The 64,244-nt window shown below is 32.9% G+C and overlaps 7 protein-coding genes across 10 annotated transcripts; 1 reads left to right on the forward strand and 6 right to left on the reverse strand.

The window, feature by feature from the left end:
* Nucleotides 1-3,397: 3,397 nt before the first annotated feature.
* LOC120578293 (elongation factor G, mitochondrial) lies at nt 3,398-5,361 on the reverse strand. Its single transcript, XM_039830951.1, has 7 exons — nt 5,131-5,361; nt 4,848-4,877; nt 4,539-4,577; nt 4,246-4,278; nt 4,045-4,105; nt 3,532-3,614; nt 3,398-3,436 (listed from the first exon to the last, which is right to left on the reverse strand). Exons 1-7 carry the CDS (start codon nt 5,137-5,139, stop codon nt 3,398-3,400), a joined length of 294 nt encoding a protein of 97 aa, XP_039686885.1. The 5' UTR covers nt 5,140-5,361.
* A 347-nt stretch (nt 5,362-5,708) lies between these two features.
* On the reverse strand, nt 5,709-12,801 carry LOC11406468 (elongation factor G-2, mitochondrial). Its single transcript, XM_039830952.1, has 9 exons — nt 12,362-12,801; nt 11,809-12,030; nt 10,865-10,977; nt 10,640-10,790; nt 10,185-10,256; nt 8,550-8,645; nt 7,441-7,502; nt 6,418-6,484; nt 5,709-5,759 (listed from the first exon to the last, which is right to left on the reverse strand). Exons 1-9 carry the CDS (start codon nt 12,773-12,775, stop codon nt 5,709-5,711), a joined length of 1,248 nt encoding a protein of 415 aa, XP_039686886.1. The 5' UTR covers nt 12,776-12,801.
* Nucleotides 12,802-19,940: 7,139 nt separating this feature from the next.
* Nucleotides 19,941-23,534, forward strand: LOC11406469 (uncharacterized protein HI_0703). 2 transcript variants are annotated; one of them, XM_024775687.2, is made up of 5 exons: nt 19,941-20,231; nt 21,043-21,312; nt 22,005-22,241; nt 22,364-22,581; nt 23,104-23,534. In XM_024775687.2, the coding sequence occupies exons 2-5, from the start codon at nt 21,058-21,060 to the stop codon at nt 23,330-23,332; spliced, it is 939 nt and encodes a 312-aa protein (XP_024631455.1). In that variant the 5' UTR covers nt 19,941-20,231; nt 21,043-21,057; the 3' UTR covers nt 23,333-23,534. The 2 variants fall into 2 exon arrangements, with proteins under 2 accessions (XP_024631455.1, XP_039686320.1); XM_039830386.1 differs by lacking the exon at nt 19,941-20,231 and adding an exon at nt 20,496-20,634.
* A 2,459-nt stretch (nt 23,535-25,993) lies between these two features.
* On the reverse strand, nt 25,994-30,589 carry LOC11407196 (MLO-like protein 13). Of its 3 annotated transcripts, XR_005644080.1 has the most exons (15): nt 30,380-30,589; nt 29,961-30,018; nt 29,498-29,712; nt 29,200-29,316; nt 29,029-29,086; nt 28,843-28,928; nt 28,112-28,186; nt 27,916-28,004; nt 27,770-27,819; nt 27,644-27,684; nt 27,124-27,324; nt 27,025-27,047; nt 26,727-26,794; nt 26,535-26,595; nt 26,345-26,426 (listed from the first exon to the last, which is right to left on the reverse strand). XR_005644080.1 is itself a non-coding variant. In XM_003594376.4 (14 exons), exons 1-14 carry the CDS (start codon nt 30,500-30,502, stop codon nt 26,229-26,231), a joined length of 1,440 nt encoding a protein of 479 aa, XP_003594424.2. In that variant the 5' UTR covers nt 30,503-30,585; the 3' UTR covers nt 25,994-26,228. The 3 variants fall into 3 exon arrangements, 2 of the variants coding, with proteins under 2 accessions (XP_003594424.2, XP_039686321.1); XM_003594376.4 differs by lacking the exon at nt 27,025-27,047 and having other exon boundaries at nt 25,994-26,426; nt 30,380-30,585; XM_039830387.1 differs by lacking the exons at nt 26,345-26,426; nt 26,535-26,595; nt 27,025-27,047 and having other exon boundaries at nt 26,723-26,794; nt 30,380-30,585.
* Nucleotides 30,590-31,096: 507 nt separating this feature from the next.
* Nucleotides 31,097-35,619, reverse strand: LOC11412111 (endoglucanase 25). Its single transcript, XM_003594377.4, has 6 exons — nt 35,024-35,619; nt 34,149-34,462; nt 33,352-33,813; nt 32,614-32,749; nt 32,313-32,485; nt 31,097-31,960 (listed from the first exon to the last, which is right to left on the reverse strand). Exons 1-6 carry the CDS (start codon nt 35,403-35,405, stop codon nt 31,559-31,561), a joined length of 1,869 nt encoding a protein of 622 aa, XP_003594425.1. The 5' UTR covers nt 35,406-35,619; the 3' UTR covers nt 31,097-31,558.
* A 10,614-nt stretch (nt 35,620-46,233) lies between these two features.
* LOC11416672 (ferric reduction oxidase 7, chloroplastic) lies at nt 46,234-53,348 on the reverse strand. Its single transcript, XM_003594382.4, has 9 exons — nt 52,817-53,348; nt 52,504-52,597; nt 51,955-52,149; nt 49,558-49,792; nt 49,085-49,412; nt 48,727-48,994; nt 48,301-48,556; nt 47,605-48,037; nt 46,234-46,742 (listed from the first exon to the last, which is right to left on the reverse strand). The coding sequence occupies exons 1-9, from the start codon at nt 53,058-53,060 to the stop codon at nt 46,573-46,575; spliced, it is 2,223 nt and encodes a 740-aa protein (XP_003594430.1). The 5' UTR covers nt 53,061-53,348; the 3' UTR covers nt 46,234-46,572.
* A 2,840-nt stretch (nt 53,349-56,188) lies between these two features.
* On the reverse strand, nt 56,189-59,907 carry LOC11413609 (kinetochore protein NDC80 homolog). Its single transcript, XM_003594384.4, has 4 exons — nt 58,716-59,907; nt 58,112-58,358; nt 57,414-57,560; nt 56,189-56,730 (listed from the first exon to the last, which is right to left on the reverse strand). The coding sequence occupies exons 1-4, from the start codon at nt 59,798-59,800 to the stop codon at nt 56,482-56,484; spliced, it is 1,728 nt and encodes a 575-aa protein (XP_003594432.1). The 5' UTR covers nt 59,801-59,907; the 3' UTR covers nt 56,189-56,481.
* Between the last annotated feature and the right edge of the window lie 4,337 nt (nt 59,908-64,244).

Below are 64,244 nucleotides of genomic sequence, written 5' to 3' on the forward strand. Positions count from 1 at the left end.
TGTTGTTTTCCTCTGTGTAGTTCGTCATTGTCACTCAACCTTTTGTCAAACAACGAGGTGTAAGAAAGTAAAGAGTGTTTTTCATTTGATGGTTAATAACAAAAACCTCTGAATGAGGGTGTGTGTGTAAATTGTCATTAGCACAAATGGAAAACAATTATTAGTTATTATATTAAATTCTAATTTTCCATAAACTGAACAATGTGATTAAAATAAGCTAAGAAATTGTGATCAGCCTTGAAGTCAAGAAGGCCTTTTTGAAAAAGTACTGACTTCAAAGGAAACGGTTACTTGTATATATGAAGAACACTTGGAACTCATTCATTGGTCGAATTTACACTAAAGTTTATGCAAATTTGAGTAGCAGACAAATAATAATAACTTCAAAAAACCTGAATTCATTGTTGAATGAACTAAACCAATTTACTCAATAGTTTATATATACTTTTGCAAAATGTAAGCCAAAAAGGTTTTGTTTTGTTTCCCTGGCCTAGGGGAAAAGCAGAAATTGAAAAGGCATAGGATTAAGAAAAGCCATGATTCAAGCTCAAAGGGAAGGTGGAAACAAAAAAGTGAAGTAGCAAGAGGGAGATAAAAACAAATACCAGAGTAAGACAAGCGAGATTTGTGAATGAGTTCTTCTTCTGACATCACCATGCATGCACCACCCATCATCATAATTTCTTCTTCTTCTTTATCATTGCAAGACAATGGTGTATTGATTAAAGTCTATGAAGCACGAACACTCCTCGGATTAGGCGTGTCCTGGTGTCAGACACACATTAGTGTCGGACACTGTGTCACCAACACGACACTTATGATTACACTGAATTATGTCATTTTCTCAAATTATTATCGGTGTCGGCGTATTAGTATCTGTGTCGTGTACGGTGTCGTCCGTGCTTCATATATTAAAGTAGATTAAAGTGTAAGGGTCGTAATTCAAGCATTCCATAGGGGAGAGGCATAAATATTTTACTTTTCAAGGAAGGGAGTGTATATTTTAACACATGAGGGGATGTGAGTGCGACTCAAACTTTTCTTAAGAGAGTAGGGTGTAATTTACTCTATTTTATATGAACGTATGTTTCTCATAACGAGAAACCGGACACCAACTATCTCAAGCAAATGTCCTGTTGGGCGTGTTGTCCGGAAAATATTTTCCTTTAACAAATGAACTTGATAGGTCAACATAGGATTCGAGTTAGATTCTTAAAAGGTTTCTAATTGATAGGTTCAAGGTTACAAGCGCACAATCATGGATCAAAGAAATGTAAGGACTTGAAATGGTAAAGTAAAAAGAAAAAAGAAAGAAAAACAAAGGCACAAAGTGTGCATAAGAGAAATACACACACACACACTGCACACACACATACATACATACAAACACACACACACACACACACAGATATTTGAGTTTCATACATCGTTCTTTCAAACATAGTAAAAATGTTATTATGTGAGGGTGGGTATCTAGTATGCGCTGTTTTGTCGAACAAAGATAAACTCTTTTGCATGAAGTTTGAAAATTTCTTGGATACTCTTCATACGACAGTTTTTAGAAGTTGAGCAATTTAAAATATTTCAAGTAACTCTAGACGTTACTTATGAATCTTCAAACAACAGGCTACGAAATAATTACACTCAAAATGTTTGACTAGACATTTCCAACTGAAGTTTCTTCTAATTGCCTCGCTCTAATTCATAAAGAAAAGGGAGAGGATTTGATAGTAAGGAAGAGGTAGATTGACTTTACCATGAACAATACCTTCATTTTTGTGTAACACCAATTATCCTACTCTTAATCTCTGACGGATCAATTATTCTCTTTGATGTCGTTATACTCTTAGATTTTTTAGATTTATAATTCGTAGTAATTTGTAGAAACTAAAAAGTGTGTATAAAAAAGTTTTGTAAAAACTAAAAATATATTTAATCATAAAATAAATATATAGCATGTAGATTTTAGATTTGGGGCCTAACTCATCCTTGCAAAACCGGTTCATAAGGTGAGAAGTGCCTCCTTCTTATAAACTCTCATCAAGAGTCTTATTTGTTCGATGTGGAACTTGAATTTTTTCCAATAGATATAAGCACAAAACATTTGCAACGAAACATGTACGGTGAAAACATTTGCGGTGGAAACTTTATATGTATAATTTTCGTGATATGTCTATCTTGAAATTAGTAGAATTAAAACTAGAACTTAATTTGACACAATCTTCTGCTATTGTTTCCAGATATACTGATACAAGGTGCTTGTCTTTGATTGCCATAATCACATTGCTAGAGTCTGATTCTGCTTGTATGTTCAAGAACAATAGCTCCTTCGCAAATTTGAGACCCTTCAACATTTCCATCGCTTCTGCCACATCTGAGTCGGGTAGGATTGGCAAGCACGTACACAAAGCCTTGGTCGTCTCTTATCACCACAACAAGACCCCATTTTCCATCATCTGAAGGACCTGAAGCATCAACATTCATTTTATAGGAACCCGTAGACGGAAGACACCATCTGATATTTGAAACCGGGATTGGACTGGTTCTACGATTGCAGCAATTCATTTTGTACACCGTTAAAAATCGCTTTGATAGCACTTTTATAACAATTAGATGCACTATGAATTTCAGTTCCCTCAAAACATCTCTTATTTCTAATCCACCGGATTTCATAACAAATGGATAGCACCACTTGACTCACATCAGCCCCTTCATCAATAATAATATGTTCCAACCAATCCGAAAAGGACACAACATAACTGTTATTTCAGCTAAAATTCACGCCCACATCAGATGAACATGCCTTGGTATAGTCCGCAATTTCCATAGCTTAGACCGTATTGTGGGATAATGGAATGATTAGATTGTTGCACTGCTTCGCTACGCTCATTGTTGCACTGTTTTAGTCTCATAACATTTACATTATATGAACTAATCTAAATTTAATTTCAATATCAACTTGTAATTGATAAGGACATTTACATAGAAAAACATCTAACTAAAATTGATAATTATTGTGTTTCTTTTATATTTTAGCATAAATAACACCTTTTTTTTTTTTATCTCTATAAACTGGTTCTACAAAAATAACACATTTTTCTATTGAAATAAATAACACTCACTATACTCAAATAAATATTGTTTTGTCCAACCAAAAAAGAAGAGTCATGCGCTACAAAATACAATTGAAATAAGAAACAAAACAACTAATGTTGCTCCCCAAATTCGATCATAGGACCAATGAAAAGGTAAATTTGCACTTGTCCAATTGAGTTGCACGTAAATCCTACAAAATTGTAACTCACTATTAAGTATAGTAAATTTTTATGTGTAGAGGCATATATGTCTTTTAATAATGTGTCGCTTTTGGAGAGCTAAAGCACGGGATTCGACCGCCTTATGCTTGACAGCGCAAGTCCTTCGAAACTTTTGAAACCTAAAAGCAATAGCAAAACAAGACAATTAGGTGATATAAATTGCCATTAAAGCCAAGGTAGGGAAGTTAATCTGTCATATAAAGAAACTACTTACTTGCACAGAGTCTGTTGAGACCAACTCAGAAACATCAATAGAAGCCTTTGTATATCCTACTAACCCCTCAGTAAAAGAATCACCTAATTAAATAATGAGCACAAAAATAGACTGTCACATTAACATTTGTTGCACCTAGCTTATTTTGTTGGAGGGGAATACCCATAAATTCGTATGAGATTGGATTGTGTTGTGTAATGGGATATAAAACTAGAGCCCCAATAAAGGATGTTGCAAAGGCAAGGAGAATATCCATTACTTGACACGCAGAATGACTTCTGTGTTAACATTTTTCAGCCATTTAGGCTCCTTTTTTTTTTTGGTTTCTCTGATGCACTTTACAGTATTTTCGAGCACTCATACGAAATTTACTCTCCAATAAATATAATATCCACATTTTCAAACAACTTAAACCACCTACAACAGATTCATGAAAAACTCAACCTTACAAAAAAGAGCAATATAGTATTCAAGAAATGTGTCATATGCTTTGAGAGAAGAGAAAAGTAAAACCTGGTGCATTATTGACATCATGTAGAGCAACTATTTCTCCAGCATGAGCCTCTTGAAATGCCTGTCGATGTGAGAGAAGAATATCAGAACTTAAAGAGGCATTGCAGAACAATTATACAGAAGTTCTCCAAGACTCCAGCAACACTCAATGTAATAGAAAGATCCACAAAACAAGGTAAAAATCTAAAAACTAACTCCCACCTCATCATTACGCACCCCAATCGAATTAGGAATCTGCATTTGGAGAGAAGAAAAGCTTTTGTCACAAAATTACGAGTCTCAAAATGGAATAAGTGAAAGAAGAGACATGAAAATGATCTTATGAATGCACACCACTGCATATTGTTTTCAATCATGTTTCATGCCTCATTAAACTAGTAATACCTAAAATTAGAATTTAATTAGATATGGCAGAACACTTATACCAAAGTGATTCAAAGATATTTGAGTTAATGGGAAGATCAACAAATCATAGTGAAAATCTAAAAACTAACCCCCAAATCATCCTTTCGCTTCTCATACGAATAAGGAAGCTGCATTGGAAGAGAAGAAAGGCTTCAACCACAAAATCACTGGTCTAAAAACAAAATAAATGAAAGCAGAGACATGAAAATGATCTTCAGAGTGCACACCACTGCATATATATTGTTTTCAATCATGTTTCATGCCTTACTAGACTAGTTAAAAGCTAAAATTAGAATTGAAAGAGATATGGCCAAACAATTATACAAAAGTTCTCCAAAGACATTGAATTTAATGATAAAATCCACATATCACGGTGAATATGTAAAAACTAATCTCACGTTATTACGCAATCCAATCACATAAGGAACCTGCATTTTCAAAGAAGAAAGGCTTCAGCCACAAAATCACTTGTCTCAAAATGCAATAAATGAAAGCAGAGACATGAAAATGATATAATGAGTTCACACCACTGCATATTGTGTTCAATCATGCCTCATTAAACTAGGAAAAGCTAAAATTACAATTTAAATAGATATGGAAGAACAATTATACAAAAGTTCTCCAAAGACATTCGATTTAATGAGAAGATCCACAAATCATGGTGAAAATCTAAAAACTAACCCCCATCATATTCTCTCGCACTGCAATCGAATGAGGAACCTACATTTGCAGAGAAGAAGGGCTTCAACCACAATCACTAGTCTCAAAATGCAATAAATGAAAGCAGAGAAATCAAAACGATCTTATGAATGCACACCACTGGATATTGTTTTCAATCATTTTCCGTGCCTCGATAAACTAGTAAAAGATAAAGTTAGAATCTAAAGAATAATTATACAAAAGTTCTGCAAAGACAATTGATTAATGGGAAGATCCACAAATCATAGTGAAAATCGAAAAACTAACCCCCATTTCATCTATCCGCGGCTCAATCGAATGAGGAACCTGCATTTGGAGAGAAGAAACGCTTCAGTCACAAAATTACTAGTCAGTCTGAAAATTCAATAAATGAAAGCAGAGACATGAAAATGAGCATGTGAGTGCACACCACTGCATATTGCTCTCAATCATTTGTCATGCCTCATTAAACTAGTAAAAGATAAAATTAGAATTTGAAAATTGTTATTGCAGAACAATTACACAAAAGTTCCCCAAAAACATTTGATTTAAAGGGAAGATCAACAAATCAATGTGAAAATCTAAAGACTAACCCCGATCTCGTCCTTTCGCACCTCAATTGAATCAGGAACCTGCATTTGCAGAGAAGAAAGGCTGGCTTAAACAACAAAATCACTAGTCTCAAAATGTAATATTGAAAGCAGAGACATGAAAATCATCTTATAAGTGCACACCACTGCATATTGTTTTCAATCATTTTTCATGCCTCATTAAGTTGGTAAAAGCTAAAACTAGTACTAGTCTTTGTTGTACTTGTAGCAATATTTTTAGAAAAGAGTACACAATGAGGCGGTGACAAGACCTGAATATGCAAGAGGATACATTTAGAAGTATGGTTAAATAGATACTTCTATGTTCTTCAAAAAAATAGTCAATATTGCTAGTAGGAAGTAGCAAGAAAGAATTTGAATACATGCACTGTTTAGAGACTTGAATCCATGAACTAGTAAGAAATGCATAATCTGAGGGTAAATGAATATTAAAAGATGCCATCATTTCGTATATCTTTGTTATTCATTCTCCCGTAGACAGAATTTAATTACAACAACTATGATTGTATATGATCATAAATGCAATTTTGAATTGAGTCATACATTTAAAAAAAATGAACTAATTACGTAACAAAAAACCAAGATTGTAGCAAAAATGAAAAGCATATCCTTCAATCAAAACACAATGTGCACAAGACCAATGCAATAAAAGTATAACAGTGAAAAGCCTTAAACTTACCTTGAACGTCTTGCCAGTGTTATCATTTGTAATAAAATCTCCCTTCCGAATGACACCCTCATAGATTCTTTACACAACAAACAAAGCAATACATATATGCATAAATTATTAGTCAGGATCCACCGACATCATGTTTCAAATTTAACTTACTTACACCTTCAATATCACTTTGTAAAAGGCGAATTAAACCAATCCAACCGAATTGAAAGTTCTTGTTAAGTATATCAAACCTATAAAAACTCAGATCTTTAAAATGATATAATATTCCATCACGTCATCTTATTTTAACGTATAATACACTATTTGAAACATATGTATCAGTATCTATTATTAAAACATATATACAAACAAATGTCTAGATTGTTTGAATTTTTATATGCATGATCATCAACATGATATAAGATGATTCAATAGTTGGATTGATTTAATTCGCCTTCTACAAAGAGTTATTGAAAGTATTAGTATGCTAAGTTCACATCTGGTTATATATAGACACACACACACAACCACTCCCTCCTGCCATTATTATACCAAAAAACAAACCACTTTCACGGTGATTAAGAAATTCAGTTAACTGCAATTAATAATTTCTAGATTACATGTCAAAACATAAGCCAAATTTACGAAAGTGGCGCATGTACAAATGGTGGGTGGCCCGAATCGATAGGTTTTGATACCATGTTGAAATTGGTCCTAACTCATCCTTACAAAACCAGCTTGTAAGATGAGGAGTGTCTCCTCTTTATAAACTCTTATCAAGAGTTCAATCTATCTAATGTGGGACTTGAGTTTTTCCCAATAGGTATATTAGGAATAATAACATTAAATAAATAGATTGTTTTAAAACAAAACAAAAAAACATTAAATAAATAGTATAAAAATAGTGAAATTTTACTTATAATAGCAACAAAGATTTGAAATTATTATTTTTTGCTTGTAATAATGACCGAAGGTAGCATATATATATAAAACAAAACAAACAATTTGAAATAGGATTTTAAGCAAATGTAAAGGTTACAGTACCTTAGATATGTTATTAGACCATACTTTCTCTTCAATGTAAAAGCCAATACCACAAGTGTATGCTGTTAAAATAGCCAAATAATGTTCTTTTTTAGTAGATTAAAAAATAGCATAATAACCATGTTTATCAAGACTTTGTGGAACAGTAGGTCTTTGGTATTCTGTGGTGCGTAGGATTAGAGAGTGAATTAGTTTGAGTGTAGAACTGTGCAGTCGATGTGTTTGGTTCTAGAATGCCGAATCAGATTATGACTCAAACTAAAAGTGCTTTGACTATCGCGATAAATAATTAGCAAGGAGATGGGAACTTGCAGCTCATGCAGTAAGGATAACACGTTGAAGTGGCTGGGGCTATGAACCACCAAGTTAGGACCAAGACATAAGAATGCCCCGGAAGTCGACCTCACATTATCTACATCAGAGGCTGAATCAACATCACAATATGCCTGCAAACATGTGGGAGACAAAGGAGAAGCATCTTGCAAAACTAAATCATGATTCAGAGCCCTTCCTTAAGATATCTCAAAATTAGCTTGACAGCAATTCAGTGACTCTGCAGGGTTTGAGCCACAAATTGGCACACTTTATAACAGTATATCCAATTTCTAGTCTAGTAATGGTCACATACTGTGGTGCATTAACTATGGACCTGCAGGTGGCTAAATCTTCTATGTACTCAAAGCAAACTGAGATGACTTAGGATTCGTAGGAAAAAGTTAGAGATACCATTGGTAGAGGCCCTGCTATTTTAGAGCAAAGACAACATTATCATGATTTATATTTTAACATATTATAAGTTGTGATTTTTATATGCACCAGGATATCACAGGAGGTCCGATAATATCTTTTATATATATATATATAACAAGTTTGATGCATATGATATACCAGCTTGAGGGGGAGTGTTAAGATATGTATAGATTTGAATTATATTCAGTCGAGAAAATCTCTCTATAAGATTAGGTTTGTTAGTTTATTTATCACTATAATCAAGGTATTTGACCATAGATTTTAATGTATTCACTTGGTTATAAATAACAAAGGCTGGGATTAATTTTCTCTCAAGCAATTCAAATAATCTCATTCAACTGTTTCTTTGAATTTTGTACCTTTTCCTCATTCTTGGATTGGACGAGAGCATAATTACTAGCTTCAGTTGGACACGGCAAATAATTAAGTACACCATCCAAAAGTAGTTGTAACCCCTGTACCAGAAAAAAACAAGAAATAAAAAAAATATAAGACTAGTAAAATAAGGGGTAACCTTGGCGCAACTGATAAAGTTGTTGTCATGTGACTGAAAGGTCACGGGTTCAAGTCCTGGAAACGGCCTCTTGTGTAAAAAACAGGGTAAGGCTGCGTACAATACACCAAAAATGGTGGGACCCCTTCCCGGACCCTGCGTATGCGGGAGCTTTAGTGCACCGGGTTGCCCTTTGCCCTTTTACTAGTAAAATACAATGTTAAGAGTTGGCTTGTGTGTATTATTCAAGCCAAAATCAACGTTATCAAATAGTGGCCATGGCAGATTGCAGCGAAGGATTTTTCGCGAACCGCTATGGCCAATTTGTGAAGGATGGTGGCACCATGGCATTTCATGGCGGAAATAGAGAATAAACAAGGAGGATTTTTTTGCCTTCTTCCATTCACTCTCTGTAATCATTGTCTCCAGCCAAAATAGCATAAGCGCTTACAAAGAAAAGATCCTCAGTAAAGCCGCAAAGCTCCTTTGATTCTTTGTCAACAAACTAATACACAATTATGTCCCTCACTCTCCCCCACTCCTGACTCCCATAGCTAGTTGTAAATAACTGGCCAACTAACCCAACCTAACAACTAATTCTTCTCCCTGGCTCACCCTTCTTCCATCTAGTATATATCTAAATTCTAACATATAATAGGTTTCTTTAGGCTTGAATCCAACATATGATCCAAGTCATGTTCAACCTCATTATCTCTCTTAGGCTTAGAACTTAGGACGGGTGTATCGCATTAGGATTTTAAAAGACTTGTTTGTGATTAAAAAAAAAAACTTGTGGCATTCAATCAAGATTTATAATTAAGTAAATAAACAAGTCTTGTCTAAATCTAGTAGCAATAAATCAAGATTTTTTTACAAATTACAAAGGGTCGTTTGGTATTTAAAAGCTTTTTAATATCCGCACATTTTTAATAGGACTATTGTTCTTAATAGGATTAACATTAACGACATGCTCCAGAAGTGCAAACCTCTTGGAGCTTTGTCTCTTAATATACGAAACAGCCTGCTGTAACAAATTATAATAGAAGAAAGTTTCCAACTTTTCAAAAAAATGGGATCATAAATCAGATTTCCCCATACATAACCATAGTAAGGGAATGGAAAAGCTTAAAAAGTACTAGTAGCTAGCTTTTAAAACAGCAGGGTTCTAACTAGATTTTATCAGACAGATATTGCTCATTCATTATTTATTGTTTATCAAACATAAATATTCTAAGTAGATTTATATGACAAAGATTGCTCTTTTATTATATATGTGACATAAGATTAGACCAGGCCCAAATTTTTTGCATAGTGTCATCGTGCTAAGAATGCTACAAGTGAATTCAATTTCCAAATTGAAATCTCTGGAAGACCCAAACTAAATTAAATCATAATCATAGTAAGGAGTCAAGATTAAAGAAAAAGAGTCTACTAAGAAAGAAAGATGATGAATGAAGGTCAAGACCATACAACAAAGAATTCAAGGTAATTTAACAGTTACCTTATATCTGAAAGCACTGCCCATGAAAAATGGTATAAATTTCCGTGCTATGGTGGCCCGGCGAACAGCTTCCTACAAACACAATAATAACAAAAATAAAACTATTTACAAGATAAGAGATGGGGGTGGGGGTGAAGTAACAACTGGTTTTCGTATATCACACTATATCCACAAATGAATCTGCCTTCAGAAACACCCTCTCATATTGGATCCTAACAAATATATATTATGTTTTACATACTATATTATGGTATCTATCTGAGACCCATGCAACATTTCTATAACATTACAAAATATGTGCTTTTTTTAGTTGATACACACTTAGAAGACAATATGTTGATAAACTATTTGTCAAAACAAAATCATATTGATTTTTTTTTCTCAATGTAAAACCAAATAATTAGTATTCAAAACTCCAATGAACAGAAAAGACTGTTAGTCCGTCACCCACACACCTCAAGATCAGCTGCTGAAATGGGCTTGTCGCTGCAAAAAGCTTCAGCAAGTTTATCGTCTACCTCTGATACAGTTTTTATGAGTTCATGCCTTTTTTCTGACACCAAGGCTTCCATATCTTCGGGAACTTCTTCAACAACAACCTTTTCTCTGCAATAAGCAACCATTGAGTAATTTGAAGAATAATCGCGGGTATAACCGATGCAGAAGTTACAGAAACAGACCCATGAAAATAGTAGGCCTTTAATTGAACAAGATCAACAAGTCCCTTAAAATCATCTTCCAAGCCTATTGGAACTTGGATTGCAGCACAATGATGTTGAAGCTTGGATCTTGCCTGAAAAATAAAACAACAATTTGAATTTGAATTATAAGTAAAACTGAGACATAATTATAAAAATCTCCAAGGTCAATAATAATTAAATATTAACCGTTTCTAAATCTAAATTGAAGTTAGACTCTCTGTGTATAGAAATATAGACAAACTCACAAAGATTGTTATTAAAGACAATTTTACATTTAAAGTAAGGAGCTTTGAATACAATTTTTTCCTATATGTGACTGAAAGGTCACGGGTTCAAGTCCTGGAAACATCCTCTTGTATAAAAAAACAGGGTAAGGCTGCGTACAATACACCAAATGGTGGGACCCCTTCCCGGACCCTGCGTATGCGGGAGCTTTAGTGCACCGGGTTGCCCTTTTTTTAATGATATTACTGAAGTTATCTTTATAAACTAAGCATAGCAATAAAACTACAAAATTCATGTTATCAATAGCAATTTGAACTTGAAGCAGCGTGATTGCACGCAAAATAGAATCTATCCCTGTTTAAGTTTTCTTTCTCTGTACTTTAGGTTATGTTCGTGTTCTTTTTGCTCTGTTTGGTTGGGTTTTCTATGAGAACAATGTCCTAATCTTGATGTCATTTTGATTACGTTTAGAACTTATTTTGAAGTTGAATATAATTCTTAAGTATGACTATCCTTTTAATTTTGTGTATTCTTCTACTTTTGAGCATTTATGTATCTTGTTGGAATTTTTGCTACTTCATACACTATATTTTAGTCTCCGCAATAGTGGCTATCCCGCTATACCGTTATAGGATTTTATACGGGATTAACAACATATGAAAATATGATGACCTCAAATCCATTAATCTAAAGTTCACCTGATTTAAAACATCCCACGGATCTGCTCCCTTGTTGTCAAGATTGTTGATGTATACAAGTCTTGGAAGTTGATATTTTATCATTTGCTTATCAACAGAAATGGACAGGCTGTTCATCCCACCAACACTAGACAGAACAAAAACGGCAGCATCAAAGGCACGTAGAGCATTATCAACCTCAGAAGTGAAGTCAACACAATCAGGTGTGTCAATTACGCTCATCTGCAACGGACGGACAATTTTAAAGAAAGTAAAAAATATAAAAAAACATTAACTGAATGCTTCAAGAATATATCATATCAGTTTACTACCATTCCATCGATAAAGCATGAAAGCAAGAAGAATAATTTTGACTTTTTTATGCACAATGTTGTCAATCACAGATAGCAGAAAATAGCTAATTGTTCAAATTCCGCTACGCAATAATAGTGCTGCCACTGTAGCCGATATTTGACAACATTTTGTACTAAATAGTGTATCAATAGCGGATTGGTATCCTATCATATAATAAAATGCAAAAATGAATTGAGTCGTTGAAAATGAAAATTGAAACCTTATGGTGTTTCCAGTTGAAGAAAGTAACATCTGCAGGGAAAGAATCACATATCTGAGTAGGATATGAACTTTTTCTTGTGGAACTCCGACGATAACTAAAATTGAGCCATTGCTCTTCATGAATATCCCACCAAAGTCTCGCATCTCTTCTCTGAATTTTATTTCTAGCCTCCTCCATCTTTTCGATCTGACCAGTGTATAACATGTACCTCTCTGAAACGGGTGATTTGGCAGGGTCGACGAGTCCCGAAATCCAAATGTTGCGTAGCTGTTGCTCCTTGGAATGCTTGATGCATGCCGCAGAGAAGTGACGGAGGTGGAAAGTGGAGGAGACAGAGAGTAAGGAGGAAGATGAAGAATGAGAGACGGTGTAGTGGTAGTAGAGGAGGCGCGGCAAAGAGAAACGAGCCATGGTGATTTGTAGGGTTTTGATAGAATAGAATAGAACGGGGCTAAAACCCTTGCAGTTAAATCTCGCATTACTTTCTTTTCCCCGTTTCGCTCTCTACTTGCACGCATTGCAAATTACTTGTTTTACAACCAAACAAAAAGTAACCAATGTCTCCTGCCACCTCTGAAATACGGACAATTCTCAAATTAGACGTGTTCCAGCCGATACATATAACTACACTGAATTATATGATTTTTATTTAAATTATTAACGGTGTCGACGTGTCAGTGTCCGTGTCGTATTAGTGTTTGTGCTTCATAGTATGTCACTCTTTTGGAAACTTAAAAGCTTAAGTTTTAATTTACAACCAAAATAGAAATATTTTTTTTGAAATATTATGAGAAAATATATATTCAACCTTTAGAATATTCTTTCTCTCTCTATTTCAATCTAAATTATTGATTTTCATATAGATCTAGCATTTTTTTTTTCTCTATGATTTTGTCGTCTGATGTGTCGTTGTGTTATTTGTCGTCTTGTGCGACGTTGTTTGATTTTTCGTCTTAGTGTCAATGTCAGCGTTTTTTTCAATATTAGAGATTCAATGACATTGATATTTCGGTCACTTTAATTTTCTCAAATTATTTATAGGCATTTTGTTGTTGTATGTTATTAACTTGGATGTTGTGAGTTTGTTTACAAATTGACCATTTATGTTTTAGCAATGTTGAATGATATACCCTATCAATATAAATGAATGAATGTTGCTTTGTTTTTGTCCAAAAAAAAAAAAAATTGTTATCTACTTTTTATCTTCTTAACTTGTTAGTGAAATCCATAAAAAAAACAATTTTAAATTCAAAATAATTTTTGTAAGAGAGATATGCATTATTTATTTCCTTTTTTTAATCTAATTTAGTGGTTTTCACTGTTATCCTTTTTTTTTTTTTTTGGTGTGCCATTTTTTTAATTGTCGTGAGTTTACTATTTACTTGAATGTTTGACATTGCTCACAATTTCATCCTTTTTATTTATAGTGATGTTAAATTTTGGTTTGTTTTTGGCAATAGACATGTCAAATTCATCAAAGAGGAGGGGGGAAAAAAGAGAGAGCAACAAGTAGACAAAAGACTCCAAATTTTCCCTTTCATATCTTATATCTGATGGAAACACATTCACACATTCCCCTATACAATTGAAGAAAACACAAAAATAAGTAATCAATGTTGATGTTAAAACTTAAAAAAAATAATGTAGACGACATGTATATAAATATTTTCAGTTGGTGTTTCTAATTAAAAGAAGCAAAAAGAGTAAATTACCAAACCAAAAAAAAAAAGGCAATAAGAGTTATAAGATACTATTACTATAAGAAATAATCAAGGATAAATAACCTTCTCTATGCATTGAGAATTTCATTGGCTTGTATATTATATGTATGCAAGTCCATATAAAAGAAGCAGTTTGTTAGCAAAGCTAACAAGAGAGTATCAAAGCTAGTTAATTCACATGTGAATACAAAGTTTGTTCTTGTTATATACCTATTTCATCAAATCTAAGTTTTCTAGTTTCTGATTGCACATGAAAAAGGAACATTACGAGTTACGACAATATTGAAAATCCAAGAACATAGAATGAGTCGGAAAATCGAAAAATGAAAATGAATGCTGAAACATGAGGGAGAAATGAAGCAATATGAAAATTTGTGTGGAAAAGAATCTAAAGAACAGAAAGTGAGAGAATGAAGGTGTAACATCCAAGGTTTTATCTTAGAAAATTGTACCAGAAGAATTTTCTCGAGGCAGAAATAACTCGTAAAAATAGAATTGGAATCTCTGAAAAGGACTTCATTAAAATGTCACAACTTAAATTTATGTCTTGGAAGATATTTACAATGAAGAACAATCCTAAGTTACCAGACATAAGTAAACAAACCAATATCATATATTAGAGACTACATTTCACAAGGATGACCTCTTTTGATAAAATTTGAAGATTGATTAACTCCTGTAAACATTGTCCTGCTTACTCTAGCTTACCCCCCACCCTGTTGTATATAGATGAATAACTCACCTTACAAAAATGAATCCTAATATTCTCACTAACTAATATACATTCATACTGGTTCATGTTTATGTGTATAACATAACCTCATAACCATCTACCCCAATCATATCTTATCTCAAAATCTAAACACAAATGTGTTTAGATACAACACATTACTTATACCCGATTATCAACGTGGCAGAATTCACTCACGATCAATAATAAAAAAAGTCTTGCAAAGTTAACATAGTCTTAATTCAACCACAATATGCTTAGAGTTTGACAGATTTTTTTTTGCTAAAACATGTTTTGCATTTGTATATTATCAAGATCAAGATTCAGAAAAGATAACATCAAGTTTTATGATTTGGAGAGACTGAAAATTTTATAGGGACTAAAAACTAAATATAAATTTTAATAGTATTAAAAATAGATTTAACTATTCTTTTAAAAATAAAAAAATATACGTCCAATTCAACTATAAAATAAAGAGTAGAGTGATATTTAGATATAAAAAGTTGTCACCGTCCAATTTAAGTGTTGATTGCAAGAGAGAAAATGGAGAGAGAAAAAAACGTTTAATTGATAGAGTAATGATATTTGGACATCCATTTGATGACAACTTTGTTGACAACTTTGTTTTTCTCTATTTTTATTGGTCAAAAACAATGGAGAGAGAAAAAGGAAGAGAGAGGATAAGAGCATCATATGAGTATGAGAGAGAAAGTTGTGAAAAAATAGTTGTACATATATCATTTCTCTAATTGATAAGAGGATTTTGTTGTTGGAAGAGATGAAGATTGTTGTATTTGTTGTTTTTTTCATTTCAAAATGACGAGTTATTTGATGAATAAGGATATAATTTTGTCATTACAATAGTGGTTTTGATGAGTCTTGATTTTGGTCAATTGTGCCACGTGATCAAATTTGATCCCTATTAACAAAAAAATCAATTGATGGACTAAAATAAAAGTAATTTGAAATTACAAGGTCATATTAAAAGAAAGTAATTTTGTGTGAATACCTACATTTTGTTTGTAACACATCTTCTAGAACAATGTAGTAAAAATGAATGAATAGGGTAGTAGAAGTAGATAACCTTGTAGATAATGGGAGATGATATAATTGAAGTTTGGTGCTCCCACCTTGTTGTTGTGTAGAAGGAGAATATGCCATTTGACCTGTTTATCTTGTATACTTTGAATCATATCATATCATAAATAAATTTTGCGCAGCCGAATGACGCAAGATGTGTGATACAATACAAGTCAAATTGGTTGAGCGCGTGGCGTGGGTTGACTATTACCGCTTACAAAATCCAAATACTAATTTCTTACCAAATAAATTTAAGGCGAATTTTAAATCACTATACTACTTAATAAAAATATTACAATTCAAATTAATAATTGTATACGATGTTTCCCTTATTTTATACGTATTTGACCAGTAACACAAATATTTAAAACAAATTAAATTGTTTGTAACTTGTAGCAAACAATGGAACACGACAATATAAAATATCCCTTTAACTGGCTAAATGTATGACAAGTACTATGAATCTTGAGAGGATCCTCTCAATATTGATTGCTAAATATAAGACATTTTCTATTTTATGTTTTCCAAGAGTTTATTTTTTATTTTTTTAAGATATAAATATAAAAATGAATGTTTTTCAAGATTTAAATGTTTTTATTTTTTTATTTATTTCTTTCTTTTATAAATTATCAAGACATTTTTTTTATGAGGATAATGGTTACTTTGTATGCAATCAAGATTATGAAGAACATATTTAACTAAAAAAATTAGATTTAATAGGATTATCTTGTCATTGGATTGTGTGAAGAGAAAGAAATTACCGCATTTTCAAGAATAAGGATCTAGGATAATTGAGCTACTTTATAAAGTGAAGTTATTGTCTTTTCGATGGTTGAAAGCCTATCACGTCGCCCTAGCTTCCGATCTTATTTTTTGTGGACTTCCCTTATATAGTAGTGTTTGGGGTTTGTCACCTAATTAGTGTCTGGCGTTTTTTTCTTCTTCAGCTTTTTGTGCAATTGTGTGTGCTTATGTGTATCTAAACTCTCTTTGTTGATTACTTCTGATAAGTGATATCAAAACCCATCATGTGTATCTATTGAATTATTCATCAAAAACCAAATGATGGGTTTTGTCAAAAAAATAATAATAATAATGGGCACCTTGATTATGCAACAAGTTAAAATCGTAATATAAAATGCAAAGTAGTTAAAATCGATTACGTTACGGTTGTCTTTTGGGCAAAAAATTTAGATTCCAACTCAATTTTAAATCAGAAAAGTAAGAAGATATAATGTAAGTTTGATTAAAACTGGGTCCAATAAGAAGGGACGGGGTTAACTTAGAATATAAACCAATACAATTTCTAAAAAAATATGTTATTTTTAGAGATATAAGTTTTTTTTTTTTTGGTAGTGGTTATTTTTAACTTAAAAAAAAGACAAAGACCAATTTGAAACTTTTTAAATCAAAATTAAAGATCCGATTTTATCTTCATTTTAAGAGCTAATTACTGACTTTTTGTTTTAATTTCTTTAAAAAACTTCTTCAATTTTTAATCTCCTTAAAGTTTTCCGTCCAAACTTTTGATTTCTGCTTTGAATGAATTATCGTTGGAATATTTAGAATAACATCTCCCCAAAAACTAGATGTTTTTTTACCAAAATATTAATTAAATATGAAATTTTTAACAAAAAACACATAAAAATTCGTATTTAATTCTTAAAAAAATATTTTTTTTAGGAGAGACTCTTATAGTTATAAGATTCTAAAGATGATTGCGAAAAAAATTCAAAATTTCAAATGATACACATGAGTTGCCTTAAAAACAGTAGGAAAAGTTGTGATGACAAACTTTTGGATGACTAAAACTCAAAGATAAATAAAAAAATTGAAATTTATATTATATATATATAAAGAAAACAAACTCTTTCAGCTCTTTTGGGCTGATTTTTCTCTTTCTAAAAATGTCACCAATTTTCAATATAAATAACACATGTAATAAATAGATAATAGTCAATTCAAATATTATAGGATGTATATTATGAATTTAGATTTTGTTTTTTTGTTATATTGTTGGTGTCATTGAAATAGATAATCATTGAAATAGTCAATTCAAATATTATAGGTAATTTTCAATATAAATTTATACATATTTGAATGCAACAATGGTGAATTACATCCTATACGAAAATCATGGTGAATTTAGTTAAGAATCATACGAAAAACACCTAAGGAATTGTACCTAAGTTTTCTCACATATATATATATATATATATATATATATATATATATATATATATAGTTTTTTTCATTTATCGTTTAAAAAGTGTAACAAACTATATGAATATATTTATACTTACTTTTTCGTTATCCCAATTATACCCTTAAACAACGTTTTCTATAATAAAAATTGTTGTTGGTGTCATTAAAAAAAATGAATTTAGATTTTGTTTTTTGTTATATTGTTGGTGTCATTGAAATAGATAATCATGGTTAGTTTGATTTGTTAAACTTAAAAACAACAAACATTTATATTTATATTTTTAATCAAAATCAAAATTTCATAAAAAAAATATTATTCATAATTTTTAAACGTTAACGCAATAAAAAAACGGAAAGACAATGTTATATTGTTAAATTTTGCTTTGAGGTAAGAAGTAAGAGGTAAGAGATCTCTTTCGGTTTAACTAGAGAATTTAGATTCAAATTCAATCCGAAAAATGCAACGATGTTACATGTATTAAGGGAGAGCTTAACGAGACAAGTTCTCACATCCTATAACAATATCACAAGTTGGATCATGTCAGAGGAGGTGAGAGAGAACTCACACTTTAATAGGAGATGGAAACTCACACTTTAGTGAAAATTGTTCTCTCAGGTGTGATGCTTAAGTCTCACATCACCTATAAATTAATAAAACATTCAATATATAAGAATGATGTTTTATATATTTAATGTCTTAAGGTTTTGAGCGGAGATACTATGTCCTCCTCTCTCATAGCCATAAAGAGATTAATTTTTACAGTTACGCTTAAAGGATAACTGGTTCACACCAAAACAAAACAAAATGATATTGAACATTTAATAATAAGTGAGGCTTAAATTAAATTTTAATATATGTGACATCTTTTTATCAGCATATGTGATTTATTTATAAAAAAAAAATCTAATATTTTTTCTTTTGTTGGTAGACATGAAAGTTAGGGTTTTAATAGTTGAGTCGACTCCCCATCCACTTTTACCTACTTTTCAAACAAAAACCACAAAATTCATAAATATAAAAATTTGAACATAATAGTAATATACTAATACATTAAAACTATTCTTTCCAAAATAAAATTTTCTTTTTTATTTACACTCCATATATTTCTGGTTACACCCAAATTTTCTTAAAAGTTTTTAAAAATACCAAAATTGCCCTTTTATATAAATTATCTTAATATCTTGATTTCATTCATTGTCACTCTAAAATTTCACCCTCTTTCACCTAGAAACGATCAAACAAACATGTTCAACCAATCTCTGTCATGGAAGATTAAAGAGTGAATCAAAACATTTCATCCATACTCGATTGCGAATTTCTTTTCTTTTTCAATAATGTTAGTTTCAATTTTCTTCTTGTTCAACTGTATTATACAACGATTTCATTTTACATTATTGAGGTTAACTTAAATTCAGTTTAAGTAGGTTCATGTAAACTTAGTTTACGTAACCTACTTAAACTTAGTTTACATGACTTACTTAAATTGAGTTTAAGTATGTACACTTAAACTCAGTTTACATGACCTACTTAAACTAAGTTTACATGTACATACTTAAATTGAGATTACGTAGAATCATTGAGCAAGGTTGAAGTTTTAGATGTACACTTAAACTATATTTACATGACTTACTTAAACTGAGTTTACATGACATACTTAAACTAAAGAGAGGTTTGAGGTGTAACCAAGAAAAAGGAAGAGGCTTTTTGAAAATTAAATTTTATAAAAGAGTAATTTTATCATTTTGTGATGTAACTAAAATTAAAAAGGGTATAATTAAAAAAACTCAAAAAAAAAACTAGTAAAATCAAAGCTAGAAAATATAAATAATATAAAATGACAAAGGTGCACTTTGAACTTTGAACTTCGTAGCTTTCAATAAGTTCAAAAGAGGAACGTTCAGAAAAGCAAACGAATTTCTCAATTTGTTGCGTTCCGCGTTGAAGTGTTCTTCTGCTGTACGATTCTCTTTCAATCCAACTCCACCACCGTACACGGCGGTCGCCGCCTCACTCCGGCCACCTAGGTTTCGCTCCGTTCAGAGAAAGCTTAACTAACTCTTCAATCGTTCGTTTCTCTCAGCAGCTGATCACAATTTACAACAACACACTCTTCTTCTTTTCTTCTTCCTGGTAAGTTTCATAATTTCTATCGAACTTTTATTTTATTTTATTTTTATTTAATTTTCTTTGCTAAATAATTTTATATAATTTTGGTTTTGTTTCATTAATTAAAGGCATTGAATATTGGACACGACTATGAAATTAATTTTGAACTAGGTAAAGTTAATTCACGTGATATATAGCGTTGCGGTGATTTAATGTTCATTAATTTAGTTCAATTTTGGAAACAAACTTTACCTTTCATCCCCTTGAAGAAAAACTTTACCTTTCATATTTTGTAGCTACTCATTAGAATGGTACTAAATTCCATTTTCCCCAATTTTTTGTTGTGTTTATATGAATTGTTTGGTTGTTGAAATTGAAAGTTATGAATGTGGGTGAAGATTTTTACCTTGGGTTTTCGGATGAAAGGGTAGTTTCTGAACTTTTCTGCATTTTTACTTTCCTCTATTATGGTATTAAATATGTTTTTGAGGGTTTTTGTTAAGTATGAAAACAAGTATCTGTGCAAAAATGGATGGATGCAGTCATTGAAATTACCAAATCATTGTTAACTTTTGGGCTTTTAACCATCCGGTTCATAGGGGAAAGGGGCACTGATAATTTGGAGTTTGGTCAGGAGGTAAGTAAAGTCTGGTCAAGGATTGTTCCAGCCAATGACCATGAAACCATGGTCATAGTCTTTATGATAAACTATTTTTTGATTGTGGCATCTCATTGTTATGTTTGATGTGTGTTTGTAGAATCATATATACACCTTGAATTTTGAACCGTAGTCTCAGTTTCATGCTTATGTTATCCATTTGTTTCATTTTCATAGCTCTCTGGCATCTTAATGATGACACCAGAGCCGTCAAGGGAGTTGGAGAAACTTGAAATCACTGGTCATCATGTTAGGGGGAGTACTGAATATGTTAGGCTTGCCATATCCGATGAACCGAGGGTCGCTGAAGCTGAAATGCTACAGCCTCAAGCTGAATCAAGAATTACATCTTTCAAGTGGTGGATGAAAGTCTCTATATGGGGCTTTATCATTGTTATACTTTCACTTCTTCTAGTCAAATGGGGAGTACCCTTTGCTTTTGAAAAGGTACTTCCTCTTACTTCATAATTGTTCTGCTTGCACGGGAGTTGCTTTTCTTGTTCTATCTTTATCGGTGATTTGGGCTTTGCAACTCTTATTCAGAAATTAATCAATACAGTGCTGTTTGGCTCTCATGGTTTATTTTATATTGATAAAATCATGAAATACACGTGTCTATTTCACTCTAATTTCTTGAACCCCAATATTTCATTATCACAAAAGGATTTGAAGTTTGGTAATATGTTCCTTCGTGTCAGATTTCTATGTAATTGGCTACTATTTTTAAAGCGCTGTTAGTTATGTGCTCTCTCCCACTTCAAATAAATTACAAAGCATCCACGAACAGTTTACTATGCTTTAATCATTGAAGAAGGTTAGGGGAACTGAATTGATATCTGCTTTTATCTCATATTGTCAACATTAGTTGGACATAATTTCAATTATGAGAAGTGCTTGGACTTTGGAATGATGACAGTACTGGTTTGTTGTTTGGCTGAGAAAATCAACTCTGTAATGTAATGAGTTAAGGACTATTTTCCTGCCAGTCAGTAGGAATTGTTGCTTCCTCAGTCTCTCATTCTTTTTTCTTGTTTGCACGCATCTTAAAGTCCTTTTGAATATCGTATCTAGAAATTTTGTTTGTTAAATAAACTTGAAGAGGCTGGTGACTTATGTAAACATTGACATTTTTATTGTAGGTTCTTTATCCAGTGATGGAATGGGAAGCAACTGCCTTTGGCCGACCAGTTCTCGCCCTTGTACTCATTGCTTCACTGGCTTTATTTCCAGTATTATTAATCCCTTCTGGCCCTTCCATGTGGTTGGCTGGGATGATTTTTGGTTATGGCCTTGGCTTTGTTATAATAATGGTTGGGACAACCATTGGGATGGTCCTCCCTTACCTGATTGGACTTAAGTTCCGTGACCGTATTCATGTAAGTCATTTTATTTCTCACATGACCACAAGCCTAGTCCTCTAATTTTTTTGAATTTTTATAACTTAAGTAGTTTTCATTGTCTCTTCATGATCTTGTTTTTTACTTTGTTGCTTGTTCAGCAATGGTTAGAGAAATGGCCCCAGAATGCTGCAATGATTAGGCTTGCTGGGGAAGGGAGCTGGTTTCATCAATTTCAAGTGGTTGCTCTGTTTCGAACTTCACCTTTTCCCTACACTATATTCAATTATGCTGTAGTAGTGACAGATATGAAGTTCTGGCCCTACTTTTGTGGATCAGTAGCAGGAATGGTGCCAGAAGCTTTTATCTACATCTACAGGTTTGTTTTTTATTTTCTCTTTATGATAGTTTAGATAGTTGCAGGATGCAGAGCTAGAAGATTGTCCTCATGTAAATCAAAATATACACATTTTTCCAAACCTTATTTGAGAATATTTTTAAGATGCATTGATCCATCCCTTCTCTAGCTATCGCCCTTTTAGGAAGATAGACCAAGAGCCAAATGAAATTAACACAATTATTTTATCGAAAGAAATAAAAATTATTATTATTATTATTATACAGGAAACAACACATCTTACTTGGACCATTCTAATATTTTCATGGTTGGAGAGCAGATTAGTCAGAGTCAAACTTCCTAAATTTTGTTTGACAACAACATATATGAATATGAGAGCTAGATATGTCTTCATTGATGCAAATATGACTGAGTCTAAAGGCTAAACTTGTGTTACTTTTTTTTTTTTTGGTATACTAAACTTGTGTTCTTTATTAATATTTTTATTAATAGATGGGCATATCTTCCTTTTTTTCTTATATGTTAATGGTCAATATTGTGCAGTGGTAGATTAATAAAGAGTCTGGCTGATGCACAGTATGGGAGGCACCACATGACCACAGTGGAAATCGTATACAACATTATTTCTTTCATCATTGCCGTTATTACCATTGTTGGCTTCACTGTTTACGCAAAAAGGACTCTTAATAAACTCAAAATAGCAGAGGCCAATGAAGAAGCTGCCTCTGTTTCTGGGAATGCTAGTCTTGAGATGAAGAAGGTTTCCCCTTGAAATGAAAGGTCTTACATTACACATCCAATTTATTATGACATTAGTGTTCATACTTATGTATCTAATATTTGGTTTAGGACTACTTCCTCTCTCCCAATTTTGAACCCTTTGTAATTACCGGAATCAGCATATGTGGGATGGATAGATCATAGAAATGCATAAACAGTTTTTCATTTTCTGTGTAAGCCTATGCAATTAATAATTATCCACCAATGCATATAAATAATAATAATATAAAGGTAATATAATCAATTGGAAAAAAGATATATTCTAAAATAAAATGGTCTTAAAAATAAACAAATGTATTCACTTTTTTTTGGTACAAAATATATCCACCTATTAAAATAATCAAGAATTTATTTACTATTGCTTCAAAATTAGGCTTGGGTTAATAATCACAAGTGAGACATGATTCATGGCACCACAATAAAAAAAAATAGATTTGAAACACCACAACAACAAAAAAAAAAGGCATGGTTCATGGGTAACAAATAATTTTAACCTTTGGATTTTGTTTATTCATACTAGACTTTTCACCCGTGCGAAATGGCCAATTTCACATTCAATAACAAAATGACATAATTACATAACTCATAAACCAAAACATTCACATTAAGATAATAAAGACAATTGTATTTCACGGACTTCATTTTGATACATTAGTAAAACTTCTTTGTAAACCACGTTTGAAGTACTGATAATGCAAACAATGTCCTAGTTGTGAGGAGAATTTTCAACACATTATCTCATCATCACTTTCACGCTCAACTTTCCCTTGGAGTACTGCCTTCGGACCACTGCTGATCATCGGAGTTCTGCCACAATCATTTTGGTAAACAATCTTCTCCGGCAAAGTAGCAATCTCCACACGCGTCTTCTTCTCCGAGAATATTATTATGTTAACATGGGGTTGTAGATATGTTACTTCGGCTTCTTTTTATTGGATACTATTCATGGTTAGCTTTGAACCAGTCCCATTTCCTTTCGATTAGTCAATTTCTGATTTAATACATACTACAATTGAAACCTTGTATGTTCTCGGACCTTGATCTTCTAATTACACACCAATGTATGGTAAGGAATCAAATTTTTGAAGTTTTGAGATGAAGGGCTTGGCTGGGATTGTTTGAGCTTCACGTAAAGTTCAAAAGTTGAAGTGTCTCAATCAAAATTCTTCCTCCCTTCTTATCACATATTTTGGTGGTCGATCTTGAGTGACCAGCGGTGACCCGAAGGCCGAACTCTGATGACCGGTGGTGGTATGACAGCAACACAGATCTACGAGATGAAGGAGGGTGAAAGTGTGGGAGGGATAATGGTGTTTACTGACCAAATGTTAAAATTTTATTTGTGCGTGGTAGCCATGAATGACTTCAAAAACAACGTCTCCACCACTTTGGGATCAGTTTTTAGTCCTACATTTCCGGTCCAAAAACAAATCGAATGAAACAAATTTGTACTGCAGGAAAAAAAAAATCACTTGAAACAAATGAACATTGCCTTGAGTAGATGAGTAGTTTTTAATGTAATTAAAATAAATGTATTTATCCAAATGGGAATGTAAATCGAATATTTCACACATATAACTCTCGAATATGTCCATTTTTTTTTTGTGTTATCAACTCTTTCAATACTTTTATTGGTAAAAATTGTAAGCGTTCATGAAACATTATTTTTATTGAAATGACTTCAATGACATATTAAGTGCTACGTCTGATTGTTATGTTAAATTGAATAGTCCTAATTGTTGTACTCTAATTTTGTATAACCCAAAGGGAAAAGCAAATTATAACATGACAAATTTAAGTATATTTTCTCATGTGTTTTTTTCTTCTTATTATCATTCACTTAAAACATTTATAAATATCATGATTTCTTCAAATCCATAATTTTCTCAATTTGTTATGATCATAAAAAATTTATTCTAAGTGAGAAACAACATGAAATGCAGCTAAAACAAATGCATGTTTTATCCATTATAACATGTTTTATTTTTCCTTTTTGTTGGACCAAAATATAATATGTTTTTTCTGTAGTGATCGGGGTTCGAACCCCTGACCTTGCATATTTTATACATTGTTCATACCAAAATATAATATGTTAAAATAAAAAACCTAAAATGTAGAATTCGTATTTTATTTTACTTGCTTATTCATCCACCCCTAAAGATATTAAAATACAAAAAGATGGACTTTTCCTCACATTTTATAGTGGTGTGTGCATTATTTATCTATTTTTACTCATCTTAACTGTTTGTTTTAATTTATCCTATAATGACCTTTTCTTTTGTTGTTAAAATAAAATAATAAAAAAAAAAGAATACAACAGGATCCAAATAGAAATAAATATAGCATAAGAGACAAATTTTAATAATAATGGATTGCTTACAAGGGCCATATACTTTTCCAACTTTTCTCCCAAAAGGCAAATATATTTAGTGCTGTACTCTATTATCCTTACATATAATAAACTAAATTACTTAACTAATAGGGACAATAATCAACTTAAATCCAACCAACTTATCTGATCAAAATAAAAAATCCAACCAACTTCGAGTATATTTCTGTTTATAAAAAAAACAATTAAAATTAAAAAATAATTTACAATCAAATTAATGATTCTTATTTTATAATTTTTTAAATAAGAAAAATTTCATTTACAAATTAAATCAGTTCATAAAATGGTCCATTCAAATAAATAACACACCTAATAAGTTGCTCAGACATGATGACATATGATTAGGATCAACAACCATATAATTACTGTGACATCCCAATGTTTTTTTTTTCTTTCTTTTCCTTATTTAATTTGTATTAAGAATCAAATATTGTATTCACACTCTTTCATGTACAATCATGATGAATTCATGCTAGTGAATATGTAATCAAAGAATGCATTAGGTCTTTTCCAAAGGAGATTGAATAATAGGGTGAAGTTCAATTGTAGATGATATTGCATGATCTTCCATCATGATAATCGCTTGTTCACCAATTTGAGAATGTTGGTTTGATTCTTTGGTCATTCTGTGGAACAAGGGAGACGATTCCATTTCCGCCTTATCATCAACCTTGTCAAGTTTACCCCTACTACCCATCTGCTCCAATTCAGTGGAGATTAAACCAAAGAACAAAAACATGTTAGAGTTTTTATCAAAGCTTATACGTTTTAATCGATGCATGTCGATAAGATAGATTATCCCAACCTGAGTGACAAGAGTGTAAAGAGGCAAGGTGCTGTAACTGCAAAGCACTTGAACAATTACACTGCACAACATTACAACTAAGCAGTGAGATGAGAATTCAGAACATATCACATATGGTTCTTAGTAGAGCAATATAACATGATCAAAGAGTACATTATGATTTTATATTTATCATTTTGAAGAGTATGTTACCCCATTACAATTCTTGGGATGATGTAGGCTACTTTCTCCATAATGCATGAATCAAATCCATATGTGGACTACAGAAAGAGGATAAGACTTAATGTTAGATAGCCAAAAAGATTTTACTAAGTTGAGTGAAATTTAGTTCTACAATGATTTTATGTAACAAGAGTAGAAGATAAAAGGCGGCTCAATGCACAAGGCTCCCACCCGGTGGGGTCTGGGCAGGACAGATGTACACAGCCTTACCACCACACGTGGAGAGGCTGATTTAGAATTCGAACATGTGACACGGCAACAATCTTACCATTGCGCCAAGTCTCGTCCTCTCTGTAAGAGTAGAAGATACAATTGAAAGTTATATTTCCTTTGATTTGAAAGGGGAGTTTAGAGTGAAAACACTCACCCAAATCCAAAAGAAAAACGCGATCTCAAAAGAGTTCTGAAACAAAGTGAAGTGAAGTAAGTCGAGGACAATGGCCGGGCGGTTAAACCAAAAGTATTCATCTGATGGCTTCACTCGTTCAGTTGGATATTCCTTCGCTACCGACTCCTGGCCTAATCGAGTGATTATGTGCTCTAACTTTGCCCCCACAAGAAGTAGAATCTGTTTCATCACCAAACTTACTATAAGTCTCATTAATATTCCATTCTTTAATACTCACTGTTACTTTTGCTAGAATTGTTTACCTTTTTCATATAATACCTTAACAATTTATTATTTGATTTCACCTATATATCTCTATGCATTAAATAGAAATGGGTATTATTGACAAAAAAATTGTTAATGTTGTATTGAACATTGAAAACGACAAATAAATAGAAACAAAATATTTCCAAAAAAATGACAGTTAAAAAGGAAAGGAGGGAGTAATATACTAATATTGTTAACAAAGCACTGACTTTGAAAGAATTTGGTTTCTTACTATTAATGGTAAAAAGGCTAACCAGAAATAAGTGTGCCACCCTGCATATAGTAAACTCATATCAGTAGGTAGATTCTAAAATGTCATTGTTAAATAAAACATTGCTAAAGAGAATCATTGGTTTACCTTCAAGATTCAACAGCAAAAAAAGCACAACAAAGAGCCACAGGTACCAACTATGGTATGTATAACAATCAAGAAAAGTTAACGTTTCTTGCATTAAACAAAACATAGATAAACATGTTTTGAGAATTGAGACTTTGAACCCTCACCTTATGCCTATAACTTTTCTGAAGTCAACTTCAAGTGTCCTCGTGATGTAGCTATGAAAATTAAAATTGGGATCGTTCGGGTAGTGTTCCTGGTAAAAAGGTTACAATACAAAGAATATATCTTATGCTGTATACATATGCTAAAATTAATTATTCTCAGAGAGATTAACTGTATATAATTTGACATGATTGTAACCTTGATAAATCCATGTCGCAACGCAAGGTAGTCATATTTTGCAACTGAGCCATAAAATTGTTTGAAGAATGATCTCTGGCAACACAAACACAAACTGAAGGTGAGTACATAATCAGAAAAACCATCTCACAAGTATAAAATTTGCACTTTAGTAGCAAGTTTATGGCTCATTTACAGCTTATCTTAATTTATCTGTATTCACAATCTCCTCTGAAGCATGTATATATTCTGTTAGAAGGTCTCATGTGTCACTTTGGTGATTAATAATAACTGGTGCAAGCATGTTATTGTTTTAAAAAAATTACAGTATTTAGTCTGTCTTCCATGGTTATGTGTCCGTTCATTCAATGCATTTTAGGCAGGAATACATCATACTATAGCTTAAAGTTGGAATAAGACAAGGGCCTGTTTGGATTGACTTATTTGAACTTATCTACCAGCATAAGCAATTGTGAAGTTATTTGGGAGAGCTTGGAAACAGCCTATGACATGTCCATAAGCTATTTTCAGCTTATTTTCTTAAGCTCTTCAGCATAGCTTATGAAAACAACTTATAACTTACAAAAAAACAATTTCACTATATACTATCTTTTGTTATAGAAATAGCTTATACACGACACGAGCACTTGTATGATAAACATTTATGCTATGAACGCTTAATTAAGTTGTTTATTCAACCAAGGTCTAAATGAGGTTATGAAGAAAATCACATAGAGAATTCAAGGACTTACAAACCAACCAACAACAGCTGCTTTTCTCCAATACCCCTGGGCATGTTTGTTGAAGAACTCGTCTATCTCTGATCTAAGAGTTTCACCTGCAGATGATGAGAAAAGCTAGAACTTTGGAAAATCCAAAAAGATAAAGTTGTTCAATTTCTAATATATTGATGACCCTGAATTTAAGATTCAAATTACCACTCGAATTTGTCGTCTTCTTCCTAGCATGATCCTCCCAGCTTTTCCACTGACGGATCTATTTCAGATAAAATACAAACATAATTACGCTGCAATTCATGCGTGGACTAATATTTTTATTAGTAAGTACTATGTCAGCTTCATAGAGTATATCATTTGCCAATTGATTACCCTTGCACCTCCAAGAATCATTGTTGTGACACAGAAAACTACATGTACAACAGCCAATACAAAGATGAATATGTGAAGGTGATGCAATCCTTCCAGTGATAGCAGTGGTACCTTCCCCTGCTTAGGAAAAAAGAAGAAAGGAATATAAATACAAATCTTGTTAGCATACAATTTCATTTATTTTCATCTACTATCTGGACTGAGAGTTTTTTCTTCCAATTTCACATGATTTCAATATTTTTGTCAGTAAATTCAGTAGCAACCTTAGTGAATCAAAATCAAATTCATCAACTATTACCTCTAGCCTACAGTGCTGCGAACCAGTATCTGTGGATAAAAGCCTTCTTCTGTTGATTATAGTATCATAGTGATCATGTTCTGAACCTTGAACAGATTCATGAGACCTCTTGCATGGAAGCATTTGGGTTGCATGCTCAGGTGAGATGCAAATGTGACTTATTACACCTTGAAAGACGGTTAAGAGAAGGGAAATGAACCCTAAAAGCATCAACTCTGCCAAAGCATCACAAAGGTACACATAGGTTAGGCTAAAGAATCATGTTAGACATCTACAGAAAAATTATAACAAAGGTTTATAGGAATTGAGGACAAAGTTTGTGTTATTTACATAGTTGTATTTACTTTCTTTGCAGGTCAAAATGTGAACATCCAAAAGTTATATGATGCTTCAACGTCATAGTAGTATATATAAAGAACTTTGATATTGGACTAGAAAGTTAATTAAATTCAAGCTTACATACCTTCTTGCAATTTATTCAAGGCTCTATATAATGCTTTCTGCTTTTTCCTCTTTAAGTACTGTAAAATTCAATCCAACAAAAAAACTCATCATGAACAAAATAAGTCATTAAAATAAGGAAATTAGATAGCTACAGTATTAAAATGTTTCATTCAAATTGGCAAAAACTGAATTGAACCACAAAAGAAGACGCTCTCGCCAGCTTATCAAGCCTAAACATTACTATATTTGTGTTCATGCCAAAGTAATTATAACTCAAATATCAAATAGGAGTCAATGTTCTAGCACTTGTGGCGTTAGCATATCCAAAGCAATTAAAATCCAGTACTTATGCTTGCTTCCATGAATTGAAACCATAATGCAGAAGAATAGAATTGGATCATGAAGGTGACAGAAATGTGAAAATATGAGATGATTTACCTTTCCAAGGCGGTGAAGGGCACGCTCAGCGCACAGAGAGATGAAAACAATGATGGAGCAAACAACTGCAACAATCCATGTTGGTGTATATTCAAGAGACTCGTTCAGTTCTTCTTCTGCCATGTTTTTTTATCAATACTGTTTGGCAGAGGAATGTGTTGATGACAATTCTTTTTTTCTGTTTAATATATACATGTTTGACAGAAAGTGATAGGAGTTAAGGAAACTATATTCTGCAGAGTTTATGTATTCCAGCAAGCAAGGAATGTTTTTCCTAGACATCAAGGCATATCCACAGCTAAATGGAGTTGGCATAAAAAGTAGAACTAGATTCTAAAGTTCTGATCGCGATTATAGTATGACGAAAAAACATAACTTGTTTCACACCCATGATACAGACATGTGTTTCAGGTTTTTTCTTTTCTGAGATAAAGATCTTGCATAAAAGAAGATAAAACAAGCTATGACAGTGGTGTCCTTGTGTTGTGTGTGTATGTGCGCACGTGTGTGTGTTTGTGCGTGTGGCCGAAGCCAAGTTTATTTCGGATACACCACATGCTAAATAAGGAAAAGGACGATTCATAGTATCTACAACTATGCTTGTACATGCAAAGATCCATGCTAGCTATATTGCAACAATAGAATGAAAGAGAACATAGGCTCCACAAGAGAAAGGTTTTATATGAATGGAGGCAGAATGAAAGAAGTCATGAAGAGTAAAACTGTAACCACATTAGATAACATTGTCATACAATTACAAGCTGTTCAGTTTTTATGGTTACAGAATATATGATTTGGTTTTATATATAGAGGTAGACTGAAAGAGGTCAAGAGTAAAACTGTAACCACATTAGATGAAACTGTCAAATATTACAATCTGTTCAGTTTTTATGTTTAAAGAATACAAGATTTGGTTTTGATACAAATATACTATGTATATCACAAAAAGAAAAAAAAAATAAACAAAGAGACACTCTCAAGCACCACTTTATCAAAAGTCTTAATTCTACTCTGAGTCGCCATTAGCCACAACCAACTAGATTCACTAGGCCAAGCTTCATCGCCTTGTCTTCAAAATTTTCCTTGAACTTTTAGTTGATACAAAATAACAGAAGTTACCAATGCACTCAAGTCGCTCGTGGTACTTGCTGGAGAAAAGATAACAAACAGCATGACACCTTATGGTTTCCATGGTGCTGGAGGTGGTGGTGGTGTTGGAAACATTGGCGGAACAGCAGAGAAAAGGGTATTTTTATCAATCGGTATGCTTTTGTCGCCTGACAATGCAACTAATGCTGCTACTAAACCGGCATTTCCAGCAAGTGTTGGCTCTGTGTAGTTGTAGTTTTTTCGAACATCATGAAAACCATCGTGCCTGTCAGGACCAGCAACCATGGCACCAACAAGTATATTTGGATTTGGCTTTGATGATTCCCTCCATTTCCATCCGCCTTTACAGTTATACTTAACCTTGTTCTTTGGTATAGACGCAGCTCTATGGTGGACATGTTTTGGATAATGATTACCAAAACCAACAACATAACTCATTTTCCGTGGATTCTTACCAAGGATGTAATCAATCTGCAAAAATACAACACGGAAGCAAAAAAAATAAATTAGCGCAGATGTCATAGTGATTTCAATTATGGCCATGTGTGGGTTAACAACTTAATTAAGCACTTAAAGCATAAGCATTAATGTATAAGTTATTTCTATTATAAACTGTTTCCATAAACTATTCTGGAGAGCTTGTGAAAATTAGCTGAAAACAACTTATGATCATGTCATAAGCTGTTTCCACAATCTCTCCCAAACAGTCTCACGAGTACTTATGTCAATAGAGTAGCCCAACTAAGTCGATCCAAACAGACCCTATGTCAAGAAGAGCTAGCTCCCACATATAACTCGACTAAAGGAGCAGCATGTCACGCACCTGTGTCCTGGCAAACTCACGGAGTTTTTCAGTTGAAAAGAAGTTAGGTCCACAATACCATCCAGGAGTATCAGCGGCATCAAGGTAATCACTGTATAGGGTAGCCAAAAAGGCTGCATTGACAACATATTGGAGAGGCTGAGGCCTACCATGGTTTAATTGAATCAAGCCTCCTGTGTGCATAACAAATAGCAACATTTGCATCAGAATAGAAATTGGAAAATCATGAACTCTGGTGCCTTGCATCAGAATAGAAATTGGAAAATCGAGAACTCTGGTGCTGAGTTAAAAGCTTTGTTACCTTTGGTTCTGTTAAAGCTTGTGAAAACAGGTAGGTAGGAGCACATGACGATGCTGGTCTGATTGTGGAAGGTCCTTAGAATTTCTTCATATGGATATCCAGGACTCAAGAACAACCTCAAACGACTAAGAAGAACCTATATATAAAATGTCAAAGTCAAATTAGGCAAATGTAATTGTAACCAAAATTGCTTCGATCAGCAATGATATGATACAAAGAATAAATTAAGATCCACTTGCAAGGGAATATACAGGAGATGGAACACTAAAGGTGAATCAATGAAATGAGATAGTGGAATTGGAAAAAAGGGAATTGTTCAAAACCATGAAAAAGGCATAGCAGAACTTATGACACATTTAGTTCAAATACTATCCAAGAACCGGGTGCAATAATACCAGAACATGAATAAATGAAACTTCAAAGAATTAAAATTGAAATGTTTTTTTCGCAAAAAATTATTTTCAAATTAAGAATGAACCAAACAACTTGTTAAAAAATTTCAAGGAGCAGTTAACAGATGATCCTGATTCAGGTTTGATCAATTGTTCACACAGAAACAACCAAAAACACCACAACTATCATTCAAATATAATTCTTGTAAATTGTAAAATGAAAAGGCATAAGAAAAACCACAGAAATTCATCATATCATATCAACTAAGACACGTGAATCTAATTTACAAACAATGAAACCAGAAAAACATGAGCATGTCATAACAAAGAATCTCTACAAAATTACCTGAGCACCAGCAAGCTTGTTATCCCAGCTAAATACACCATAATCAGGGCCTCCCCAGAAAGCACCAGCATGCTTAGCAATGCCGGGAGTAGTAGCAAGCTTAAGGTACGAGTTATTTCCGGTTGCAAAGTACATCCAGGCGCCTCCCCAAACAAACTCATCAAAGTAGCCGGTAGAATTGTAGAATGTTGCAGCCTCGGACCTACCTGGACTGTATCTACCTCTCTGATCCCTGGAAAACTTGAAGAGTGTAGTGGCACCGTGAACAAGTTTCTTGGAATAGGCTTTGTTGTCTTTGAAAACAATGGATGCAGCAGCCAAGGCAGCGGCCATTTCCGCAGCAAGATCTGAACAACTGTGGCATTCAGTGACTGGCCTGTCATAGTCAATATCCTCTGGGCGCATCCAGCAGTAGTGATCATTAGGAGTCGTACTATCTTCCCCGGTAACTCCACTCCCAACCTATCAAAGAACACCAAACACATGAGATCGACAATCACAAAGAGTTCCAGTGATCAACAAGGTAAATTGACTAAACCATCTCTTTCTACGGAATCCACACTGCAGATGAGATCCACAAAGCTTAACACAAATAACTAATTCTATTACGTGTGTGTTTGGTTTTGCGACGATAAAAATTGATTTATATGAAGTGATTTATATTTTGATACATTCAAGCAAAGGTTTGTTGAACAATAAATTCAAGGTTAAAGATCATCCAAAATCGACATAATAAACATAAGCAGATAATCAAATCCAAATCCAAATCAAGAGTTGAAAGCAAGAAGGTTTGGTACCTGTGCAGCGAGGGTGGTAATGGTATCAGCAGTACTATTGAATGTCTTGAGAAAATAATCAGTGCCCCATTTAATGAGTTCCTTCACATGGTTAAGCTCCCCAGTAGCTTCGTATTTACCACTGTACTCGATGACACTCCAACTCAACATGGTGATAGAAAAAGCTTGAGGAAAATTGAATTTGATGGCATCCCCAGCATCATAATACCCACCAACCAGATCCTTGATTGCAGCCGATACACCATCACCTTTTCCATCTTGCATACCTGAGTTTCCCCTCCAAGAAACATTGTTATGCTTAGGAAGTTTTCCAGCTGCACAAACCCACAAACACAAATCAAATTAATATAGCAAAAAAAAAAAAGATCCATTTTCATCAAAAATCAAACTTCACACAATTAGATCCTACTTGACAAACATAAAAGTCCATTTTCATCTAAAATCAAATTTTACACTATTAATCACATATCAAAATTGTTTGTTGACAAAATTCACATATCAAATTTAGATGGCATAAAAAAAATACATTTTCCTAAAAAAAAAAAAAATTTATACTATTAGTCTTTATATGACACAGAAAAAATAGATCCCAGATCAGATCAAGTAAATTTACTACCGTAAAAACCTATGTCATGAAAAATCAAATTTTACACTATTAATAACATCAAATTAGATTTTTTTGCAAAATTGAGCTAACATAAGCAAAAAAAAAAACTTTTTCCTCAAATAATCAAACTTCACACTATTATTATTCACAAATCAAATCAAGCAATTGAGTAAAAAAACACATTTTTATCAACAAAAAATAAATAAAATGTTGAGAATGAGTTAGTCCTTATAAAAGAAAATGAAAAAGAGCAAAAGGGTAAGCTTACATTTTTGGGCATTGAAGAACATAAGAGCTTTATGAAGAGCAAGAGTATAATTATCAGGAGGAGGATGTTTCTTATGATGTCTAGGAACAGTTTTAACAATCAAAGTAACAAAACCAGCAACAAAAGCAGCAAACAATATTGTTCCAACAGTCCAAACAAAGATCTTGCGGCTGACAATGATACAACCCAGATCTACATATTTCTTCTTCTTCTTCTGTTCTGTTGGACCTAACAACCAACTCTGTTGTGTTTCATCTAAAGGTCTTGATAAAGCTGCTCTATCTAACTCATTTAGGTTCCTGCTACGATCTTCATCTGTTGCTGAATCTGTTGCATTGATTTCCAATGGTCCTCCCCATGGATCACGTCCGTACATGCTCATTTTGGTTATGCCACCGACAAAGATGAACAAGTTAGAGAGAGAAACAAAACAAACATGAGATGTATGAATGTGTTTATGTATGTATGTATGTATCTATGTCTTGTTTTTCTCTCTCTAGAACTGGAAAATAGAAATGGAGTGAGAAGTGAAATGAATGAGCTGAGTTGAACTATAAGTCCATTTGTGTTTGCTGGCTGGTTTTTAGCTGTCTCTGCATGTGATTCTTTTTATATATATTTTTCTTCATTTTCTTTATTTTATTATTTTAATTTTTGCATTGGCTATAATCTCAACTTGTATTTTATTATAGGTAAATGTATTACTTGTTACTAAGTTATGTGTTGGACATCCTTGTTAAGAAAAAAATTTGATGTCACACCTTCAACCATATGAGTGAGTTACGCCTTGGGAACTATTTACAATTGTAACATTTTAATATAATCTCAAACAATGAGGTTATTATTACATACGTAATAAGTATCCAATGACCTTGATGTCTATAGTATGAATTGAATTTGTCCATATTAATTTTTCTATAAAATGTTTTGGTGGAAATTTGTATTGGGAAAAACCCAAGTCCCACATCAGATAGATAAGACTCTTGAGAAGAGTATATAAAGTGGAGGCAATCTTCACCTTACAAGCCGGTTTTGTGGGGTTGTGTTAGGCTCAACCACGATTTCTAAGATGGTATCAGAGTTTGTCGAATCCAAAGAGTGCATTTCTAAGAATTTGATTTATTGATTAGTTGGATTGGAGATTTTTGGTTGAAAAGACAAATGTTTTTGGCCATTTTTCTTGGACAGTAGTGACGGTGCATTCTTGGCATACTCTCGTAATAATTGGGTAATATTCTAAGTCATGTGGGTTGTTACTTATCTTTCATATATTATTTATTATCTTATTATTTTTTAAATATTTTATGAGTCTTATTTTATTGCAAGGTAAATTCAATTAATTTGGTAGAAGACACTGACCAGCTAGCTGATCGAAAGGGACAGTCTGTCTAAAACCCAGTACCCCTCTCCTTCTAATTCTAATTAACAATAATAAAATCATTTTTTCTTTAGTATTATCATCAATATCAATTTAATTTTAATATAAATAATGATATTCCTATGAAAATTTTAATAAAAATGGGTTTGCTTGTAACCTTCTATTTATGTGTATGAATCTATTGCAACCCTCAAATATCGGTGATTAGAATAATCTAAAATATAATCCACCTAACGGTAATAGATACTACCCAGCTTGCTAAATCACAGTAATTAATTAGATATTAGATTTGTATGGTTAAGTAAAGTATATAGAATTTTAAAGTAAAATTATGTAGACGAATATGCCCTTCATTATCGTTATTATTTATTGTAGTATTTGAAAAGCTTTACAAAAAAGAACCAAGCACGACATTTCAGCTTTAGTTTTCAACCAAAGGTTTGCCGACACTCAAAGATATATCTATCATCCACTTATTACATGCTTTTCATTCCATTCTCTATTCCACGTTTTTGTTTAAGAAAATCCACCATCATTTTTCTACGCGTTATAAAAAATAATAATATTGTCTGTCATAAAAAATAATAATATTGTTTTGCATTGTTATACAAACCGTCTAAGGGGTGAATTGCCTAGACTTGCATAGTGTTTGATGCAATACCTCAATGATTTTTTTTTTTAATGTTGATTGATGTGTAGATATGGCTGACAATAAGAGATAGATTCAGGTTAAGAAGGCCAACATAGACCAGTAACATACACAAAGTGAATGTTGCAACATAGAAACCACGATGGAGAGTGAACCTCATAGACGGGTCTGTTACAGGTGGTTAACCCTACACCAGAAGCGCTTGAGCAGCAATATGAGGTTCAAGACGATGACCAACTTCATGCTCCATCACCACATATGACATTTGTTAGTGGGCTTTTGACTTCTCGCTACTACCTGATTTCTCGCATCATATTGCCGTCAAGATTTGGGTGGAAGAAGTAAATAAAATTATCTAGGTCAAATTCAAGTGTTTTTTCTTATTTATGTTTATTTAATTATATCATTTCAGGGGCGCAATCAAGCACTATGATGCATCGCATGACAATAAGATAAGTCTAAGTGAGTTGCCAAGCCCAACAATGCATCTGGATTGGTTTTGAAATCTAGTGCATGCTTATGTTCTTGTCCAACTTCTTGTAACAGTGTTCAAGAATGGTAGTTCAAGCCTATGTACAACTTTGACTGAGCGGTGACATGAAGAGACTAGTGGCTTCCACCTGTCAATTGAGGAGACGAACATTACGTTGAATGATGTGTCATGTCTTTTACACCTCCCGATTCATGGCAAGTTGGTCGATAACTTTGCTAAAATCTCCTAAGAGCAATATGATGCTCATATAAGCCAGTTGCTTGGTGTTGAGGAAGACAGTGCGGCTACTGAGTGCGATAAAATTGGATTTCGTGAGAAACTTGTTTAAATGAAAGATAAAGAATGTATATGAACATAATTCAATTAGTAGAGACAATGCAAGTAATATCTAGAGACCGAGGTTCGAACCTCATATTCTCCACTTATTCACCTTATAGGGTGAATATCTAGCTATTAGAGTACTTCACAAAAAAAAAAAAAAAAAAAAAAAAAAAAAGGAAGGAAAGAAGCCAACCTAAAAAGGGCATATTCACTTGATATATTGTTATATATTACAATTAATATATTATTATCATTGTTTGCTAAAAAAAAACTATTATCATTGTACCCCCTAAAAATACTATTATCCTTTATTATTTAGAAGATATAATAAATTAGGTATAATTAATTGATTAGAGATTAAAAATAATTCTATGCATGAATTGTATCTTCTAATGATATTTTTTAATGTAAAATAATTAGTTGACATACAAAAAAAGAACGTTATTTTCTGTAATCACATTATAGTGGCGGATCTTGACTAATATTGTAAGGGGAGCCAAATATTTGTAACATAATTTGTTTCACATAATTGCCACAACTTGATATGTGGCGTATTGGTTGCAAGACTTAAATATTACTTTGTGAGCAATGGTTCGAGCCGTAAAAAGACTCATTTTGTCAATAAAAATTAAAATGCATTACAAAAATTCAGAAAAAGCATACACCAAGAAGTAACTTCAGTTTCCACCACAACGCTTGTGAAACACTTGGCCCCGTTTGAGCTCCGATTTCCTGTGTGTCCTGCACTACCGATACGTATCAGTATCTGAAAATTAAATTTTATTTTTTTAAAAAAGAATTATTCAATACTTCCATATACGTATCTGGAGAGTATCCGATAATTATTCTGCATCGATACATGTCCCGATATTTCTCAATTAATGTTAACCAAAATAACTTAACTATTGAGTAGTGATGTGTTCTTTTTTGGATATAGTGCTTATTTTTTGGATCGATAAAGTATAACACTAACGGATATAGTATATCATTGGTGGTGCTCTTTTTGAGATATATTGTATATGTAATTGACTAATCATCACTCACTTAATCGTCAATATTTATTTATATTTATGTTGATGTGCTACGAGCCTATGACTGGTTTCTTTTGTTTGTTAATATATTTGCATATTAAAAAAATTGTTATAATTATATTGGACATTTAAAAAAAAAAAATATTAACGTATCACAGCTGTATCATATCTTGATTTTTGAAATTTTCCCGTATCAGCGTATCGGTGCAGTATCATATCCGTATCGTATCTCGTATCCGGGCTTCACAGGCTTGTGCAAATAAATAAGCTTTTATTTTAATTTATAAGCTCTCGCTGACGAAATTTGTATCTTCATAAATGGTTTTTTTCATAAACTACCTTAAAAACTTATAAATAATAGATAAAAACTTATGTATTTGCATAAGCTGTTTTATATAAACTCTAAAATAAGTTAATTCAAACGGACCCCATCATATGCATAATATAGTACTAAATCTAGGGGGAGCCATGGCTACCATGGGCTCCCAAGAAGATCCGCCCCTGCACATTATATTTGCGCCATTTGCAGAAAATAACGAAAAAACAACTAAATAACATGAAAATAGACATTAAAAAGATAATTTTTTTACAAAGAAGGTAAAACTAAAAATCAAACATTAAAAAGATATCAAACTGATGAAATAAACCAAGACAATAATGTCATAGCAGCAGAAAATTGATATCTATCACATAACTTTGTAGTACAATGTGATCTACCGGCTTCATGCAGAAGGTCTATGACATAATCCATTTAACATGCTGGAGCTAATAGATATATGACATTTTCTGCATTATAAAAATTATATCATTAATTAAGTTGCAAATTCACAAACCTAAGTCTTGTTTCTTCTTCCTTCTGCAGATATTAACCTATGAATTTTCTTTATGAACACACAATTATCAAAGACCTGTGTACTTTATGACTGCAAACTCTAACATAATTACCAACTTGTGTAAAAAAAAGTCTTCTATATATGTATATATTTAAAACACATGAGAGTAACATACATTCTATAAACATTTATATGACCAATAGCTGCATAAACATACATTCCATAAAGATTTATATGATCAATAATCGTTAATTGTTTGCCATATCTTTTGAGTCAATGGTAAAAAAAAAAATATAAATTTTCAAGTTTAGGGTGCATTTTGCACATAAGTGCAAAATTTCAGGGGGGGTATTTGATCATAACCGTAAACAGTTAACAGAAAATTTTTACGGAGGGAGTAAATTGATTAACTTTATGCAATTTCAGGGGGTAATTGAAGTTTTGTTAATTTTAGTAGGGAAATTGACGAAACCTACAAATTCAAGGGGCAAATTGACTAATTGCTCACATTTTTTTTATAAAATAAAATAAAAAGACAAAGTTGATCGATGACATCTTGTCATTTTTTTATAACTAATAAAAATGTTTAGTATTTTTTTATACAAAAAGAGGATTTTCTTACGCACAAAAAACGACATGTATCAAAAAATTAAAAGCGGTTATTTTTATAATTTTGCTAGTCTTTTTTTTCTTAAGTCTACCGCGAATAAGGTCAAAAAGATATGTTTACCATGCTAATACTGTTCCAATTGTTGTGTATTGTTCTTCCTAGTATCGTTAATTCGATTTCAATGGGAGTCATCTAATTTTTAATAGATAATTTAGATGATATTGTAAAAATGATGATGAAATAGTTTAAACGAGAGATAAAAATGAAAGGAAAAAAGTTAGCATAAAAAAAAGTTTAATTAAGTTTTTAGTCCCTATAAATACTCACAGTTTTGTTTTTAGTCTCTACAAAATAAAATCATACTTTTTAGTGCCTGTGACATTTTTAGTTCTCGTTGAGGTGGATACTCCGACACGTAACAAGGCTTTTGGTCACTATGCGAGAATTTCAGTGGACATTGATTCATCTAAGAAAGTGTAGAAAGAGATTCTTGTGGAATGGGAAGGTTTTGCATTTAAGGTTGAAGTTCAATACGAGCGGAGACCTCGTTTCTGCCACTACTGTTATGTAATTGGTCACAATGTTGCTACTTGTAAGTGGCTGCACCCAGATGCGGCAACGGAGAAACCAGATCGAGTCAAGAAACCAATGGTTGCAGAGATGAATCCAAGACCAATTCCTACTTGGCAGCCCCACGAGCATCATAGTGATGTAGGTGCCTCTACTTCAACGCAAGGAGTTACGGGTACCTCTTTGGCAATTGTTGATGTTGCAGCTCCCTCTTCTACAACCACTGTAGTGATTCAAGGACAGACAATATCTCATTCTGCTACACATATTACAGATGTTGCTGCCAATTCTTTTAGTTTTGCTTTACATAATGTTTCGGACGAAATTCCACAGGGTACGTTGCCCCAACCCTTTATTACTGTGTTGGAATTGGTTTTCCGAGGTTGAGCATGATGACGTGCATTCAGATGGCATGGAGCTAACGCTTCATAAGTCTCAAGAAGGTGTTCCTAAGGTTTTTGTCGCATTTGCTCTGCATTCATCTTCGGTAGAGCACGATGACGTGCAATTGATCTCATGTGGGATAGTTTCCTCCGGTTCTGCTAGGTAGGAGCGCCCCCTCTCTAGTCCAACATATGGTAGCACATAATGACGTGCACATTGCATTCCGTATAGGTTCGCCATCAGATTTCTCTTCTCCAGGACAAACTCAGATTCCAGTCACCCATATAAATAAGGATGTAGTTCAGATTAGTTGCAAGAATGTTGCGAGTCCAACACAGATATTGGAAGGACAACATCTGGTAGTTGCCTCGACTGAAGGTACAATGAGTGCATTGGTGTCAGGTGACAACAACTCGATATTGGTTGCGCATGAGAACGAGCATGAATCACACAATAATCCGAATATGTAGAATAGCTTGGAATTGTGGCGTAGGAATCGTGAGCATGATAAGGGGTCAACAAAAGTGTCATTTACACTTGTCTTATTAAAGAAACATAAGCAAAAGATAATAGGTTTGACTTAGGTGAGAAAATATTATTTGACTTAATTATATTTATTTTCACTAGTAAAAGAATATTATTAACTTATATAACTTGGATGGAGTATAGATAAAAAAAAATGAAGAAGAATATCTTAATATTTTTAAAATATAATTAGATGAATAAATATTCAACGCATATGTAATCTTTTTTTCTATAATTTAATAGATTTGACTGAATTGAGTAAAAAAAAATAGATTTGACTTAATTATATTTATTGCAAAATGACAAAAAGAACCCCTTTTAATTTTTTGATACTTATCAATTTTTTGTTTTTGTAATAAAATCCTCCTATTTTGTATAAAAATATCTTAAACATTTTTATTCATTATAAAAAGTGACAAGATGTCATCGATCAACTTTTTATTCTCTTTGTCACCTGAATCGTGTTTATATTATTTTCTGCCAATGGCTTAAAAACAATGTGATTGCAAAATTAATGTTCTTTTTTTATAAGTCACTTAATTATTTATACACTAAACAATATAGTTGAAAGATATAATTCATACACGGAAGAACTGTTTGTCATTAATCAATTATTTAAATTTAATTTATTATATTTTTCTAAACAAAAGTGATAATGATTTTTTCAGGGGTAAAAATTGTAAAAGTTAATATATAATAATAATAGTCTATAATCTATCTGTTATTATAAATTCAAAGATAGTCATGCAATCCCTGTTTCCCAATCTTGATACCCAATTTGTCTATTTTGTCATCTACTTTTTAACACCTCATTCCAATTTTGTCCTCCCACTCTTATCTCTCATCTCTACGTCACCACTATAAATATATAACTACTTTCTAGAATAGATATTATTCTCGGTATGAAAAAGAATAGGTAATAATTTTTTCATAATTATTATTAAGGATATTGATATTCAATTTTTTTTGGGTAATATTAATATTCAACTTATACTTGATCTTAATTTATATACAACAGCATATTTGACCTTCCTTCAAAAAAATATATGTGATCTAAAAAAACATAGGTTAAAAAAATATTATCAACCGAATATAACTTGTTTAACATATAGATAAAAAATAAGAATATATGGTATATTTTTTTATATTTAAAACTAATTGAATTAATATTCAATTTATATGTAATATTATTTTACATATATAATATAACAGGTTTGACTTCTTTGTAAAAAAAAATAGGTTTGACTCAGGTGAGAAAATATTATTTGACTTAATTATATTTATTTTCACTAGTAAAAGAATATTATTAACTTATATAACTTGGATGCAGTATAGATAAAAAAAATGAAGAAGAATAAAAAATATTTTTAAAATATAATTAGATGAATAAATATTCCATGTATTCTATAATTTAATAGATTTGACTGAATTGAGTCAAAAATATAGATTTGACTTAATTATATTTATTTCAACCAGTAAAAAAAAATACCATCATGATATAATTTGTGTGTTATATATAACAACCAATACGATTAATGCATACTCACACCAATAAGATTTGTGAATCTTGAAAAGATAACAATTACAATAAGCATCATGAGATTTCAATCTCTTATTCTTATTCTCATTGTTCTATTTGCCTTAGCAACAACCAATCAAGCTACCTTTGTAGACATCAATGATTCAGAGGTGATTAAAGTTGCCACTTTTGCTGTTACCGAGTACAACAAACAACATACTAAGGCAAAACTGAAATTCGAGAAAGTCATCAATGGTATATCCAATCTTGGGAACAATGTGACCATCATCAATTATAGGCTCACACTTTCCGCTAATAATGGTTCAGCTTCTAACAATTATCCAGCAATTGTTTTGGACAAGTCATCGGAGATCTTTAGCCTTATTGCCTTTGCACTTATTTCTCATGCTTAAATTATTAAATGTTGCTTATGATATGATCATATAGAAATAAAAGTTTATGTTTTGTATATCAAAGTGGATTGTCAATCTATTTATATTATATAATCATTTAACTATCTTTAAACTCTCTTAGAACATGATTTTAGGAAAAGTTCACATTGATTGTAGACTAGTTTTTGTCAAAGCTTTTCTAGAAAATCATGAGTTCATCGCAAAATAATAAAAAGAACCCATTTTAATTTTTTGATACCTTTTTTTGTAATAAAATCCTCCTATTTTGTATAAAAATATCTTAAATATTTTTATTCATTATAAAAAGTGACAAGATGTCATTGATCACCTTTTTCTTCTCTTTGGTATGTCACTTAATTGTTTTTATGTTATTTTCCGCTAATGACGTAAAAATAATGTGATTGACCTAATTACTTAAAAAACAAAATTTGACTTGAAAGGTTAAAAAAATATTACCAACCGGATATAACTTGTTTAACATATAGATAAAAAAAATAAGAATATATAGTATTTTTTTTTTTATAATTCTAACTAATTGAATTAATATTCAATTTATATGTAATATTAATTTACAAGTTAGGATCTATGCATGTTTTGGATTAATGATGAAGTAGCACCTTGAATTTATATGAATAATTGTTGCATTTATGAGTTAGCATATGTCACTAGTAGAATACAGTACTATCCTCATATATCATCTCATGATTTCATTATTTTTTATTGATGAGGTGTGCCCGTTTACCAAAAGACGTGCCTGGATACCTTTGGAGAGCATGAAACTTATTGTAAGGAGCTTTCCAACTTTAAATACATGCATAACTTTGTTAGTGATACCTTTTTTGATGTATTCAAACAAGTGGGAGCTTCTATGAAGAAAGAGAGGCATGTGAACTTCTTGTCTGACCTACCAGATGGAAGATCGACACTTAGGCCAACAAATGTTATGGTGTACGAGTGGGTAGGAGGAAAACATGCATTTGTGGACTTGACTGGGGTTTCACCACTTGTATGATTAAAGACCGATGCTTTTACGGTGGACTAGGAAACCCTCAAAGTCGAGTGAAGCAAAGTAGCCAAACAAGATATATGGAGTTCTAACCATCAACATGCCTTTATACCATTTGCGTTTGACACTTTTGGCTTCCTGTCACTAGAGACCGTTGACCTTCTACATAGAACTCAAAGGGTTATGCATAACAAAGTTTTTTTTTTGAACAGGCAAAAATGAAATATATATGAACAACGGAGTTGCATTTTCAGCACAGGACGTGCCTAAAGAATGCGAATAGAGTTACACAAAGCGTCCAAACCACAAAGAAACAAGACTGACCAATGCCTAAACAAGCAAGAAGGCACACTAGACAACTTTGAACCCCTAATTCATAAACGGCATTCGCCACCTTCATCCATCAATAGGAATGAATTTTAACTTTTTCCAACAATTCATGAGTGATTATAATAAAGTAGTAGTAATAATGATCAGAAAAATCAAACCAACTGAAAACTCGACATTTGACCAAAGTGTTGAGAACTTGGCTTTTGGGATAATAACACATATATAACAGTGTCAATGTCACTAGAAGCTCCGCAACAAAAAAGCTAAGTATGCTTGTCTTCAAAGCAATAAGAAGGCTTACTTTTTATTTTTTATATATATATATAAGAAGGCTTACTTAGTTTAGGAGTCAAGTTGAAATTTATACAGAATGTTAGAATACATTATTGTAAGAAAAGTATATTTAACCACACATAATTATACCAACAGTATATTGGTCCAGAATGAAATTGACTCAGATTTCTTAACTAAGGTATGTGGTTGGACAAGGGATAGATTAATCAACTAGATAAATATAACATGTCTAAAAAAACACACTCATACATACGTTTCTTATGATTGTAACAATTTTCATTATTTAATTACGAGTTAGATTCACGTAAACTTTTTATATACACCTACTTTTTCATTTCTCCCACTTTTGGATTTAAAGTTGTGATCAATCGAAGATAAGCCTCTGCACATTCTTTTAATAAAATATTGTAATTAATTAATATATATTACTCAATTCGTTTCAAAATGAGTATCGTTTAAGCCAATTGCACACGGATCAAGGAATGGAATAAAATAGTCAAATATCATCGCAATTTTATTAAAATAATCTTACTTTATAAGAACAAGACAATCTTAAAGTTGTATTGAAAATTGTGTGAGAGAGAAAAGTTTGAGTATTTATTGAGGGTAAAGTTGGAAGAAAAAAATTAAAGTTGTATTGAAAATATAAAGTGATATTCATTTTGAAACAATTTTTTTTGGCTAAACGACACTCATTTTAAAACGGAGGAAGTACTACTTAGTAAAGACTCCCTCAACTACCGCTACCAATTGAGATTGAATCTAATGGAAAAGTAAGTGACAAATCAAAGTTCAAATTATAAATGAGAGAAATACTTACATTTAATATCCGACAATACCTCAAATATTAAATGTTTATATAGGATATGCTTATATAGGATATCTGAAATTGCACATAATACATCTAATGATAATATTCACATAAGGAGTAATCAATATTATCCCACTCAAAGTTCCTTATAGAGACCTTTTAAGGATTACAGTACCTTTTTATCTTACAATGGACTGCATAATTGAATTTCTATTTGCCACTAAATATTTTTTTGTTGCCATATTACAGGTGCAAAATATTCACTTGACAATTTGCTGATGACTAATCTCTCTCGGAGAACCTGATACGATATATACAATATATATGCATGCTTTTCCATTGGTGAAGGTATGTCTTCCATCTTTCCATTATAGGAAGGAAGCTAGAGATCAAAGCTATGACTGTGGAAATGGAAGATGGGGTGATAAGGTTGTCTTGTTAAACTATGTGACCTGATTTCTTGTGCAACACTTGACTGAAGAGTTGGAGGACCACAAACTAGAATACCTACATCAACATGGCCCCATTTCTCTGACATTGATTCAAAAATCTCTGCAATATAAAGTTTCCATATTAGTAACCTCTAAAAGAAAGGGACTAATACTGGCTTCTAACCATACAATTAATTGAACTGGTTTTCTAATAGATATCTTCACTTGACTAGAACCAGGCTCATGATAAGTGATTCAAATTAAGCTTTATACATGTAAAGTAAGTATGTGTATCTCAAAGCAAGGTTATCAAATCAATATTCAAATTATGAATGAGAAGACCTATTTTTCAAATCGGATCCTAAGATACACTACCGATAAAGATATGACATTTTTACGTTTTTTTTTTTTAAAACTCGGTATCCGATTTAATCGACTAATTCGAGGGGACCAATCCCACGCCCACTTGCGAGGGCCCGTTTAAAGCTAGAGCAAGCTCTGTATGGACTTAGCCCACCGAAATTGGCACCAGAGGGAATCGAACCTGAGACCTCTGGAGGAGCAAACTCCAAGATCCCAAGCCAACCACTATGAGCTAATATATCATTCACTGATCTAAAAATAATTCAAGATTCAAGTCATAATCTATTGACAAAAAATGTATCTCGCTATACAAAATTGACAAAAAGTGTCTGACTACACTAAATTTAGGTAATGACTCATAAGAATGAATTGGGATTCATCATAGAGAATCAGGACTCAAGATGAGATTCATGTTCAAAATAGATACACACTAGAGATTCATATCGATTTGATATAGTTTTGTATCGAGTCAATATATGACTCACATGTATCATAAGATACTGATAACCATGTCTGTCTGAAAGTATTTATTTATAAACATGTAAACTTGACTAAACAATAGTCCTTTCATGTATTGATATTAAGATTAAAAATAAAAATTAAATTTCATGAAAACATACCTTTAAAGTCTGGCCTAGAACCATAGCGAATGGTAGTTAACTTTGCAATATTGTATTGAGTTAGATCCTTGTGATCAACAGAGCCATTTTGCTCAATTTTATCAACCTTGATGTTATTGGACTTATCCTTCAGAGAACTTTGTTTTTCCCACATATTCCAAAATCCAACCACTATACCACCAAAGATAACAACACTTGCAACCATGCAGACTACAAGTAGTAGCCCTTTGTACCACCATATAACCACACCAACTGGATTTATATAGTATATATTCAACAAAGCAAGTAAGATCACAAAGCCTAAGGTAGATGAAATGACATATAGTCCAGACCAAAAATTGTTTCCTGTACCAACCAAACCAGACATTCCATAATCACTAGGCATAGGAAAGGGGCATAGTGATTTTATTGGTTTGTAATTGTATCCCTCTTCCTGCAGATAATAACAATCAAATTATTAGAATAGTAACCGTGGTTTTAAACATTCAAAATATATGAAAAAACACTAACTACAAACACACGAGATTTGATAACAGAGTTCAACCAATTGTGCCTACATCTATGACTGCAGCGTGGCTGTATTTAAAAACTACAGTTCATTTTACAAGAGTACAAATACAAAGTGAAAAAACAAAATATCTCCAAAAGGCACAAATCGAAGAAAGTATAAAGTTGTATATAGAAAGTTAGACTAACCAATGGAGGATCTGACTCTCGAGTGACGAAAATATGTACATTGATATTTACTTTATCAGAAAAGCATGGACAGATTGTTTCCATGTCAACGGTTGAAAGAAGTGGAAGCTCATTTGACTTTTTCACTGCCCAAACAATTAAAATATTTCTTGGTCGACAAGGTTTCCCCTCCCTCACACGATGGAGAATATCGCTCAATATAGCAAGGAAAGGTGAAAGTCCAATACCACCTGCCACTAATATAAGGTTTTCGTACCTAAGAGAACAAAATGAACACATCACATCAGTTTATTAGTTGAAAAAGTAAGAACTAGTAGAACATAAGTTAGCTTAAAATCTACTTTGGTTTGAAAGTATATGCACATTAATGACTAGATAAATATTTCTATTAAAAACATAAAAATAATTCGACATGTAGCCACTTACATCAAGTGATATGGTACTTCATGTCCATATGGCCCCTCAACCGAAGCTGTTACCACCATATGAGGCGGAACAGATAAATCTTCTGTTGCATCACCATCAGTGATTCTTTCTCTTAACCCCCCGGTCCATTTTCCAAGAACCTTAATGAGAACAGCAATGTGATTTTTTCCATCCAAAGGGCTAGAAGAAACACTGAATGGATGCCACTGAAGCCACGATAATTCCCGAACTTGAAGGAAAATGAAGCTTAGGGCATTGTATCTCAAATCTACATTTTCAGAAGATATATTGTCACTGTTATATATGGTAATGATATGCAAATTTATGCAAAAAAAAAGGTACAAATAAGTATACTTACTTTGTGGTTTTGACAGGACCATTTCCACAGTGCCACAAGGAAGGCACCTCGACGAGATTACATTCACTGTCTTTCTTGATTGGCAAAACCTCAGAAATCGATCAAGCACAAAAAGAAATATTGGTCCAGCAGCCATAGCAAAAATAAAGTCGCCAATATGCAAAGCCATAAACACAATAAAGATTATGTATAATTGGTGAGTGTAGAAAAACAGCTCAAAATTCCACGTCCGCACTCCAGGAAGCGAGGTCACCCACATCAACAAACCAGCTACAAGGCTGATAACTCCTGCTAGATTGGCAACACCAATATCTTTCCATTCTAATAACTGCAAAGGTGGACCAAATTATGTAAAGATGAGTAAATGGTTAGATCAACAACTACCTATGAAGGATTTAGGATAACAATGTAGATATTCTGCGCATAAAATAAGAACTATCTTCAAGAAAAGAGATCCATCAAAGAAGACTCACTTCTTGAATTAGGTGACCTTCCATTAGCCACTCAATAACATAGAAGAGTCCATGGAGAGTAAAAATCACCATTGTGAGGTGTCCTAGCCATACATGATATTTTGCAGCATGTTCGAAAGGGATATCTATGAAGCGGAGAAGAACAGATCCCCTTGAAATCGGTATAAATAAAAACGCCAAGCACATTAATCCAATCCCGCCCGAACGGAGTCCCAAAATTTCCAACATGTGCAAGCTGACAAAAAGTTAAGTAAACCAGGTAAATTAACTTATCATATTCATTCATGTTTAAAATTACATGATCATTGCAAAGGTTCTAATTCTAAGCCAAACACTTTGTTCCATGCTAATGACTATTGTCGGTAATACTTAAGATACAGGAAAAAATCAATTTGAAGCAAAAGGAGACGATATATAAAATCCATGTCAAGATTCTTGTTTTAAAAGTTAAAACTCTTAAAATGGGGTCTAACTCATCCTTACAAAACCGACTTGTGAGGTGAGGATTGCCCCCAGGGGCGGTTGCTAGTGTAAGGGAGAGGTAGCCATGGCTACCCCAAAAAAAAATATTTTTTGAGCGAGTAGGGATATTTTTATTTTTAGCTACCCCTAATAATATATATTTAGCTATCCCAAATTTTATTTTAAGTGAAATAATTCTTTCCATCTTTATTTAGCTTTCGGTCGAACTTCAAATTATTTAATCATGTCGTATAGGAACCGGAAGAATAACACCCAAAAGAGATAAATAATAAATAATAACAATCTTTGCTTTATTTAACAAATAAAATAATTCAATTATAGGTAACAATTTTTATGGTTACTATATTTCTATAGTTAGGTTTTGTACCTTTTTATGTTTAGTTTAGCAATTTCATCAAAAATTGGTTTTGGGTTAGGAAAAGCAAATTAGGTTAATTATACTATATAGTTTTACTTCTGGTTCTTTTCTTTTTTTGTGACAACATTTAAACAACACAAATTCTTATGTTTATTTGATTTATTATCTTAGGTATGAGTAAAATGAAAACTATTGACAACTTCTTTAAAAAGAATCGATCCAAATGCTCCAAGTAGTTCCTCTCCAATTGAAGCATCCAATCTCATTATTTCACCTCAAGAACAAGAACAATCTGAGCCAAAACGCCAAAGACTTTGTCATGAAGAAATGAGTCGTTCTCAAATTGAAGTAGATCCAGAATTGCAACCGATGATTTGGGACTTTCCTATAAATCAAAGAGATGAAATTCGTTGTGCCTATCTTAAACATGGGCCATGCCAACCTATTCTTAGAACATATCCTTTATCAAATGATGATCATCCTCGTCGTTTTCAAGCTTCTTGGTTTCAATTATTTCCTTATTGGTTAGAGTATTCTCATAAAAAAAGATGCTATCTTTTGTTTCCCATGCTACCTTTTTGGTTAGAGTACAATCCGTTATTCTATTGTGGTTTTTTTGGTACAATCTGTTGTTACCGCATTTTTTTGGTATAATCCGTTCATGTTGAATCAAGTGGATATTTTATGAAGAACATTTTATATAAGTAATAATTATTGTGATTTTTTTTTTGCCTACTTGGTTAGATTAGCTTAAAAAAAAATTCTTTATATGTGGCCACCTCATGAAAATATTGCTAGCTTCACCGCTGATTGCCCCCATTTATAAACACGTGTTCAAAGCCATATTTTGTCCGATGTGTGACTCTTTAACAAAAACAAACTAGGGAAAGTTTCTTATATGCATATTTATAGAAAAATATTTGCAAACTGTGGCTTAAACAAAGAATTCAAGTTCTTGCTCACTTCAGCATAGAAGTCTAAGTCTCAAAATTTGGGTGCATGAAGTTTCCTTTTTAATTTTTCAGTTTATGGAGAGGATTGTTGGCCGTGGTTAATAAGCACTGTCAAATATCAAAATTAAAGCACTTCTGAGAGACTGTGAACCTCCAAGTCCGATTCATATTGAAATTTCATCACTTGAGTGTTATCTTAATCTCACTACTTAACAACATATGTTGGGCCACATTAAGTTGCTCATCATGGTAAGTTAATCTACAAATATAAGTAGCACCAAACCTAGCTGTGATGATCTTGTGAATATTTTATAAGTAGCACTGAATTTACTGGATGATCTTATGAAGATTGTTTGCACATTAAGTTGCTCATCATGGTAAGTTGCTCATCATGCCTACCTATGATTGAGCTATCATCCAGTTATTTCATCTAAGTTTCTTTTATTAGTATATTCGGGTTGATTCCTCATTTTTCCTTAAAGTTCCAAGGACTGGTGTGAAGAGGCTAAAGAAAAAAAAATTCATGCACAGCCATTAATCAAAGTAAATTTGCATCTTCAAATAAATTTCTGAAAATAAAGAAATGGTTCAAAACTGCAGTACCTCTTGGCTCTAAATGATAACTGATCAGACATAGCTGCAAGAGCCTGCATAGTATAAGCATAGAAAGCCCAAATAACATAAGCTAAAAAAATGACAATTCCAATGAGCTCTGTTGCAGAAACAACCCCAAATGGTCCATTTATAAGGATAGGAAAAGTCCATAGGCGAAATCTTGGATACTTGGAATTCTTCTTCCTGCCATCAAAATCCATGTCAAAAACAATATAAAAAAGGTCTAGCGGCGTAGCTTGTTGCCCGTTTGCCTTCTATTCATGTGTAAGTAATCCTTGATATATATATATTAAAGCCTTAAGATGAAATTAATTCGAGTTTAATTGGTATGCACTATCTCAGTCTCAGTGTAAAAAACTTCTACACATGCATTCAATCGCATCTCCTTGCATATGTATCTGTAGAGATATTTTAGGAACTAATATAGCAAAATGACATAATAATGAAACATGATTGGATATTTACACTGATAGTGTATACAAATTAAATTCAATTAATCCAGTGCACAGATAAGGAAAGTATGTAGAAATCACATACTCAGGAAGCTGATCCTCCCCAGAAATAATTAGGTATGCAATGGCAAGAAATGCAATTGCAAGAACAGGAGCACTGAGAATCAGTAAAATGCTTCCTGCACAACACACAAGTAGTTTAGCTTTGAACTCACGCCACATAGTGAAAAAACAAGATTAAATACATTACTAAAAATACATATATTTGCAAAGATTAGAATCATGACAAAAACTTTAACTTTACAGTATATTAAAAAAAAATCAAGATAGTATACATGCAAGAATCAAACACATATTTAAACCAAGAAACCAAAATAGAAGAAAAAAATATGTATTACCTGTGATTCCAAAGGAAGTTTCACTGCTGAAATTAAGCCATTTTGAGAACAATCCATGCACAGATTCTGATGGTAACAGAAAAATGAAAGCAGCCCATATAATAAAGATTATGGAAATCAAAGTCCTAAGAGTCCATTTGGTAGCTGACACAACAAAATTAGGTGAAATCTTTTTAACATAACCATCAGTTTCATCACCTTGCTTAGAAAGCAAAGGACTATAATCAACAGAGTTTTTCTCCATAATTACAAGAAATTACTCAAACTCTTAATCAGTACACCAAAATGCAGTTTTTTGATGAAGAACAAACACATAAAAATAGTAAGTGGCAGAAGGAAAAGGATGAAAGCATTGTGGAACCCATGATAATATTAAGGTAGAAATTTGAGGATCATAAAAAATGTTGGGAAATTGTGGACCATATGAAATGAAATTTAATTAATGTGGGGATAATATAGTAGAGGGTACAAAGTATTTAGTACTATACATCAACCTTGTAACATGAAGTGAAAGGACACATTGTTTAGTGTTACATAAAAGAGAAGATACGTGTCTTGGTGAAGGGTGAAGACATTATGAGCAACAGAACAAAGTGAACGTGTGATTTCACATCATATCAAAGTAAGTGACAAGGATTTTTATCAGTTAAGGTTACGACGTTAGTGATTCACAAAACTCCAGTAGATAATGTCTCATTTTTTTTTTTGAAGTAACATAATTTATAATTATAATTATGACTTGTTCAAAAAATATAATTTTGATTTTACCTTTTTTTTTTTTACTTACAGAAGCAGTTTTAGTTGGGTGGGTTTATTTTTTGTTTTTGGGTACAAAGTTTTAGTTGGTTATTTTTTTTTTATGTTTGAGTTCGAACCCCAAACCTTACATATATTATTTATTGTTTTATCAACTGAGTTAAACTTATGAACAAGTATTAGTTAGTTTTATTCCTTTTAAAAACTAGAGAAAATGAAATAGAGCTCTGCTATACAGCACAAGGAACTCAACACAAGAAAGCGCACGACGTTGTTGAACAACACCCGATTCGCTTTATTAATGAATTTGTTTTTGGTTATTGATGATTTTGTACAGTGGTACATAACCCACTTCCAGTATTAAACTATATGCAAAAGCAATAGTATATATATATATTAAAAAACAATTCTTTCAAAAAATAATATATTAAAAAACAATGCACCAAGTAGCGGTCACCAAAATCCTAGTTTCTTCATCTTCATCCACCAAAAAGGGGTGATTTAGGGTCAATTTTTGACCCAAAATCACCCCTCTAACTTGTTTTTTCTATTTCCCTTTTATTGAAATAAGTGATTTTCACATCTATTTCGTTTTTGCTTTCGTGATTTCTCCGTCTTAGTGTGACGTTGTTTTGTTCTCCGTCTTAGTGTGACGTTGTTTTGTTCGTCGTCTTTGTGCGACGTTGTTTTGTTCGTCGTCTTTGTGCGACGTTGTTTGTCTTTCTTGTTTTGTTCGGGTATTTGTTCGGTTCAGAGTGTCAGATCAGCTTTGATCCAGTGCAGATCAAATCAATGACTTTGGAGTCATCAACGTTGCAGATCCGGAGACAAGGGTATTCCGAAGACTTAAATATAGTCATATGTATAGGCTTTAATACTTTGCCGTTTTATGCTATTAACATGGATGATGTGAGTTTGTTCACAGATTCATCTTTTTCGTTTTTAGCGGATTTTCATTGTATCGATATACTCTATCAATTTAAATTTGAATGAATCAATATAATTTATTTTTGTCAAAAAAAAATGTACCAAAGCAATGGTGAGGTAAGACACATATTTAGACCATCAAATGAGATGTTTTTATGATTTCTCATAATGACAGAGTATACCTTCAACTTTTTCTTTTCTTTTTTTATCCAAAATACCTTCAACTTTTTAACATTCATTTCCTCTTAATTTTCTTTTTTAAAATTCATTTAAGATCTTTTTTTTTTTTTTTTTTATTATATCTATGTGATGTATGGATGTACCTAGATCATTTTCCATATATTTGTGCAAGGCTACAAATAAATAAGAGAAGTGATGGTGTCTAGAAGGGAAACGAACCGTGATAAATGATAGAGCTCTTTTTTAACATATTGTTTTCTATTTATTTCTCACTTTCTATCGCATTATCAACTTATCACTATATATCAAAAATAAAAATCAACCTATCACACTACTAGTTTTATTCATTTTCTCTCCAATGGTGGTATATTGAGGTTTGAGAGTCTAAGAATCATTTAAAATCAAACTTATTCCAAATGATAAATTGAAAGCTAGGAATTGACAAATTGACATTAGGAGAAGGAGGTCCACTTGTTGTTCGTGGACCCAAAGTACTCCTACGTGTTGGCTTGTCTGCCTTTAGTTTTGCCTTGTTCATATGCAAATACTACAATTCTTAGCTCCTCCTTTTAAATTCTATCACACACAAAAAGAATAGAGCAATGATATTTGAACAATTATGTTTTATATTAATAATAGGGTTAAATATGTTTTTGATCCTTATAAATATGTTAATTTTTCGTTTTAGTCCCTATAAAATTTTCCTTCAACATTTAGTCCCTATAAAATTTTCAATCACTACTTTTGGTCCCTATTTTTAATTTAATTTTTGTATTTTTTAATAAAATTATGCAGAAATGTGTAAAATATTCTAAAAAAATTACTTTAAAAAATTAGAATTTTTTAACAAAACACAAATTAAATATGAATTTTTAACCATAAAAAATATAAAAATTTATATTAAATTCATGTTTTGTTAAAAAATTCTGAATTTTTTTTGGAGTGATTCTTATAATATTTTGAATTTTTATGGAAAATTTTATTAAATAATATGAATTCTACATATGAGTTTACTTTAAAAGATGGACCAAAAGTGAAGATTAAAAATTTTATAGGGACTAAAAATTGAAGGAAAATTTTAGAGGGACTAAAACAAAAAGTTAATATATTTATAAGGACCAAAAACATATTTAACCCTTAATAATATAAGATTTTCTCAATTTTTTTTGTTTACTGAGAAAAAAGTCATGTAAGCATTGGCATATGAAGAACAGGTTCACTGGTTGCTTTATATATCTGGATATTAAATTTTCAACTCGTTGATTAGAAAAAGACAAAATTATAAATAAAATAGTTTAAATAAAGAGTAAAATTGAAAGAATAAAAGCTACACAGAAACTTGATATCCTCTTTATAAATGGGTATAGAGACATAGATTTTTTATTTTTTTTTGAAAGGGGGTATAGATATAGATTATACATATAAAAATTAATTATTTAATTGCATTAAATAAATAAATAAAATGTCTAAACGAAGGATAAAATTAGAAAAATAAAATACAACACCAAATAGAATATATTGTTATACGTAGCATAGATATAGATAAAATCGAATGCCTACATTTTCTATTATCTTTCTTCAATCAGCAGCATCTTTACATCAAATTGATGGAACAAGGTGAATACAAGAGCAAAATATGGAGGCTGAGACAATGATTAGACACAGTCATTAAATTTAATGACTACTAGTTACAACCCAATACTAACACCTACTTTCAATTAACCACATACTCATATTTAAAAGTAGAACAATCAAGTGAAGCAAGCAGGAACTAAGAAGACTGTGTCAACATGAAGCTTCGCTCATTCAATTCTCTGAATTTTACGGCGTGCCTCCAATATATAACTATATTTTTCGGGGAATGAATCTCTGTATATATTTGAGACTTCAGTTACAGTTTCCGATAGCCCGCTTCTAATCTCTGAAACTTTAGATCCCACATGTTCTTTATACTTTGAGACGGCATCAATCAACTTAAAAAGTTCACCGGCATGCATTTGAATTTCTTCATCAGTTTGTCTAATTGTTTCCTGCAACTTCAATTCAGATGCCTTGACAACAATATAAAAAGTTCATTAGATACAATGTTGTCACATAAATTAGGAAAGATTTAAAATGAGGTATTCAGCAAAGAAAAGCATAGTATATATTATGTTGAAATATCCATGTTGCTAAGTTTGGAGATAGTTTAAGCTTGATGGCCCTTGAACTAACTCGTTACTACAAATATATAACTGCAAGTTACATGTTACATATCACAAATATAGATATGCAATTAACATTTAGTGTGCCTTTTTTCTTCAACATTCCCAGTTTGATTATCATTTACTAGGGTAAGCCAAAGCTTGCAATAAAAAGGAACGGATTCAACACAGTACGAAAAACATGCTAGTTGCGGAAGTAAGAAATTATGTCAAATTATGCACTCATATTCTTGCACAGTATAATACAGCCAAAAAAATGATTGAAACACAAGATCAATGGGTAGCAACTAGCATCTTAGGAAAAAATCCAAAAACTAAACTGGCACGAAATTGGCCAATCAATGTGGAATGCATATTTACAGCAAATTTTGGTCACCTTCCAAGTTCATTGAAACACAATAAACATAACAATGACAAACAGATGTTCAAATATTCAATACATATAACAACTACCAACGCCTTTTACCCCAATTTGGTTCAAATACAACTGATTTTACTATTAAAGATAAAAATAAGAATCCGGATTTTACCTTTAGAACCTCAGCTGCCTCTCTTTCCATAATGCCCACATCATGATCAGCTAGCTGGATATCGTCCGATATCTTCTTAGCTTCGGCAGAACATCTATTTCTGTAGTCCTGTGTTTCTTTCTTTATCATGTCCCTTTGAGTTTCCAGCTAGTGAATAAATCAACAAGCAGTAGAAAAGAAAAGTCAAACAACAGTCTTTACAAGGCAAGACAATTTATGTTTCAAATGCCCTTCTAACTCCAACAAAGAGTGTAACATAAACATTGTCAGAAAAAGGAAGAGTCGGTATGAACTTGATTTGTCATCTACAGCAAAGAATTTTCCTTTTAATAGTATTTTAATTTTGTTTTCCGGTCACATACTATATCATTTTCTCTAAGTGTAAAGATAACAACTAAAAACATAAATAAGAACTAGTAGACAGTAGTGCAACAAGTAAGAAACACAGGCATGAGCCATCAATTCAACAACATTACCCCTGCATCAGCTTCCACATTCTAATTCCTTCAGGCCAGCACCACTCTGATACCACACTGTTCACACATAATCAATCTCTATCCAAACTCACTCTCTCAGTACATCAAATTCGACAATAATCAATCTAAGAAAATTAGGATTCATGTCCTTCATGTAATGCACAAGCACACATCGCACAATAAGTATTAAAATCAGTACTAAGAATGAAAAAATACACTTACTTGATCAATGCGTGACTGCAGTGCAGCAAGTTGATTTCTTTTCCCCTCAAGCCTAGCAGCATTTTCAGCGGACTTTTTCTGAAGGGAAACCAACTCTTCCAATTTCACCACCGAACTTCTCTTGATGTCATCAGCATAGGATTCAAGTACAGGCTTCAGCATGACTTTGTAATCAAAACCCATGATTTCAGCAGGCGTGGTTCCCTTGGGATTCAACACATACTGAATGTCATTACCAATCTTCAACCTAGAAGCACATGAAATGAAACATTTGCTTAGTAATTAATTCCCTCTTAAGATTAACACAGCGAATGAATTTGTCTAGTCTAAAACAAATAGCCAAACAGTGCACATTCAACTAGTAAATATGATCAGTGTTTTCAATTGCTGATAGTGTAAAATAGAGGATTGTTAAATTTCGCTATGCAATGGTGCTATAGCACCACTATAACAACCACTATTTGACAACATTTTGTACTATATAACATAACGTATCTCAAAACAATAGCGGTTGGTCCAAAATCTGCTATACTATAGCAGCAATTTAACAAATGATTATAAAACAAATGGGGCACAGTAAAATACATGAAGAAAATAAAAGAACCTCCTAAGGGCCAGGTTGCAATCGATGGAGAGAGCCTCTAAGTCTTTGATCTTATGCGCGAGAGTGCTATCAACTTCCCAACACTTCTCCTCCCAAGCATTTCTAGCAAGTTCCGCCTCACTAGCATCCCTCTCAGCAGCCTGCAACTCCTTCTTCATCCTATCCACATCTCTCGCATTAAAAGTCTGCAACTCCACTTTACTCTTAAGCTCCTCATTCTCCTCAACAATCCTCTCATTCTCCACCACCTTAGCCTCCAATTGCTTCTCCTTCTCCATCAAAACCCTCTCCAGCGGATCAATCCTTGACCCAAACTCCTCGATTATCTTATGAAACTTATTCACATCACCTTCCAACACAGCCTTCTCTTTCTCAAGCTCATCCTTCTTAGACGGCGCGGATCTCACTTCCTCCAATTGCGCCTCCAATTCAACAACAGTTAGCTCCACAGCAGCCAGCTTCTCCTGAGCAACAGATTTCTCATGAAGAATCTTTTGGCGAATTTGATCCTCCATATCAAGAATAGCCTCGTCATCGCCTCTAATAAAATTAAGATAACTATTCAAACAATATCCAAAGAGAATATTATTGTTATGAAGAATAGTTGTTGTACTGGAGGAATTGGAGAGAGATAAGTTAAAATTACAAATCTGAACAAGCCAATGAATAAGACAAAGCATTGAAGGCCATTGATGCGGGGTAGCAGGGTTTTTAAGAATGGATTTATTAAGTTTAAAAGGGTAGTTGAAGAGTTTGAGAAGTAAAGGAAGATCGTCTTCGAGTTTTGTAACAGGAAATTCAAGGAGTTTGGTAAGGAAAATTAGGGTTTCGTGGATCTGTTTAGCGGAAGGGGAAGGAGAAGATTTGAAAGAGATGTGGAAATTGTGAGAGGAGAGGAAGGAGTTGATGGTTGCGACGGCGGATTGTTGATAGGAGCGGTCTTTGTAAAGGTCGAAAGAGGGGATTCCGACGGAGGAGGGGCGGCTGCTGACGAGACTGATGTCGGAGTCGCGGTGGTTGAGAGGGGTTGGTGGTGGGTAGGTGTCTTTGGGTTGGCGACGGTGGGTGGTGGTGGGTTGTCTCATTTTGGAGTGAGTGATGAATTTGAAAATGAAAATGAAGAGGTTTCCCTCTTCTTGTTGTTGAATGCAACGGGTATGTTGTGTGTGAGACTTGAATTTTGTGTCGGAAGAGGGAGAGTAGCTTCAAGAAACGTGGAGCGGATTTATTTTTAATTTTTAAATCGTGGAGTGGAATATTTTATTTTATTTAATTAATAACTTTTTTTTTAATCCCCTGTCAAAAAAAACTTTTATTTAATGTAACTAAATATTATAGAAATTACATATTATTACAAGCAGACAACAAGATGTATCGGTAATCGATTGCAAAATCAATCTTCTAATATTTTTTTTTTTTTTTTTGAAAAAAAAGACTGATTGAATTAATTAATTAGATCATGAATGTACATAGGTTGGGCTTGGTTAGGAACAGACTCCCACCAAATATTATTAGGTTTATCATGGGCAAGTTGGGCTAAAGTGTGTGCCACATGATTGCCCTGCCTATGAATAAAATGAAATCTACAATCATCTAACTGACCACTAAGCAAGCAGATTTCGCATAAGATAGCTCCAAGGTAAGTTCTATCTTTTAAAACAGGGTCTTTGAGCTTCTCTATAACATTTTTGCAGTCACTTTCAAAAATGATCTTACGAAAACCTGCAAACACCGCAAGAACCATTCCGGCATAAATTCCATAAGCTTCCGCCGTTTTTGCACAATAAAAACCATTCCTGCTCCAAGTCGCCGATAGCTTCACATTACCATCCTCGCCTCTGATGATACATCCTAAACCCCACCTTCCTTGGACTTGCAAATTGGCATCGGTATTAACCTTTACGAAGCTATGATCAGGACGTTTCCATTTTTCCGAAGAGGAAGCATGATTGCCATGGTTTGTGGAAACAACACTGGAATGGGAGGAGCCAGTTTCTGATACTTTCGCATTAGCTTTCAGATATGCTGAGAGGCTTGACGCTGCTCTTTGAATGATATGAGTTTCTGGAATGAGGATGTCTTCGTGGACAGCTTGATTTCGAGCATACCACAAACTGTAAGTAATAGCTGCTACTTGTATAACTGTGTTGCTATCTTTATTGAGAATAGTTTCCGCAATCCAGTCAGAGAATTGTTGGTTAGAAATACTAGGCATTTGAATAGATAGTTGGGATCCAAACCAAACTCTCTCTGAATGAGAACAACGCATGAAAAGATGGGTCATAGTTTCTTCTTTGATATTACAACGGGGGCATAATATGGAGCATTGAATTCCTCTTCTAAGTAAATTATCCCTCAGAGGTAGGGAGTTGTTTAGGATTCTCCATAAGAGGGATTTGTGTCTAGGAATAGTTTTAAGGTTCCATAATTTCTGCCAAAGAGTGTTATTGACAGAACTAGCTGAAGAGTCATTGCTAGCCGTAGCTTTCCAGTTTTGAATAGCATTATAACCACTCTTGACCGTATAGCTTCCACTAAGATCAAACATCCACATAAGCACATCTGGTTTGTTTGGGTGAATAATGGGAAGCTGAGCAATTTGGGAGCTATCCATAGGCAGAAAATTTTGCTGAAGTAAATTATAATTCCAATCAAAGGGGAATTCAGTAAGTAAATCTTTAACCATAGGAGGGCTATTGGGGTTAGAGTAGATAGGTTTGTAACCATTATTATAAGGGAGCCAGTTATCACTTTGAATATGAACCTGATCTCCATTTCCAATCCTCCAGCAACAGCCTTTATTGAGAATCCAAATAGATTTTTGTAAACTTCTCCATGCATAGCTGGGATTGTAACCAGCAGTAGCCTTAAGGACATCAGAATTAGGATAGTACTTAGCTTTTAAACATTTAGCCAGAAGGGAATCAGGGTAAATGTGAAGTCTCCAAATTTGTTTAGCCAACATGGCTAAGTTAAAATCCCTGAGAATTTTAAAACCCATACCACCCTCCTTCTTCTGTTTGAATAAAATTTGCTTGGAAACCCAATGAATCTTCCTTGTGTGTTCAGTGCCACCCCACCAGAAATTACAAACTGCCCTTTCTATATCCTCACAAAGAGAAATAGGTAAGAGATAACAACTCATAACATAAACAGGAATGGCCTGAGCAACAGCACGAATTAAGACACCCCTACCTTCAAAGGAAAGGTTTTTTTCTTTCCAGCCTTTTAATTTTTTTCTTATTCTATCCATTATGAACCTAAAGTCATGAGACTTAGATCTGCCAAACTGAGTAGGGAGGCCCAGATACTTGGTAATATTATCACTGATGTTAATATGAAGGTTGGCCTTAAAAAGCTCTTTTGTACTATTACTAATATTAGGACTGAAAACCATATCTGATTTACTGAGATTCACTTTTTGGCCAGAAATAGCCTGGTAATGGGTAAGAATATTAGCAATATGAACAGCCTCCTCAGGTTTAGCCTTGCAAAAAAGAAGGCTATCATCTGCATATAGAAGGTGGGTAAGAGAAGGAGCATTAGTGGCAATAGAAATACCATGAATGAGACCCTGATTCTTGAATTTATGGATTAAACCAGAGAGCACTTCTGCACAAAGAATGAAAAGATAAGGGGAGAGGGGATCCCCTTGTCTAATCCCTCTCTGAGGGAAAAACTGTTCAGTAGGAAAGCCATTAATTTTGCTAAAGATAAGGGGAGAGGGGATCCCCTTGTCTAGGAGCCTCAGTTACAACATTTTTAAACAAACGATTATTACGCTCACTCCAAATCACCCAAGTAGTCAAAAGCCATATTAACTCAAGAAACGATCGCCTAGCTTTGGCAAAACCTGACAAACAAGTGAACTGCACGAAGTGATTAGAAATAATGTTGGAGTCGACCCCCACACAGCCTATCCAGAGCCGCAATTGCTCCCATAAATCCGCAAAAAACGGGCAAGATAGAAATAAATGATCTGATGTTTCAATTGAACCACACCCTGTGACACAGAGAGCCGTGTCTAACTGAAGATGCCTCTTGATGCCAAATTTGATCTCGTCGATAATTGATCCCTCATAAGACGCCAAGCAAATATCGACACCTTCAAAGGAACCTGATGATGCCAAACCAAATCCACAACACTATCCGTGATGGAGTTGACAGTCGCTGTTAACACCTCATAAGCACCTCAAACAGAATAACCTCCTATAGGGTTAGGAAGCCAAATCCAAGAATCTGAAATATCAGTAAACAGAGAAACATCAAGCAATAATGTCCTACACTCCTCTAAGACAATCTCCTCCCACGCCCACAACCTCCGCCTCCAACTCCACCCCTCCCCACCCCGCAACAACCTCAAGTTAGCAACAGTAATATATTTGTCTACAGCTAAATCGAACAACCTGGGAAACTGCTCTCTAAGGGGCGCCCCTCCACACCACCAGTGAAACCAAAACAACGTATCAGAACCATCACCCACCTTCCTACGCACCTTCCATTTTGCTGAATAGTGATACTTATACAATCATTTGTGACAGCTTTTGTGACAACCTTCTTTTGTTCTCTTATTAATCAAAAACAATAGAGAAAGTAAAATGAAGAGGAAAAATAAGAACATGTTGTGAGTATAAAAGAGAGTTATACAAAAAAATTGTTATAAAATGGTGGTACAAATATCATTCATATTTCTCTCTTCTTATACTCTAGTTATACCGGATGCAAAACCAGGTTTGTTAAAAACAAAACTCAATGGTATCATTCCTGATTGGTAGTTGATTGGGCACCCCCGCGAGAGCTGGTTTTGGTGGAATTATTCGAAACAATGTTGGATATTATTTATCAGGTTTCTGAGGCTATATTAATGATTCTTCTGACATCATGTATGCCGAGCTTCACGCTATTTACTAGGGGCTTATTTTGGCAAAAAAAACTTGAATATAATTGAGCTTGTTTGATATACCGACTCCTTGCATTGTATAAACCCCATCAAAGGCTCGACTATATGATACCATGTTTATGTTGTCTTGATTCAAGATGTGAAGGATCTAATCAGGCAAGGTAATGTAACTGTTTGCCACACTCTCAGAAAGGGTAATCAGTGCGCGAATTTTATTTTTGTTCATGGTTATCGAAAATATATATCTCTACAGCTTCCTAAAAAAAAGTCTGATTTTTTTATACTTTAATTGTAAGCTTTCCAATACCCTGATATTAAGTTATGTATTTTGATCATAAGTTTACATCAACACAATTTTATATAGGGTATAATATAACATGTCAATTTCAGATAGTGTATTTTGATTAAGTCATCTGCGTACAGTTTCATTAAAATGCAATGTTATAAAACATTGGAAAATAATAATCTGAGTTTAGGTTTCATAATTTAGGTTGATTTAATTTTGCTTTCAAAATCACCCAATGAAATGAACAATAACGAAGAAGCACTAACTCAAAAAAAATCGACAATAATTATACTTTAAGGTGGATATTTCATGAAACATAATAAAAAAATCTCATTCACACTAC

Source organism: Medicago truncatula, chromosome 2, assembly GCF_003473485.1.
Source record: "Medicago truncatula cultivar Jemalong A17 chromosome 2, MtrunA17r5.0-ANR, whole genome shotgun sequence".
Classification (NCBI taxonomy): Eukaryota; Viridiplantae; Streptophyta; class Magnoliopsida; order Fabales; family Fabaceae; genus Medicago; species Medicago truncatula.

Excerpts from the sequence above, each read along its gene's own strand:
- LOC120578293 (XM_039830951.1), bottom strand. Across the intron at positions 4,279-4,538 it reads AGCGAAAGGATGATTTGGGG|ATTCCTAATTCGATTGGGGT; the intron begins GTTAGTTTTTAG and ends CTCCAAATGCAG. Across the intron at positions 3,437-3,531 it reads TCTCAACAGACTCTGTGCAA|GTTTCAAAAGTTTCGAAGGA; the intron begins GTAAGTAGTTTC and ends TATTGCTTTTAG.
- LOC11406468 (XM_039830952.1), bottom strand. The coding sequence starts at position 12,775 with ATGGCTCGTTTCTCTTTGCCGCGCCTCCTCTACTACCACTACACCGTC. Across the intron at positions 10,791-10,864 it reads AAGGCCTACTATTTTCATGG|AGAAAAGGTTGTTGTTGAAG; the intron begins GTCTGTTTCTGT and ends TGCTTATTGCAG. Across the intron at positions 5,760-6,417 it reads ACACTGGCAAGACGTTCAAG|GTTCCTGATTCAATTGAGGT; the intron begins GTAAGTTTAAGG and ends CTGCAAATGCAG.
- LOC11406469 (XM_039830386.1), top strand. The coding sequence starts at position 20,590 with ATGAATGTGGGTGAAGATTTTTACCTTGGGTTTTCGGATGAAAGG. Across the intron at positions 20,635-21,042 it reads TTGGGTTTTCGGATGAAAGG|CTCTCTGGCATCTTAATGAT; the intron begins GTAGTTTCTGAA and ends TCATTTTCATAG. Across the intron at positions 22,582-23,103 it reads GCTTTTATCTACATCTACAG|TGGTAGATTAATAAAGAGTC; the intron begins GTTTGTTTTTTA and ends AATATTGTGCAG.
- LOC11407196 (XM_003594376.4), bottom strand. The coding sequence starts at position 30,502 with ATGGCAGAAGAAGAACTGAACGAGTCTCTTGAATATACACCAACATGG. Across the intron at positions 29,317-29,497 it reads CGCAGCACTGTAGGCTAGAG|GGGAAGGTACCACTGCTATC; the intron begins GTAATAGTTGAT and ends TTTCCTAAGCAG. Across the intron at positions 26,596-26,726 it reads ATCCCAAGAATTGTAATGGG|TGTAATTGTTCAAGTGCTTT; the intron begins GTAACATACTCT and ends AATGTTGTGCAG.
- LOC11412111 (XM_003594377.4), bottom strand. The coding sequence starts at position 35,405 with ATGAGCATGTACGGACGTGATCCATGGGGAGGACCATTGGAAATCAAT. Across the intron at positions 34,463-35,023 it reads GTTCTTCAATGCCCAAAAAT|CTGGAAAACTTCCTAAGCAT; the intron begins GTAAGCTTACCC and ends GGGTTTGTGCAG. Across the intron at positions 33,814-34,148 it reads TTACCACCCTCGCTGCACAG|GTTGGGAGTGGAGTTACCGG; the intron begins GTACCAAACCTT and ends GTTCTTTGATAG.
- LOC11416672 (XM_003594382.4), bottom strand. The coding sequence starts at position 53,060 with ATGGAGAAAAACTCTGTTGATTATAGTCCTTTGCTTTCTAAGCAAGGT. Across the intron at positions 49,793-51,954 it reads TTATCATTTAGAGCCAAGAG|CTTGCACATGTTGGAAATTT; the intron begins GTACTGCAGTTT and ends ACTTTTTGTCAG. Across the intron at positions 48,038-48,300 it reads GAGAGTCAGATCCTCCATTG|GAAGAGGGATACAATTACAA; the intron begins GTTAGTCTAACT and ends TATTATCTGCAG.
- LOC11413609 (XM_003594384.4), bottom strand. The coding sequence starts at position 59,800 with ATGAGACAACCCACCACCACCCACCGTCGCCAACCCAAAGACACCTAC. Across the intron at positions 58,359-58,715 it reads TGCAACCTGGCCCTTAGGAG|GTTGAAGATTGGTAATGACA; the intron begins GTTCTTTTATTT and ends ATGTGCTTCTAG. Across the intron at positions 56,731-57,413 it reads AGGCAGCTGAGGTTCTAAAG|GCATCTGAATTGAAGTTGCA; the intron begins GTAAAATCCGGA and ends ATTGTTGTCAAG.